At 54.3% G+C, this 68854-nt stretch overlaps 3 protein-coding genes across 8 annotated transcripts in view; 2 read left to right on the top strand and 1 right to left on the bottom strand.

Moving 5' to 3' along the window:
• Positions 1-17181, top strand: part of PLIN3 (perilipin 3) — a 19131-nt gene extending 1950 nt beyond the window's left edge. Inside the window, exons 2-8 of one of the 2 annotated variants that reach the window (XM_032883652.1) lie at positions 548-631; positions 3568-3766; positions 3941-4023; positions 7966-8251; positions 12975-13174; positions 14449-14574; positions 16765-17181. In XM_032883652.1, coding sequence (XP_032739543.1) covers positions 566-631; positions 3568-3766; positions 3941-4023; positions 7966-8251; positions 12975-13174; positions 14449-14574; positions 16765-17106 — 1302 coding nt within the window. In that variant the 5' untranslated portion in view covers positions 548-565 and the 3' untranslated portion in view covers positions 17107-17181. Of the gene's footprint in view, positions 1-547; positions 632-3567; positions 3767-3940; positions 4024-7965; positions 8252-12974; positions 13175-14448; positions 14575-16761 lie in introns of both variants that reach the window. The other variant, XM_032883651.1, reaches the window with a different exon arrangement.
• A 9049-nt stretch (positions 17182-26230) lies between these two features.
• TICAM1 (toll like receptor adaptor molecule 1) lies at positions 26231-38168 on the top strand. 3 transcript variants are annotated; one of them, XM_032883644.1, is made up of 3 exons: positions 26232-26346; positions 28261-28339; positions 35534-38168. In XM_032883644.1, exon 3 carries the CDS (start codon positions 35665-35667, stop codon positions 37993-37995), a length of 2331 nt encoding a protein of 776 aa, XP_032739535.1. In that variant the 5' UTR covers positions 26232-26346; positions 28261-28339; positions 35534-35664; the 3' UTR covers positions 37996-38168. The 3 variants fall into 3 exon arrangements, with proteins under 3 accessions (XP_032739536.1, XP_032739535.1, XP_032739534.1); XM_032883645.1 differs by lacking the exon at positions 28261-28339 and having other exon boundaries at positions 26231-26350; XM_032883643.1 differs by lacking the exon at positions 28261-28339.
• Positions 38169-47998: 9830 nt separating this feature from the next.
• On the bottom strand, positions 47999-50572 carry FEM1A (fem-1 homolog A). Of its 3 annotated transcripts, none has more exons than XM_032883649.1 (2): positions 49724-50572; positions 47999-49675 (listed from the first exon to the last, which is right to left on the bottom strand). In XM_032883649.1, exons 1-2 carry the CDS (start codon positions 50452-50454, stop codon positions 48457-48459), a joined length of 1950 nt encoding a protein of 649 aa, XP_032739540.1. In that variant the 5' UTR covers positions 50455-50572; the 3' UTR covers positions 47999-48456. The 3 variants fall into 3 exon arrangements, with proteins under 3 accessions (XP_032739540.1, XP_032739539.1, XP_032739537.1); XM_032883648.1 differs by having other exon boundaries at positions 47999-49678; positions 49727-50572; XM_032883646.1 differs by having other exon boundaries at positions 47999-50572.
• Positions 50573-68854: the final 18282 nt, after the last annotated feature.

The raw sequence follows: 68854 nt of genomic DNA, 5'->3' as shown, positions 1-68854 counted from the left end.
TCGTCTCAGAGTATCCCGGTCCAGCCAGTGACGTGTTGGTCTCTACCCCGTGGCCACTGCACTGGGCTGGATCCTTGTTTTCTCTAGGCCCCTTCTGCCGGGGAACCAGGTTCTTTCCATGCTCTGGTTGTGGCCGACACAGGGGCCCACGCCTCTGCCCACATGACAATACAAGTGTGGGATCATCCCCTCAAGGTTTCCGGGTCATGGGGACGATGGCTCTTGAGAGCAGGTAGCCACTGGCAAATGGCTGTCTGTGGAGGTGTTGGGCCACAGGTGTCTCCCCGAAGTACTGACCATGTGAAGCCCTTGGAGTTGACCCTGGAGGTGTGGCTCTGAAATCTGCTTCATCAGCAGCACCTGAGGGCTGGTTAGGGCCCCAGACTCCCTGCCCCACCTGGCCCCACATGGGGGCCCACAGGTGCTCAAGAATGTTTGGGGGGGGCCAGGCTCTGTGAAATAGGGGAGGGGTCAGATGTCAGCTGTGAACTTGCACTTCCTCCTGGAGGGAGGGATGGTACCCTCACAGCCCACCTGTCCACCCCAGGGCCTGCTTCACAGAACCATGTCTACTAACGGGACAGAAGCCACCGCCAGCACCCAGGCGACAGGAGCAGAACCGGTCCAGCAGGTGAGGGAGGGCAGGGACCCGTGGGGTGAGGCTTCCCACACCAGAGTGGCAGGGAGCTGCTGGCAGCATGTGGGGGGGGGGTGGTGGGCAACAGATCTCTTTCTGTGGCTGAGTGCGAGCCGTCATGCAGACCCCGGACAGATGGGGGCAGGGACAGAACCGGGAATCCCGAAGGCTCCGGGGGAGATTTGGGGTCTGCTCGGAAACCACCGCCTCCCACCCCACTGCTGTCCCGTCTGCAGGTGCTTGGAGGGTCATTCTAGGAAATCAGCCCCCATTTCCTCCCCCCTTCACAGCTTCCAAACAACTATATATAATTCATAAATAACACTACGAACATGTCATTTGCATATGATAAATGACATGACCTTGGGAAGGGTGCTGCCCCGTGGTTTTTAGTCAACTACCAAGTTCTGTGGCCATCAGCTCCAAACACTGTTAGGACTTTCCTCCCTCCAAAGAGACCCCGCCCCATCAGTACTCCCTCCCCCTTCCTCCTCCTCCCCACCAATGCGCATCTGCTGTCTGGCTCCATGGGTTTGCCTGTTCTGGACATTTCGAATGGAATCCAGCCAGCTGAGACCCCTTTGTGCCTGGCTTCTCTCAGTGAGCGTGTTTTGGGGGTTTATCTGCCTTGTAGCGGGTGTCAGTGCTTCATTCCTTTCTTAAAATTGTGGTAAAATAACACATAACCAAAAAAAAAAAAAGCCCCCCCCCCCCTTTTTTTTTTTTTTTAAGATTTACATATTTGACAGATCACAAGTAGGCAGAGCAGCACGGGGGGTGGGAAGCAGGCTCCCTGCTGAGCAGAGAGCCCAATTCGGGGCTTGATCCCATGACCCTGGGATCATGACCGAGCTCCCCAGGCGCCCTGTTTTTAGCCCTTTTGTCTGTATACACAGAAGTGGACTTGAAGGCTCGTAGGGTCATTTCTGTTTGTGATGCTTTCTGGTTTCCACAGTGGCCGTGCCGGTTCTCGTTCCCTCCCACAAGGCCCTAGAGCTCCAGTTTCTCCCCGTCCTCACCGTCATTTGTTAATTTGCTTCATTTTGATAGTAGCCATCTAGCGGGCGTCAGGTCGTGTCTCCTTGTGGTTTTGGCCTTTCTTTACTGATCACTTTCACCCCCCTGTTGACCATTTGGAGGCTGTGACGTTTTTCTTTCTTTCTTTTTTTTTAATGTTTTGTTTATTTATTTGACAGAGATCACAAGTAGGCAGAGAGGCAGGCAGAGAAGCAGGCTCCCTGCCTAGTGGAGAGCCCGATGTGGGGCTCGATCCCAGGACCCCGGGATCATGACCTGAGTTGAAGCCAGACGCTTAGTGACTGAGCCACGCAGGTGCCCTGAGGCTATGGATTTTTAAAAACATACTTTGTACCACCTGTTCTCTAATCCCCTCACCCAGCGATGAACATCTGGGCTGTCTCCACCTCTTGGCCACTCAGAACGAGGCTGCGGGAACATTCGTGTGCGCCTTTTATGTGGACATGTGTTTCCTGTCCCGGGTTAGAAGCCTGAAAGTGGGGTTGCTGGATTGGAGGGGAGACTTGGGACTAACTCCTGTGAGGCCTCGGGGGTAAACCCTGCAGACAGCTGGCCTGAGTCCATCTAAAGTTTGCAACTGTAGGTGACTTACTCTTTCTGTGCCTCAGTTAACCCTTCCATAAAATGGGTAAACACTCCCTATCTCCAGGGCCTGCTGATTGAGTGAGGTCACACACAGGCTGTCCACACATCCCCTCTGAGTTTGGGCTTCTGCCAGCGCCTTCCCATGAGTGATTTCTGCGACTCCTGCTGGACAGGCATGATTCCCCATGTGATGGGTGGGGAAACTGAGCCTCAGGACACCTGTCTTGACTCTTCCGCTCTTAAAGCGTAAATGAATGGGAGTGGCTGTGTGGCGTTAAAGCTTTATTTGCAGAACCAGCTAGCAATGGAATATTAGCCCCATAAAGGAATAAAGCACTGACCTCTTCCACGATGTGGAGGGACCCCGGGGACTCCGAGCTCAGTGAGAGGAGCCAGACCTAGAAGGACACATCCTGCAGGAGCCCACTCCCAGGAGGTCCCCAGAGGAGTCCCGTTCACACAGACAGGAGATAGTGGGAGCCAAGGCTGGTGTAGGGGTCGGAGAATTCATGCTTCATGGGGACAGAGTCTCAGATTGGGGAGATGAAAAGTTCTGGAGATGGAAAGTGGGGGTTGCTGCAGGACAGCGTGAGTGCTTCATGCCACTGAGCTCTGCACTTGAAATGGTTAAGATAAGTTTTATATGTATTTTACCACAATTTAAAAAATTAAACACTGATAGGCGCTGGCCTGGGCATGGACCCTGAGCCCACGAGGCTCAGGGAGGGAACTAGACACAGAAGGCCACACGGGGTGTGAGTCCATGTGTGTCATGCCCAGAACAGGTTCTTCCACAGACAGGAAGGGGGCTAGGGGAGGGGAGAACGAGGAGTGACCATTTTCTTGGAGTGATGGCAAAGTTCTAGAGTTAGCCACAGCCATTGTACAACCTAATGAAAATACTAAAGACCTTGGAATCGTGCGTTATCAAATGGTGGCATTAATGATCTGTGAACTCGATTCAGCTGTTAGGAAAAACCGGACAAGGATAAGATCAGGTGTGGGCCCCGTGGACTGTAGCTTGCCGACCCAGGGGTAGACCCGAAGCTCCGTGAGAGCCGGGCTCTTGTCTCCTCGCAGCACGCGGTGTGGGGGGGTCAAGTACACGTTCAGGCAGAGGAGAGGCAAGGCTAGGGTAGAGGAAGCGCCCATGGGGCAACCTCGAAGCAGTGGCTTGTGCAACCACCTGGATGCAGGGCAAGCCTGAGCTGAGCCCAGGCGGGATGGGAGTGAAATCGACATTGGCGCCCCACCCCCACCCTGCCCGGAGCCCCAGGCCCAGCCCGCTGAGCTGCTTGTCCCCGCAGCCCAGCGTGGTGGACCGCGTGACCACCATGCCCCTCATCAGCTCCACCTGCAACATGGTGTCCGCCGCCTACACCTCCACCAAGGAGAGCCACCCCCACGTCAAGACCGTGTGCGACGCGGCCGAGAGGGGCGTGAAGACCCTCACCGCGGCTGCCGTCAGTGGGGCCCAGCCCATCCTCTCCAGGCTGGAGCCACAGAGTGAGTGAAGCCCCAGGGAGCCTGGGACCCACCTCTTGGCTGTTCGAAGGGGGCGGGGGGTGTGTGTCTGACCCATCCCTGGCCCTGTTCCCCCAAAGCAGCACGCGCCGGCCTTCCGGGCCCTGACGGGCACGCACATGCAGTGACTGCCAATTCCTGTCTTGTCCCGTGTAGTCGCATCGGCCAGTGAATACGCCCACAGGGGTCTGGACAAGCTGGAGGAGAACCTGCCCATCCTGCAGCAGCACACAGAGAAGGTAACTGAGCTCTGCCATCAGGAGCCGGTGGGGGATGGGGGCTCCGCGGGGCGTGGGAGGCCTCCTGGGCTCTGGGATCTGTGGTCCTGACCCCTCCTCTCATAGATTAGACGCATGTGACTGCTCCTCCCTGACCCTTCTTCGGTCTGTCCCCACCCCCACCTTGAATCTACTCCCCACTGGGCCGCTAGAGGAGTGATCGAAACCCCAGCCAGATCTGTTCAAAACCCCCGTGTGTCTGTCCCCTGTCCAGCCCCACCAGCCCCTGCACTCTGTTCAGGAACATTCATACCCGGGTGGACAGGACACATGTCTAGAAACAGTGCCTGCCTTGTGGAACTTTGATTCAGAGGAGGCCTGGGGAAGCAAATACAGTAAATGACTTCTGTCCCAGTCCTACCCCAGGCCCTTTGCATGTGCACTTCCTCCTTCATGAACCAGACTTTCAGGTCTTTGTTCAAATCCTACCTCTTCAGTGGGCTTCCCTTCCCTCGTAAAGAAGGTCCTTCTAGCTCAGCTCCGTTGAGAACTGTCTCTGATGTCCATGTTCTTTCTCTGCACCATCCAGTATGGAAACCACCAGGTATATGTGGCTACGGAGCACTCAGAGTGTGGCTGGTGTCACTGAGGAACTCAGTTGGCAATTTTAAATAGCGGCACGTGGCCCGTGGCCAGCATCTCTCTAGCATGCCACGGACAGCTTCCCTGAGCTGTGAGTCACATATCACACAATGAGCTCATTGAAAGTCTACAACTCAGTGGTTCTAGTATATTCATGTTGTGTAACCATCACCACCCATTTTAGAACATTTCGTCACCCCAAAGAAACCCCATATCCCTTAGCAGTTAATCTCCTTCGTGCCAAATGCTCCTGGCAACCGCCATCTCCTTCCCGTCCATGGAGGGGCCTCTTCTGGGCGTGTCACACGCGTGGACTCACACCCCTCCCTGAGCATTGTGGGCTCGGGGTCCGTCTCCAGGGGGAGTGCCTGTCCGCAGCCTAGTGACAGTCCTGTGCTTGGGGGACACGTTGGGTGTATCTGTTCATCTGCTTATGGGTGTTTACGTTGTCCCTACTTCGGGGCTGTTCGAATATTGCTGGAATTTGTGTACCTGTTACATTAATTCTCTTAGAACAGAAAATTTGTCGTCTTTAATCATCTCTAATTGCACAGCTCTGTGGCATGAAGCATGCTCACACTGTCCTGCAGCCACCCCCAACCTCCGTCTCCAGAACTTTCCATCTCCCCACTCGGAGACTCTGTCCCCATGAAGCACGGACTCCCCACCCTCTGCCCCAGTCCTGGCTCCCACCCTCTCCTCCCTGTCTCTGTGGACGGGACTCCTCTGGGGACCTCATGGGAGTGGGGCCCTGCGGGACGGGTCCTTCTGGATCTGGCTCTTCTTGCTGAGCCCGGTGTCCTTAGGGCCCCTCCACGTGGTGGCAGGTGGCAGGGTCCCTTCCTTTCTGAGGCTGAACAATATTCCAGAGTGTGGATGGACCTTGTTTTTATCCTCGCATCTGTCAGCGGATTGCTCCCACCCTGTGGGGTTTGTCAGTCGAGCTGCTCTGAACCGGGAGGCGGGTGGTGGTGTCCCAGTTGTATGGGCCTGTAGGGCTTCCCGCCATCCCAACGGCTTTTTAACTCTGTGTTTGTCCTCCTGAGTGGGGAAGGGCCAGGCTGCTTGGTTGCTCTGTCTGGTGCTCACCATCTAGCGTGGGGCACAGTAGATGCTTAATCTCCATGTTTGCCTCGTGGGACACAGGGCCGCGCTCTTCGTGTCCGGCTCTCTCCCACCAGAATTCAGTGGTGCGGCTGCTCTGGTTCTCCCGGGCTCTGCCCCCAGGGCCCCCCCACCCCGGATAGCGGGCGCCCCCGTCAGCCGGAGACTGCCCTATACCACGTCCCCCACAGGCCGACCCCACCTGCTCATGCAGGACTTGGTGCAGCTGGGACAAGTGTCTCCCAGCAAAGGCCGTGAAGAAGCTGGGTGGGCTCGGAAGGTAGAAACTGCCCAGTTCACAGAAGGCTGGAGAAGCTTCCCGGCAGAGCCAGCTCCTTGGGGCCAGGCGCTTGCAAGAATTTCTCCTGTCCTGTTGTTGCTGCCCCACGAGGCCAACATTCCTTCCGTTTATAGAAGTGGGGTGACGCTCTCCAAGGTCATCCAGCAGAGCTGCTCCCAGCTCCGAGGCGCCATGCTCTCTGGACTCCTGTGATGTCACCTCTGCCCCGGGGTCGCCCCAGGAGGAGGCCGTGCTCCCCGGTTCTGCCAGACGCATGGTGTGGTCAGCTGGGGGACAGCCCCAGTGGGCACCTTTTCCCACCCCAAGGAAATGAATTCCCGTGGACACGGGAGGTCTAGGTGTTCCGAGGGGAGGGGTGCCAGCTGCCCCCCGAGAAGGGTGGGAATGGGGGTGGTGGTGTGGTTTGGGGCTTTGCGGAGAGCTGTCCGCCTGGCAGTCTGCTCAGAGGCGTAGACTGGAGCCTCACGTGCACGTCCACGAACACCCACTGTGCGCGGCAGCCTCTTCCGCGACCCCAGGGCTATTCTCGGGCGGCAGGTCCGGCCCTGCACCTGCTGTGCTAAGTACAGTTTTCGTCGCATGTGGACACACCCAGCGTTTCCGACATCCAGGGCGGCTTTTACTCCACAAGAGGCAGAGTTAAGTCGTTGACACGGAGATGGCCAGCCTGCCCAGCTAAACTCTCTACCACGTGGCCCACCTCCAGAGAAAGTTACCAACCCGTGACTACCCTGCTGCTAACCCAGGTTAGGGGCGGTGGAGTCAAAGTACCAGGTTAACATCCAGGTTCTGCCCTTGGGCCTGGACATCCCTTGCCGAGATAGGCTGCTTAGCCTCCCAGCCTCAGTTTCTTATCCGAGGAATGGGTACGCGCCTTCCTTTTAGGGCTCTATAGAGCAGAAGCGGGTTCGTCCTCTGAAGGCTCAGAGCAGCGCCGGTCTCCTACGGAGTGTTGGTTTTTACCGTTTTAACGTAGCTTCAGGAATAAATCCACAAGCGTGGTGACCTTTCGGGGCACAGGGCCCCATTTGCCATGTGGAGTTGAAGGTGGTTACTGTGTTCTGCTGGGAGTTCACGGAGCCAAATTTTTAGACACCTGCATGCATCCTCCGTGTCGCTTTGCTTTTGCTCAGGGCGCCTCTGTCCTGGTCTCCCCTCTGGGCACCGCTGACTTGGGGCGGAGCAGCGTCCCTGGCCCCGTCCCCTCGACGGCAGGGGCTCCCCGCCCACCCCTTCGCCCCCGTGTGACAACCAGACATGTCCCCAGACGCTGCCCAGCATCCCCTGGGGACAGAATCACCCTAGATGAGAGCCACTGTCCTAAGGAAGTTGGCCCACAGATGGTCACTCCCGCCAGGATTATGGTTCTCAGTGCAGGATGGGGCGGTCACTTCCGGGGCTATCTTAGTCTCCTCTGTCCCCACGGATGGAGCCCTTGAGCACTGGTCTAACCCATCGTGCCCATCCTCAGAGCCGCTGACCCAGGAACTTCCTGTCCCCCCAGTCCCGGAGGCCAGAAGTCCCAGAAGGGTAGCTGCTTCCTCTGGAGGCCCCTGCTTCACTCCCAGACTCTGGCCTCGCCTGGCCTCCCCTCTGTGTCCTAGTCTCTTCTCTGAAGACCTTCTCTCCAGATAATCACATTCTGTGGTCCTGGGGATCAGGGCCCAATGCACAGTCCCCTGTAACACTGGGTAAAGAAATGGAAGCACAGAGAGGTGGAGTGAGTTGCCCGAGACCACACAGCTAGGACCTAACAAACCAGGATTCACCCCAGGCTCCAGAGCTCAAGGTCTTCACTGCTGGGTCGTGCGTTGACCCTTGGGAGTCACCCAGGAACTGGAACTCCTCCCTTTGGGGTCCTCGGAGGCTGGGGTGCAGGGGTGGGGACAGAGATGCTGACGCTGCCTCTGTTGTAGGTTCTAGCCGACACCAAGGAGCTCGTCTCGTCCAAGGTGTCGGGGGCCCGAGAAGCCGTGTCCAGCGCCAAGGACACAGTGGCCACGCGAGTGACGGGGGCGGTTGACGTGACCCGGGGTGCCGTGCAGACTGGTATGGATGCGACCAAGTCCGCGGTGACCAGCGGCGTCCAGTCGGTCATGGGCTCCCGTGTGGGCCAGATGGTGCTGAGCGGGGTGGACACGGTGCTGGGCAAGTCGGAGGAGTGGGTGGACAATCACCTGCCCATGACGGATGCTGAGCTGGGTGAGTGCCGCCCTCGTGCCCGGACGCCCCGGCCCCTGCCAGACCTCCCCACCCAGCCAGCTGGGGTCTGTCCCTAAGTGCCATCTCAACCCTGCCACCTCTCCCTCAGATTTGCTGTAGCCCCTTGTCAGTGCCCCCCAGACCAGTGAGTGCGGTGGCCTCCTCCCTGGCCCCCAATGTCTGTTCTCCTTGAAGCAACCACTAGAGGGCCCCCGTGAGCACCAGAGCCTGGTTCTGTCCTGCCCACAGCCCTTGGGGTCTCCCACATCCCGTTGGGTAGAAACCCAAGTCCTCCCCATGAACCCTCCATGCACTTATCTACCTCCCCTCCTTCATTCTACTCCAGCCACCCTGACTTCTTGCTGATCTTGACCGTGCTCCCACCCCAGGGCCTTTGCATCAGCTCTTCCCCTCTACTGGGAGCATTTCTCCCTAGACACCCTTCCACCTCCAGCTCTGCTCAGATGCCACCTCCCCAGAGAAGCTCGGATCGCCCCTTCCCTTGTCCAGACTGTGTGCTGAGGCCTGCCCCCGTCCCCTCCTGGCTGGGCTCTGTTGTTTCTCTCCGGCACTCATCATCAGTTCCACAAAGCAGCTGCGCACTGTCTTGGTTGCTGCTGTGTGCCGCGTCTAGAATGGGGCCTGGCCCTCAGCAGCATTCAGACTCTTCTCTGTCACCCCCCACCCCCGCCCCAGGCATGCATTTGTCCATTCGGATGTTCCTTGAGCATCGGCTGTGTGGCCAAGTCTTGGGGACACCACAGTGGACAGGATTCTGCCCTCGGGGAACTCACAGTATAAAATATAAGGAAATCAGGTTAAAGGAGAGATTTCGAGGGGAGAGGATTGGGTAGATGTTTCTGAGGAGGTAACACGACCACGAACGCAGCAAGCGAATGAGCTAGGTAGCTACGTGGATGTCAGGGTGGAGAGAAGTGGCAATACCAAGGTCCTGGGGCAGGACCTGCTTGGTGGGTTAGAGGAATAGCAAGGCAGAGTGGGCAGTGGGAGTTGGGGAGGGGGACAGGGCAGGTCGTGCACAGCCTAGGGGATCCAGGGGAGGACTTGGCTTTACCCCCAGGGAGGTGGGAGTCCTGGAGGGCTGTGGGCAGAGGCCCCAGGACCTGACTTGTGTGCACATGGGTGTCCTCTAGTGGCCACTGAGGGGAGGGCGGACTGGGGTTTGAGGGCAGGACTGGGACCGGGGTGGGGGGGACTGCGCTGGGCTCTTGCCGGTGTGGTGGGGACTGGTCCAGGTGGAGGCAGGAATAGATAGACAAACTGGGGACGAAACTGTTGAGACAAAGCAGTGTCCTGTGTGGCCCACCATTGGCTCTGGTACCCGTGGCTCTTGGGACTTTGGCCACGTTGCGGTGCAGACTCTGGTGTCCATAGCAGTAAGGGCCTGTGGGGCTGCGTGTGAACTAGACGCCACGCTCCATCTGACTGTGGCCAGAGTTGGTTGGTTTGGATAAGGAGCCAGACATTTGGAACAATTGGAAGGAGCTGCAGGACAGATCAGATTGGGGATTCCTGAGGGCAACACCGTGGGCATTTGGAGCTGGGTCATTCTTTGTGGGGGTGTCCCGGGTGCTGGGCGGGGGTGGAGCAGCGTCCCTGGCCCCACCCCCTTGATACCCTGAGCAACCCCAGGGTGACCAGGACAGGCATCCCCAGACACCGCCCTGCAACCCCTCCTGGGTGAAATGCTCTGCTTCCCCTGGAACTTTGCGCAGAGGGAATCGTGTGGTTCTATGGTGGGTGAGCACCTCCGCCTCCGTCTCGACTTCCTCGTTGGACTGGGATTGGGATCACAAGATGTCACTCCTCTAAGTGCCCCTTCTTTCTCCGGTAGCTGGAAAATGGTCTTGGAGGGAGTTCTCTGGGGAGGCTTGGATGAGCCCAAGTGCAAACTGTGGAGGAAAAGCGGGGCAGGTGGCTGGCTTCCCCCCTTTATCTTGTTATTTATTTATTTAAAGATTTTATTTATTTATTTGATAGAGAGCGAGAGAGGGAACACAAGCAGGGGGAGAGGGAGAAGGAGGCTCCCCGCCCAGCTGGGAGCCTGTCGTGGGGCTGGATCCCAGGACCCTGGGATTGTGATCTGAGCCGAAGGCAGGCACTTAAGGACTGAGCCACCTGGTGCCCCCCGCCCCCCGTCTGTTTATTTTGGCATCATGGGCTGGGGGCCAGCCTCACCCACTGTCAGTAGTGGGTGTTTATGTTATGGGTGTGGGTGCGAAGATTCACAGGACATATTCCAATCCTACACACTCACTTTATTGACCTTTCTCTTGTCCCGCTACTTTTGGCTGCTCAGAGACCCCCGTCGAGTTGGCTCTGAGTGTCCATGATTCTCCCTGGGAATCTTCCGGGGAGCGGGGTGGTCCTTTGCTCTCCAGAGAAACTTGTCTCAGGCGGGCTGGGGATCTAAAGCCCTGAAACGTGTGGCTTGAGCATGGCATGTCACTTGTCCTTTGAGAGTCCAGAACCCAAGCCTCTCGAAGGAAGGGCGCTGCTGGCCCGTGGTCGGTGCTGAAGCCAGGCAGAACCAGCTGTGGGTCTTGGCCCCTGAAGGCAGGGGAAGAAGGCAGGGTCTGCTGGGAGGAAGGTCCTGAGCCAGGCTGGGGAGCCACTGCAGAGAACAGATCCTTCTGACCACCCTGCTTCTGTATTGGTTCCTTATTTCCGCGGGGTGAGGGTGAAACCATCGTACATAGGGGTGCTTGTGGTTTTGGGGAGTGGGGGGTGTCTAGTGTGGGGAACATATGAGCTTCATTCTTTTTAAATGTCATCGTGAAATGATTCTTCCATGGCGTCCTCTTTCCCAGCCGACTGACTGGTCAGACTACCTCCATGGCACATCTGGCCCACCACTTGCTTTGTAAGTAAAGTTTTATTGGCACACGGCCATGCGCATTTGCATGCATGTGGTCTGTGAGTGTTTTTGCATTGAGGTGCGGTATAACTATCTGCAAAGACCAAAATGCAGACTGTCTGGCTGCATACAGAAAAAGTTCAGTGACCCCTGGGTTATGTTCTGGAAGTATGTTCTTCTGGGATTTGTAATGTTCATAGAAACAACTGAAATCCCCGGATTGAAGGCTTACCTTGATTGAGCAACAGGTCAGTGACTGCCTGTGGGATTTCGTTCCTTGATTTTCCTGGCTTTTGTTTCTGGAACAGTGGCTGGCCAAAAGAGATGCAGAACTAGGACTAGGTGGCTACGTGGAGAGCTCACTTCCCAGAAGAGCCAGGCTCTTCCTGCCTGACGGGGGGCACATCTGTGGTACCCTGGTCCCATGTTCCTTAGTATGTATTTGATAGACTTTTAAAAATCGGCTTTTCCAGATTCTTTCAGAAAGGAAATTTTAGCACTTACGGAAAACAGGACGCCGTACCATCTGCTATAAATTGATCACAAAAACACCTTATGTTCATTTGGGTTCCTTTTCTCAGTATGAGGTCCAGATGTCACAGTTCAGACAGCTCTGACTCTGGTGGTCATAGGGAAGGGGGGGAACTGAGGCTTATTGGCAAAATCACTTCGGTGTAGAGCAGGGAGTGGCAGATGTTTTCTTAAGCAGTTGGTAAATATTTTTGGCTTTGGGGGACACTCAGTTTCTGTTGCAACTAGTTAAGTCGGCTGTTAACACAGAAGCACAGAGGAGAGGTAAATGAATGGGTGTGATTGTGTGCCAATAAAACTTTATTTATAGAGACAGGTGGCATTTGGCCTGGGGGCCGCAGTCTGCAGACCCCTGCTCTAGGGCGTTAGTCAGGAGGTGTGGAGTCAAATCCTTATCAGGTTATTTACAAAACTCAAACTTATACCTATTCTGTTAAAGTTTAAAAGGAGCAGATCCGCTAGGATAAAATCAGAATGGGCAGTTTCTTTCCATCCTGCCCTGTTGGAATGACACGGGCTCTCTTTGGACTAGATAGTCCTTCCTTTACCTGCTGTTAAGACAGTTCTCATGTGGCTCAGACCTGCCCCCGGCAAGTATTAGGGTGAATAACATGGTGTCAGAAGGCCTGGCTTCAAATCCTGACTTGCCACTGCCTGGCTGCGGGACCTTGGGCAGTCACTTCCCCTGCAAGTCCCTGTTTCCTCGTCTGTAAAAACGGGGTAACAGTGCCTCCCTTATGGAGTTGTTGAGGTTTAAAGAGAACAGTGGAGGAAGCACCTAGAACCTTGTGAAAGGTTGGCCATGTAATAGGTGCGGGGTGCTAATACAGGACTGGCCAGCTTTTTTCTGCACAGGAGCAAATAGTGAATATTTCGGTGTCCACAGGCCAAGAGGCCACAAACTCCACCACTATAGTTTGAAAGCAGGTGTAGACGTATATAACTGACCTGCAGAGCTGTGCCCCAGCTTGGTGCAAAACTGGAGGCTGGGCAGATGTGGCCTGAGGGCTTTGGTTTGCAGACTCACACGCTTAATCCTGGCCACGGCGGTTCCCAGCATACCCATTTCGCAGATGGGGAAAACCAAGGCCAGGGACTCCGGTGCAAGGCTTCCCAGCTTTCGAGCGGCAGCCCTGGGACGGAGGACCCTCAGCAGCGTGTGGGCAAGCCTGCGTGGGGCACGAACCCATGTGTGCACCCCGCCTCGGCGCGGTGTCCGCCCCCACCGCCACCCGCGAGCCGGAGCTGCGCGCGCTGCCGCCGCCGCCTCCACCTCCCGGCCTTGACGCCGTCTCTCGTGCTTCCTCCCCGCAGCCCGCCTCGCCACGTCCCTGGAGGGCTTCGACATCGCGTCGGTGCAGCAGCAGCGGCAGGAGCAGAGCTACTTCGTGCGCCTGGGCTCCCTGTCCGAGCGGCTGCGCCAGCGGGCCTACGCGCACTCGCTGGGCAAACTGCAGCTCACGCGCCAGCGGGCGCAGGAGGCGCTGGTGCAGCTGGCGCAGGCGCTCAGCCTGGTGAGCCCCCCACCCCCACCCCTGTGCATCTCCGCCTGGGCGGGACCGCACACCTGGACCGCTTGGGGCGGGGGGGCGACAGAGCCTGTCTGCCAGCTCGCCGGGTGGGGCGTCAGGGCCCCAGCATAGGAATTGGGGGGATGCAGTTCAGCCCACGACCACGGGACTGGCCGGCAGAGGCCCTCCCAGCTGTGGTCCGAGGGACCGGCGTGCAGCAAGAGCATGAACCCCTGAGCGTGAGATGCGTTTTGGTGGCGGTTCTGTTTAAAGCCCCCAAATCGCCCGTTTTTTAAGCGTAGGGTTTGGGGAGTTTTACAAATAGAAACAGACACGTAACCAGCACCGCAGTCCAGATGTGGGATGGATGCCATCACCCGGGAAGCTTCTCTCCGCTGTCACATCCTGCCCCTGCCCAGAGTTCTCTGTCTCTTCTGGAAGGAGCTGAGTTCCTGCCGCCTGCCTCTTCGCTTAGCCTCCTCCGCTCAGCGCTCGCCCCTCTCTCTGTCGTTTCTCATTGGGGGTAAACTACACACAGCGAGAAATGTACCATCGTAAGCATTTCCAGCGCACAGCTCGGTGTGGCATGAAGCGCACACACTGTCATGCAACCATCCTCACCATCCGTTTCCAGAACATTCCATCTCCCTACACGGAGACTCTGTCCCCACGAAGCACGGACTCCCCACCCCTTGACCCAGCCCCCGGCTCCCACCCTCTCCTCTGTCTGTGCGGATGGGACTCTTCTGGGGACCTCCTGGGAGTGGGGTCCTGCGGGACGGGTCCTTCTGGGTCTGGCTGCTCTCGCTGAGCCCCGTGTCCTCCGGGTCCCTCCACATTGTGGTGGTAGGGGTGAGGGCCCCTTCTTTTTTAGGGCTGAAGAACATTGCACTGGAGCACTTTTAAGGTCCTGCCTATGTATGTTCTTCCTGCTTACATTCTGTTGGCCAGAGCCAGTCCTGTGGCCCAGGCAGGCACAAGGATTCCGTCGGGTTCTCCTTGTGCCAGACAGACTGGTAGGAGCTGCAGAGAATTTTGGCCACTTCTTGCACGCACGATGGTGATGAAACCATAGCTGTGCAAAGCCTCTGTGAACAGCATCCCTCCCGCCTTCCTCGCCTTCGCGCACCAGCTCATCTTGGATAGGAGGAGGGTGCTGTGGGCTGCTCCTGGGACGTGCACGGGCTCTACCGGCCCTGGTCAGGCGCCGGAGGCAGCCGCTCTCCTCCTGTGTCCGGCTCTCACTCCTTCTCTCTCTCCTTGTTCTCCTGTCCCAGATGGAAAACGTCAAGCAAGGAGTCGATCAGAAACTGGTGGAGGGCCAGGAGAAACTACACCAGATGTGGCTCAACTGGAACCAGAAGGAGCTCCAGGGCACGGAGGCGAACCCGGCCAAACTAGAGGTACCAGCTTGGGGGACACATGGGATGCTTACAGCCCTGACTTCCCCTCCATGCCCCTGCTGGATGGACTTACTGTGTGGAATACTCCTCAGCCGCTCCTCCCATTCACTGCCTTCAGGACACACCAGCACCTCCTCCAGGAAGCCCACCTAGATTTCCTCTCTTGGGTGTGGGTGTTGCTTCTGAACTGTGGTACACTTGACAGTGACGCCTTTCAACCTGCCAAAATTCTAAGCCACATCTCTTTCACCTTCTCCCCTATCCCGGTGTACTGAGCCCTCCCTACTCCCCTGCCTGGCTCCTTGTGACGACTTCTCACTAACGTCCTCTGGTCCATCCCATCGTCCCAGGCATTGGCCTCTCCTGCCGCGCTCTGACTTTCACCGCCTCTGCCGTCACTCGTGGAGACTTGCCTTGAGTCAATACCTTATGTGACTCTCGCGCGCCATTATGAATGTCCCTCGGTCTCAGGGTTCGGGCGGGGGAGGGGCTACCTGCTCCGTGGGGATGAGGTTTCTTTGCGGGGAGTGATGGAATGTTCTGGAGGCGGAGGTGGTGGTTTGCACAACCTTGCAAATATACGAGAAACTATGGAATCGCACACTTAAAAGGGCGAATTCTCTCACGGTTACACTCCTGTGTGAAAAAGTTGAGTTCCTCTGTCACGTACACACAGCGTTACACATCGAGGTACACACAGGTAGCACCAATATTGGTGCACACGGTTAACCTTCAGACCCAAACCGCCCCCAAACCGTCTCCCTCCCCCCCCAACTGCAGATATTGACTCTGCTCAGCTCCCCCCCGCCCCGTTCCAAGTCCAGAGCGCTCTGTCACGTGTGCGGGCAACGTCCTGCCGCCCAGCCTGCCCTCTTCCCTTATGGGGGAGGGAGGTTAAGGTCCCGATTTGCACGTGGACACTGCGGTCCTTCCCGCCACGTACGACTTCTGCCTGGAAGGTTCTCCCAGACCTCTTTTTTAAAAACAACAACAAAAAACAAAAACTTTAAAAGTGGAGATTGAAAGTGCAGTGTCTTGTACTTAAGAAAAAAAGTTTTACTGAGATACAATTCACAGACTCGAAAGTCCCCCGTCTGTACAATTCAGTGTTTTTTTTTTTTTTAATATTTTATTTGTTTGACAGAGATCACAAGCAGGCAGAGAGGCAGGCAGAGAGAGAGGGGGAAGTAGGCTCCCTGCAGAGCAGAGAGCCCGATGCGGGGCTTGATCCCGGGGCCCTGGAATCATGACTTGATCCGAAGGCAGAGGCTTTACCCACTGAGCCACCCAGGCGCCCCAATTCAGTGGTTTTTAGTGTATTTGCACAGTTGTGAGACCATCCCCGTGACCCATTTGGAGCATTCCCGCCAACCCGAAAGGAGATCTTGTCCCCATCTGTAGTCACTTTCCCCTCCCTGGCCCCTGGCCCCATGAGCCCCCTTCCTGTCCATGGAGGAGCCTGCTCTGGGCGTGTCACACCCGTGGACTCACTCCCCATGTGGCCTTCTGTGTCTGGTTCCCTCCCTACACATCGTGGGCTCGGGGCAGCATGTATGGGCGCCTCGCTTGTGCCCGCAGCTGTTGGATGCGCCCGTGCATGGGTGGGTCATGTGTTTTCACCCGTTTACAAGGTGATGGACGTACGGGTGACCTCCACTTTGCCTCCTGTGGACAATGCCTTATGAACCAGCCTTGTATGACGTGCGTCTCTGATTTTCTTGGGTGGGGGATTCCTAGGAGGGGAGTTGCTGGACTATTGGCAACTCGGAGGTTGGACAGTTGGAAGGACCACCAGGCTGTCTTCCAAAGTGACTGCACCACGTCCGGGACCCCCGGGTCCTCCCCATCTTCGCCATTACCTGTCACTTCTTGATCCCGCTCATCCTCGAGGGCGCGAGGTGACGCCTCCTGGCGCGCCTGCCCCCGTTTCCCCGACGGCTGGCGGAGTTGAACCTGGCTGTGCTTGTGGGCTGCTGCTGACAGCGGACCTGTGGAAAGATGCCTCCACCTCTTTCCCACTTTGGTACATCGGTCGCGTGGTTCCAAACTCAGAAGAGCTGGTGTCCCAGACACCGCAGGGAAGGGCTCTCTGGGAGGTCGGCGGGAGAAGCCCCGGCTCCTCTCCCGGCACCGGCTTGGGCTCCAGCTGCCCCCAGCGCGCGGTCCTGATCCGCCGCCCCTTCTCAGCAGGTGGAGACGCGGACGCTCACCATGTTCCGAGACGTCACACAGCAGCTGCAGAGCACCTGCGCCTCGCTGGGCTCCAGCATCCAGGGGCTGCCCAGCCACGTGAAGGACCAGGTGCAGCAGGCCCGCCGCCACGTGGAGGACCTCCAGGCCACCTTCTCGGGCATCCATTCCTTCCAGGACCTTTCCAGTGCGATCCTGACGCAGAGCCGGGAGCAGGTGGCCAAGGCCCGAGAAGCCCTTGACCACATGGTTGAGTACGTGGCCCAGAACACTCCTGTCACGTGGCTGGTGGGACCCTTTGCCCCAGGTATCGTTGAGAAAGCCCCAGAAGAGAAGAAGTAGGACGGGTAGGAGGAGGCGGGAGGGACTTAGTCTCTCCCGGAGGGGCCGGCCGGAACCCTGCACCCCCCCCCCCCCCCCCCCCCCGCCCATCTCAGCTAACACCCTGGGAAATGGGAACTGACCCATCCTTCCCCCTCCCTGCGCTCAGAGGCAGCATGGCCTGATCCTCACCTCCTTGGTCATCGGGGAAGTTTCCAGAAAAAAAAAATGCTTTTTAGGAGGTCCTCAGTCTCCCTGGTTTCTTTTTTCTTAAACTGGGGACAGATTTCTTCTATCTCAGCCTCCTTTTCTAAATCACACCCCTGGATAGCAGCCTTTAACTAACAGGCTTGGGACTTCTGGCCTCCGAAGTGGGGGATGGGATGGAGGCAGAGCCGCTGTGGCCCGTCCTAGAGCAGATGGGGGCTGAGGTCGGCCTGACTGGCTGTAGGCGCCGGAGGCTTCAGCAATGTCTTAATAAATTTTACCTGCAGCTAAGTGTGGGCCGTGTGCACATGTGTGTGTGTATGTGCGCTCACTCACGCGTGTTCCCCCAAGAGCTGGGCAGTGCAAGGGTCTCTGTATGGCCTTCTTGGCCCCTTCCCTGCTCTTCTCACAAGCATGTGAACTGGACAGGGCCAGACCTGGGGCGGGGTTCCAGGGTTCATCTCCCCCATCCTGAGCCTTGCCCCTGTGCCGTGTCCTGGGGCATCTGGCAGAAGCAGAAGGCGGGCTACTTTTCCCAGACCTTCCTAGGTGTGGGGGGGAGGGGTGTGGTAAGTGGCCCCCCAAAGATGGCCACGTCCCAATCCCCAGGATCTGTGACTATGGTTCCTCAGGTGGTGGAGGGGACCGTGTAGATGGGATTCAGTGAGAGATCTGGAGATGGGGGCAGGATGGTCCTGATGATTGGGGTGGGGGGTCCTCCTGTCATCATTAGGTTCCTTATGAGCAGAAGGCTGGAGGGCGGGTCGGAGAGGGTGTGAGGACAGAGGCAGAGGTCAGGATTTGAGATGAGTGGGTGTTCTCTCCACCCTGAAGATAGGGGAAGGGATCTCGGGCCTGGAGAAATGGGAGAAGTCAGGGAAACGGGATCCCCCCCACCCTGAGCATCTAGAAGGATCCAGTCCTGCCAACACCTTGGTCTTAGCCCCATAAGGCTCATTTCAGACTTCTGATCTCCAGAACTGGGAGGTGAAGGTGTGTGGTGTTTTCAGCCTCTGAGTCAGCCTTCCTGCCCCTGGAGACTTGTCCTGGACCCAGGGAACTCTTGGTTGCCCCCGGACAGACCCCAGCTCGGAGATTTTCAGAAGTTCCGTCCCCTTCTGTGCCTGGCCGTGTGCCCACTGCCGTGCTCACATCTCCTTAGAAAACGCTGCAACCGAATCCTTTCGTTGTGCCCACTCTGGCCCAGGGCTTTCCCACTCATGTCACACACCAACCCTCTTAATCGCCTCTGCTCTGCGGGTTAGGTGTCCCAGCTTTACGGATGAAGGGCCGGGAGCACGCTGCCGGGCGGGGACTTGCGTCTCTCTCGGTGCGCCTCTGATGGCAGAGTCCTGCTCTTGTCCCTTGCACGCTCCCGAGGACGGGCGTCCTGTGCTCCAGCTTGGGATGGGGCATGGGCGTACCAGCCCGCTCCCTGGTCCCCTTGTGAGTGACCCTCTGGCCTTCAGGGTGATCATCTGAGGCCAGCTTCTCCCAGACCTGGAGCAAAGATTGTGGAGGACAGCGCATTTGAATAACCTGGTACTTAGGTTTTCTTAGGGTCTCCCCCTCAGCACTGGTGACATTGGGGCTGAGTTGCTTTTCTGGGGACCACCCTGGGCACCTTGCCCCAGACGCTTGATGTCAGGGGTACTCCCCCTCCCCCAAGTGGTGACCAGCACGGGTTTCCTCAGACATGGGCCCCTGGGGAGAACCAAGTCAGCTGGCTTCTCCCCCAACACTTCTTTTTTTGTCTTTTTTGCTTTAATGAGTCCCCGAGATTCCCCATACAGGTCCCCTAATCTGTCAGGGAGCAAATCTCTTTCTGCACAGTGCCAAGCCAGCATTGGGTATGGCTAGGAGCCGGGCGCTGCTCTGAGCCCCCGGCCGATGTCCCAGCCTCGTCTCAACCCTCTCACTGAGCTTCCCATTTTGTGGATGGGGAAACTGAGGCAGGTAGTAGTCCAATCGTTTCCTCGAAGTCTCCAGGTCAGTACGGGTCTGGCAGGTGGGTCTGGGCTCTTGTCTTCCTGTGTGCATCCCTGACTTGCTGGAGGAGCTCAGCAGATGGGCTGCCCCACCAGCCCCACTGCTCCTCCGTGGCTCCCTCCGCAAATGGTGTGTACTGGTTAGCTCTTGCTTTGTGACAAGTCAGCGCTAACTTCGTGGCTTTAAACACGTTCTCTCCCATTCTCTCACAAAGTCATCGTGATGTCGTTAGGGGACCGTTGCTTGTCATGGGTCGCATCTGTTATGTTGGTTCCCGTTCTGACAGATGAGAGACTGTAGGCTTTACTTTATGTTAAAAAAAAAAAAAAAAAAAGTAATGTCGATGGTCCTGGGATAAAATAAAGGGGGAGATGGGAGGGTCTCATCTTTTGCAAACTCTTGGGCTCTTGGTGTGTCAAATGTGGGGGACGTGGGTGGCCAGGTTGCCAGTGGGGAGGGCAGAGGGAGGGATGGCAGGTACAGGGGAAGGCAAGACAGGTCACCTGTACATTTGATCTTGACCTTGGCTTTTTCCTGGAGGTTGGGAATTCTCTGAGCAGCCTTGTGCTCTCCTTGGTCTCCCCCATTAGGAGCTGGACCCTCTGGGGTCTTAAATGCTCCTCTCGCCTGCTTAGCTCACTCCAGCAACTTGTCCAGAAAACACATATGAGAAGATCCCAGCCTGGCTTGGGGAGATCCTATAGAGCAGCGTATAATGTCATAGATTCTGTAAATTTCAGCTCTGCCCCTTTCCATGGGACTTGGCCTGGTCACCTCTCTGAGCCTCAGCAGAGTGGGTATGAAAAGCCTCTCCACGGTGCCTGGGTGGCTCAGTCGGTTAAGCATCTGCCTTCTGCTCGGGTTATGATCCCAGAGTCCCCGGATGGAGTCCTGCGTCAGGCTTCCCGCTCGCTTCTCCCTCTGCCCCTCACCCAACTCTCCTGCTCACTCACTCAATCTCAAATAAATAAATTAAAATCTTAAAAAAAAAAGCCTCTGCCTGGTGGATAGAAGGGGCTTGGCACAGTCCCTTTGTCACCTGGGACCCCCACGCTCACTGTTAATGCCTCGTGTGTGTTTGGACGTACATAAAGTAGATGGTGAAAAGAGTTGGCTGTATCCGCTTTTCCTGGATCTGAAGATTAAACATTGTGGGTGGAGGGTGGAAGTGGGTGAGGGGAATTGAAAGGTACAGATCCCAGATAGAAAAGAAACCAGTCCCGGGAATGTAACAACAGCGTTGTGACTGTAATCAACGTATCGTAAACTTCAAAGTTGCTAAGAGAGTAGACCTGAACCCTTCCCATCACAAGCGAAACAACTGGCTGGGACAGACACGTACTAGACTACTGGCCACTAGACTTATGGGCAACATAAACCCCTATCAAATCATTATATTCTCCACCTAAAAGGAATACTGTGCTCTCTTCCCAGTATATCTTAATTTAAAAAAAAAGGTTCAACATTTTGGGGCAATATGAGAATAAGTAGATGGAATCACAAATTCAAAATTAGGTATATACCAGAAAACCTGCCTCTCAAACTTGGTAGTGAATACTTTCTACGTGCAGTCGCTGTGCAAAATGATTTAGACCCGAAGCACAAATTCTCACAAGCCAAAGGGCTATTTGTTTGCTTGTGTGTTTGCCTGAACCGAGAGCTCAGAAAAGTTTACTTTTTCCTTTATTTAAGTAAGTAAGCTCTACCCCCAATAGGGGGCTTGAACTTGTAACTGCCAGATCAAGAGTCCTCTACTGAGCCTGCCAGGTGCCCCAGAAAAGTTTTCATTTTTTTTTTAAGATTTTATTTATTTATTTGAGAGAGAGATCACAAGTAGGCAGAGAGGCAGGCAGAGAAAGGGGGAAAGCAGGCTCCCTGCCCCATGCGGGGCTCGATCCCAGGACCTTGAGACCATGACCTGAGCCGAATGCAGAGGCTTGACCCACTGAGCCACCCAGGCGCCCCCCAAAGTTTTCATTTTTAAAGGGTGTTAAAGCAAACAAAAATATGCAACAAAGACTGCCCCCAAAGCCTAAAATACTACCTGACCCTTTACAGGGAAAGCTTGCCAGCCCCTGCTTGACCCCTTCCTGTCATGTCTCACTGCTCAGACAAGAATATTTTTCCCAGTACTTAAAAGCTGCAATGTGTTTCACGCTCGTGTTACTAGGGTTAAGGGTGTGGGCACACCTCCAGCAGAGGGTAACAGTGGCGGTTTGAGGGGGGCAGGAAAAAATGCTTGGTGCTGGGGCAGTGGGATGGACCAGTACAATGTCTCTCCCCGACCAAGACACAGGCGTGAGGAGGGGGATTGAGGGTCTCCCTCCAGCCCCACTAGAGAACTAAAATGACCCTCTACGCTTTCTCATCAGCAAAGTGAGATGCTGTCACCTTCTCCCAGGGCTCTGGGTTTGGACAAACGTTTAAAAACCTTTACTTAAAAAGCAACCTGGGAGAAACAAAAACCAAACAACCTGGGACACCTTCCTTGTTCTAGCACTCCTGTTCTGAGTTGATACCCAAGCTCGGTGTGGTCAGATGTCCACATAAAGGACCTCAAATGTTCACAGCCATTTTATTCTTAAGAGTCCCAAACTCAACTTTGTATCCAAAACAGAGTAGACGAATAAACTGGGAGAGACTCATGGTGGAATATTACGCAGCAAAGAACATGGATAAATTACCAATCTTCAAAATATGAAAATTAATAAAGACATGCTTACTGGCTCAGTCGGTGGGGCTGGGGTCTCTTTATCTTGGGGTCATGAGTTCAAGCCCCACACTGGGTGTGGAGTCTAAATAAATAAAATATTTTGTTTAAATCAAATATTTGCTTAAAAAGAAAAACCTTAAAAAATTAAGAGAAACCTCATCTAGAATGGAGTCAGAGGGGTGCCTGGGTGGCTCAGTGGGTTAAAGCCTCTGCCTTCGGCTCAGGTCATGATCCCAGGATCCTGGGATGGAGCCCCGCATCAGGGGCTGCTCAGCGGGGAGCCTGCTTCCTCCTCTCTCTGCCTGCCTCTCTGCTTACTTGTGATCTCTTTCCCTGTCCAATAAATAAATAAAATCTTAAAAAAAAAGAAAAGTATGTGTCTTAAAAAAAAAAAGTAGAATGGAGTCAGATAACCCAGAAAGGGGGAGCACTCACACAGGAACGTTGGGCAGAAATAAGCCTACTTCACTACTCCAGCAGGAGAAAGATTTTCTCCTGCCCAGCAACAGCCCAGCCAGCCAATGAGGAACCACCACCACTCAGCCAATGAGAGACCACCACAACTCCGTGAGCTGCCATCCTCCTGATGACTTCTCGTCCTCCAATGGACTTTGCGTCAAAGCATTCCCTCCCAGCTTCCTCCTCCTCTTTGTTGTCTGGCCCTGGCTATGATTTGCCATGTCTTGCCATCCGAAATTGCGATTCCTCTGCTATCCCTGAATAAGCTCATTTTGCGGGTAAAATAACTGGCTGTTTCATTTTTTAAGGTCCAGAGCAACATCATGGCAGAAACTCACAGGTGCCATATTGAGCAAAAGAAACCTGACCCAAGAGAACCCAGACTCTGATTCCGTGTTAGCGAAGTTCCAAAACACAAGCTCAGCTTCGGTGAAAGAAATCAGGCGAGCGTTGCCCATGGAACTTTCCAGGGGCTGGAAATGACGTATATGTGTCTCAATCGGCATGTTGGCCACAGGGAGTGTATATGGATGTGAAAGTCCACTGAGCCGTCCAGTCGAAATTTACACTCTTTAGGGTCTACAATTTTTCCTTCAATACAAATTCTGAAGGAGAAAGCGACATAGGAGGTGATGGGGGAAATGAGCCCTTGTGTTCACTTCCTGTGGGAGTGTAAGTGGAGAGTGCTAATTTGGAGAACAGTTGGGCAGTATTTAGTAAGAGTGAGAATGTATGTTCTCCATGTCTGGGGACAAGTCTGAGAAGTTCCCCTTCTCCACACCATCCTAGAGAAACCCCGCCCACTGAGTCACTTAAGCCTCTCATCGACACCACGAGGCAGGTGCTGTTAGCATCTCCAGGTTACAGGGGAGGGAAACTGAGGCACAATTCAGAGGGCTCACCCTCGGCCCCACCTCACAGCTATAAAGTGTCGGAGTGAGGATTTGAACCCAGCACTCAGACATGCCCTGCTTGGTGTTCACAATCACCACCTTAGAAGGTGGTGACTCCTGTGTCCTGGGGAATGGTGGAAGCAAGTGGTGTGTCCAGTGACTGGGGACGCAGTAAGGTGTGATACAGTCATGCTTAGTGAGACCACCACAGGCGCTCCGATTTCCTCATCTGCAGCTCAGGGTTTCCCCTGGAAGCCTGGATGCCCCCTCCATGTCACTTTCTCTGAGCCTCAGTATTCTCACCTATAAAATGGGCACATTCCAATCCCCCTGGGAGGCTATTTTAAAACACAGGTCGATGTTCCCCAAGGTGTGTTTGGTGTGGGGGCCAGTATGTAATGAAACTCCAAAAATTGGAGATGATGGGACAATGGTAGGGTACCCAAGAGGCAAAAGATGGGCTTAATGCCTTCTCCCTCCCTAGCTCAGGGGCCCTGAAAGTAGGGACCACTTCTTTCTTCCTCCCCAGTGGATCCCCAGAGCCTAGACATGCCTGGCTGACAGTAGGTGCTCAATAAAATTTCTCTCCCACCAGAGACACACACTAAGTAAGTACACTAGGTGGGGAGGAATTAGCACTCATTTAACTTCCATTTGCTCCTCCTCTCATGACTTTTTTTTTTTTTTAAGATTTTATTTATTTTTTTGAGAGCGAGAGAGAGCGTGAGAGGGGAGAAGCAGACTCCCCATGGAGCTGGGAGCCCAATGCGGGACTCCATCCCGGGACTCCATCCCGGGACTCCTGGATCCTGACCTGAGCCAAAGGCAGTTGCTTAACTAACTGAGCCACCCAGGCACCCCGCTCTCATGACTCTTGACACAAACTTCAGTCTGTGCTCGTCCCACGGACCTCTTGGGAACCTGATGATGGAATTCATGAAGTAATGGGGGGAAAAAAAATCACGTCTTTATTTTCACTGACCGATACTTGCCATTTCCTCAATTATGAATGAAGGCACCGGCAGGGCTTGTGACTTTGTCCCCAATAGAAACTCACAGATATTTTCATATTTGATTGCTTTGGTGCAAACACCTCGAAATACGGCAGATACCTGTGGTTATTAGATCTTGTCAGTTAATGTGGTGGTAAAAATAAAGGCATAGCCCGAAGGCTTGTTTGTTTTAGCGTAGCTCTATTTGAAAAAGATTTTAAAGTGATTATCTTACAAGTATTAAACACAATTTTTAAAATTGTGGTAAATATACTTAACATGAAATTTACCACTTTAACCATCTCTAAGCGCACAGCTCCCGCACCAAGCACCCTCACATTGTCATGCAAGCAACCCCACCCTCCGTCTCCAGAACTTTCCATCTTCCCAAACTGAACATCTGTCCCCATGAAACATGGACTCCCCGTCCCCTCCCTCAGCCACTGGCTCCCACCATCTACTTCCTGTTTCTATAAATTTGACTCTTTAGGAACTTCCTATGAGTGGAATCAGACAGGATTTGTCCTTTTGGGTCTGCCTGATTTCGCTGGGTAAAGTGTTCTCAGGGTCCATGCACTGTGTAGCAGATAGCCGATTTCCTTCTTTTTGAAGGCTGAGTAATATTCCCACGTATGGATGGATCACACTGTGTTTATCCATTTAGTGATAATGGATCACTAAGTCGTTTTTTAAAAAAATACTTTATTTTTTATTTTTTTTTTTTAAGATTCTATTTATATGACACACAGAGAGAGATCACAAGTAGGCAGAGGCAGGCAGACAGAGGGAGAAGCAGGCTCCCCGCTGAGCAGAGAACCCAACGCAGGGCTCGATCCCAGGACCCTGAGATCATGACCCGAGCCGAAGGCAGAGGCCCAACCCACTGAGCCACACAGGCACCCCCCAAAAATATCTTAATAGATGTATTTCAACATAATGGACTTCCTCGAAACTTCTTGAATATCGTTTTACACATCTACAAATGGTATTTTGGGAACATACTCTGAGCTTCTCCAAACTGACCAAGAAACCTGGTCAAAGGCATTGACTTTCCTAGGTCCTTGTCCGTGAAAATAAATAAACGAATACAAATTATATTTACAACCATGTTGGTATAAGGGCAGATAGAATCCGGGATGAACCATATTCATTGTTTTCTTTCTGATTTGAAAAGAAATGAAAACGTTTTCATAGGTCCCTAAAAGTGTGATGGTCCCACATTTTAACTATGCCCAATGGACACGTGGGGGCTGGATCCGGGACCCCAAAAGTTTAGGACCCCTTATGAATTTTTAAATGTGTTTGCAGCTTCAAATTACGCCATTTGGTTGCCCCTCCTCTAGCCACCTGCAGATCCCCAAAGCCCCCCAGGGTGGCCGATTTCGGGTAGCCCCCCCCAATATTACCCTATCCCCCTGCTCTGTTCCGTGGAAAGCATTATCACCAGTTGAGATGGTCTAATTTTTTTTTTTAAGATCTTATTTATTATTTGACAGACAGAGATCACAAGTAGGCAGAGAGGCAGGCGTGGGGTGGGGGGAGCAGGCTCCCTGCTGAGCAGAGAACCCGACGTGGGGCTTGATCCAAGGACTCTGGGATCATGACCTGAGCAGAAAGCAGAGGCTTTAACCCACTGAGCCACCCAGGCGCCCCGAGATGGTCTACTTTTTAAATTGTATTTACTCTCTCCCTAGACGGCGGGCGCGCGGAGAGCAGGGCTCTGCCCTTCTGGTGGTCCCCAGAGCCCCGGCAGGAGGGATCCAAAGTCCCCGAAGATGGCAGCTCGAAGGGGCGCTCGGGGTGTCGCAGCGGGGGGCCTCCGGGACTTTCCCCGCCCGGTGGGGAAAGCGTGATCTCACCTTCCTGCCTCGCTCCCCGCCGGACGCGGAAGGGGCGGGCGGAGGCCGGGGGGTGGAGCCGCCCTCGCGTCTTGGGCGCCCCGCCACCCGCGGGCACCGTCGCCAGGCCGCCAGCCCCCACGCAGAAGGTCGATGGAGCGGGACCCCGGGTAGGTGGCAAAGCGGGGAGAGCCGGCCGAGCAGGGCCGGGGAGGCTGCGGCTCCTGCCTGGGGTTCTAGACCAGCCGCACCCCCTGCCCGGCTCCAGGAGCCCTCGCGCCCCTCAGCGCTCGGCTCCCCTCCCGGGTGGCCCTGGTCCTTCCTCCCAGACCCCGATTCCTCCTCGCCGTATTGCTCCCCAGCACCCCAGATCTCTCCCCAGCACCCTGAATTCCTTTCCGACGCCTCGAAGGCCGCCCAACCCCCTTGGATTCCTTCCCACCATCCTGGGTCCCTCCCCAAACCCCAGTTCCTTCCAAACGCCACCGGTTTCTCTCCAGCTCCCCAGATCCCTATCCCACCCAGAATCCCTCCCTGGCAGCCGGGATTTCTCCCCAAGGTCCCGTGCTTCGCCCCAACACCCCGGATTCCTTTCCAGTACCCCTCCCCCCACCTCCCTATTGCACGCGCGCGCGCGCGCTAGCGTTTGCTCCTAACTTCTTCAGGAATTTCTCCCGAGCTCGGAGAGTTTGCTCCCGCGCCCCACCTTCTTCCTGCCCCGCCTGCGCCGCCCCTTACCCCAGCTCCTTCCGGCCCCGAATCCACTTTTCGCGGGGCTCCCGGGACCCCCTCCCGCGTCAGGAGCGTGCTTTCCCCGGCTCCAGTCCCCATCAGAGAAGATCCGAGAATCTCTAGGCCCCACGCCTCGCCCCTTCCGCTGGGGTTTGGGGTCGGCTTCTCCCCGTCTAGGAGCCGTTGCCGGTCGGCCCAGTGCTGGATGCCGTCACCACTCAGAGTTGGGGGCCCCAGGAGATCCTTACGGGACACCCCCCCCCCGCCCGCCGTTTCTTCCCTTTCCCTGTGGCTGAAGTAGGAGGAGGAGGTAGGGGAGGTCGGGGAGGGGGCGCTGTTGTGACTCCAAGCAAGCTGGAGGTCCCGGGTGTGGGTTCCAGCCTGCGGGCGTGGGTCGGTGGGTGCAGGGGGCTTCCGCCTGGGCCTCCGTTTCCTCTTCTGGATAGGGGTGTGTACTCATCCTTCTGCAAACATTTTTGAAGAACCAGGGGCAGAGTGGTGCCTTCGATAAGCAAGAACCGTGATGGGTCGTGGTGATGCGTGCAGGAAGCAGAGAGTGGGTATCCCGGGGCTTCTCCGCTGGCCCGGGAAGGGGCCCCACCGAGTCGGTACTCACTGAATAAGGGCGGATTCCCTGGAGCGAGGCTGCCTGGTTTCAATCTTTGCCTCCTTACTTTCCACCTGTGTGACCCAGGACAAATGTCTCTACCTCTCTGTGCCTCCCTTTCCGGAGTGCAGAGGGGCAGTCCAAACAGCCCTAACTTCTTCTTTTTTTTTTTTTTTTTTAAGATTTTATTTATTTATTTGACAGAGATCACAAGTAGGCAGAGAGGCAGGCGGAGAGAGAGGAGGAAGCAGGCTCCCTGCTGAGCAGAGAGCCGATGTGGGGCTCGATGTGGGGCTCGACGTGGGGCTGGATCTCAGGACCCTGAGACCATGACCTGAGCCGAAGGCAGAGGCTTTAACCCACTGAGCCACCCAGGCGTCCCCAAACAGCCCTACCTTCTAATGTTCCTAGGTGCTTCATCCTGTCCCCGCTGCCTAGTAAGTGCTCAGCAAACTCCTTGTGAGCAAATGTCCCTCTGGTCCCATAGTTTTCAGGGAGAATCTGGCTGTGTTTTGCCTTCTATATCATGTTGTAACATTTCTTAATAAGCCAAAAGCAGAGAATGGTGCCTCGACTCTGCGCTGGTCCTGGTGGGAGCCGATTAGACTTTTTGTCTGGCTGGGGAGAAGATTCAGCAGGAAACATTTATGGAGCGCTCACTGTGTGCCAGGGGTTCTCGGGTCCGTTCGTTGATTGATCCCATCGGTCAGCATTTATTAAATGCCTCCTGTGTGCCTGTTGTTAGATGCAGCTGTGAACGAGACAAGCGAACACCCCTGTTTTAGTGGTCTGACTCAGGGGGCAAGCGACGCATTCTCAATGAAGTAAGTTGGTAGGTCTATAGTATCGGGGAAGGAGGAGTTGGAAGGAGAAAAAGAACGCAGGGAGTGTGGGGGAGTGGGCTTCAGTTTTAAGCAGGGTGGCCAAGGTTGACCTTGATGAGGAAGTGACATCTGAGCTGAGACCTAAAGGAGGCAATGCGGAGACCATGCGGCTGTCTGGGGAAGGGTGTCCTAGTCTGAGGGAACAGCAGATGCGAAGGCCCTGAGGCAGGATCCTGAGGCAGGATCAAGCAGAGAGTGGATATCCTGCAGCTTCTGCGTTGGCCTGGCTTGATGATTCCTCACATCCAGGCGCCTGTAATGCATGATGGTGCTAGTAGATAGGGGTTCCCAATGCTCCCATTTCAGAGATGAGAACACTGAGGCACGCTTGTGCACATCGGCCTGCCCAAGGGCCTACCTTGGGAGTGGTGGAGCTGAGATTGGAACGCCAAGGGCATTGTTTGCCTGCCATCTGCTCTCCCTTGCCCTGGAAGTGACTCATTTCAGGTGGGCGTCACATGGGTGAGACAGACGTTGGTTCTCAGACAAGGACAGCCACTGCCCTGTTCTCCCTGACTACATTGTTGCCAGCGGCGGAGTTGGAGAACTCTTTTTGAAATTTTTTCCTTTTATTATTTTAAAAGCCTTTATTTATTTATTGGAGAGAGTGAAAGAGAGCATGAATGGGGGTAGGCGGGTTGGAGGGCCCAGAGGGAGAGGGAGAAGCAGACTCCTGCTGAGCTGGGACCCCCCCAAAGCAGGGATCAGTCCTAGGATCCCGGGATCATGACCGGAGCCGAAGGCGGGCTTCCAATCGACTGAGTCACCCAGGCGCCCTGAACTTTTTCTCTTTTAATTTATTTATGTACAACCTGAATTCCGAACAGGACACAAATCCGAAGTCCAGAACTTGACTTTTAAGCTGTGTACACAGCTGCTCCCAGGAGTCCTCGGGAAGTGGAAAGAATGGTAGATCTGGGACTCGTTGCTGTTGAGGGAGGATATCAGACCCTATTCCGAGTAGCGATCTTGCTAATTTCAGAAAGACTTGACGGTGGGTCGTGCAGGAGTTGAACTTGAAGGTTTTATCCTGTGACACAGCTGGCGAGGAGTTACCTTCACCGCCAGGAGGAGCTGTAGGTCTCTGCGTCTCATGGCTCCCTTGCACCTGTAACCCTCTACCCAGTCTCCCGGTAGGTAGGTAGGTAGGTAGGTAGCCAAAAACAGCCCATAAGCAGCACACAAAAGCAGCATTTCCTGTGTCAAAAACGCGATGATCCCAGCCTTACAGGGTCATGGTGCCAACGTGTAAACCTTCGATGTCCCGCAGAAACATAACGTGGGGTGCCATTTTCCACTCCCCTACAGCGATATTAACAAAAGGAAAAGTGAAACAGGTCAAATCCATTCTCTCCATGCATTTTATGTATCATGATAGAACCTCCGTGTAACCAATACAAAACATTACTAATGAGGCATCTTACCTCTTTGTGTGTGTGTGTGTGTGTGTGTGTGTGTGTGTGTGTGTACACGCTGATTATTCAAAATCTGGTGTGTCTTCTACCAGACTTGGATTCCTGTGCTGTATTTCCAACAGTTTCCAAGTGGAATCTGGTCCTTCCAGAACAAGACTGCGTTTAACGGGGACAGAATATTTGAGGCTTCCTCGGCTTATCATTTTCCATTTGGATTAATTAAAAATGAACCCAGTTGCAAATTTTGGTTTCTCCTCAGCAGCAGTGGCTACCTTTCTAATGCTCAGTAGCCTTGTGGCCATACCTTAAAATACAAAGAAGGAGGCTGCTTACGTACCAGAAATGTATTTTCTCAGGGCTCAGGTGGCTGGCAGTTTGAGAGGAAGCTGGGGGCAGGTTTGGTTCCTTCCGGGGTGTCTCTCCTGGGCGTGCAGACGCTGCGTCCTCACCGGTCTTGACACCGTGCACGTCTGTGTCCTCCCCTCCTCTTCTTCAAAGGAGACCAGTCACACTGGATTCGGATCCACACTGATGACGTCATTTTAACTTCAGCACCCCTGTAAAGACCCCAGTCCCAGATGCATGTCACATTCCGAGCTCCCAGGAGTTAGGGTTCCAACCTGGGAATTCTTCAGAGCGACACAGTTTGGGGTAACAGCCTGTTGTGCTTTGCAGTAACTGTATGGGCTAGAGAGAGAGTTGGGTGGTATGGTTACAGACACATGTGTGTGCACCAATGGCTTTTACTCCGTCTCAGCTGTGCTACCTTAGTCAAACTCACCCCTCGGAGTGTGGAAAAAATCACATACCTGTTTCCCGTAAAGGGCCAGAGAGTGAGTATTTTCGGCGCTGCAGGCCGCACGGTCACTACTGTGACCCTTCAGTAGGTGGACAGTGGCCACACACTGTTGTGTGCCAAAAACCACGAGAGCAGCCAGTGACGTCTGTCCAAGGCAGTGATGCACAGTGTCCTGAGGTCACTGGTCTCTGTTCTAAGCCGTTATGTGCAGTTGTGTTTGTGTGTTTGTTTGTTTGTTTGTTTTTAAACTAATCTCTACACCCAACAGGGAGAATTGAACTCACTACCCTAAAATCAAGAGTTGCACGCTCTACCTACTGAGCCAGTCGGGCACCCCATCGTCAAGCTAATCTTGATTTTTTAAAAAATCTGCAAATAAAATAAAATGGAAAAAAAAATCTGGAGGAGGACAGGGAATGAGCGGTGGGGGTACCTGGCAAAAGCTTGGCAGGCAGAGGGAATAGCCAGTATAAAGGTCCTGAGGCAGGACCGTGCCTGGTGACCGGCGGCCTCGAGTAGGTCCTCAGTTAAGCAGACCCATTGCTTATATTTTATCTATACATATACCCACTTTATTACCCTATTATGTATATATCATATACATATCATGTAAATATCACGCCCACTGGACTGTCATCTCCAAGAGGAAAGAGTCTGTTTCTGTTTTCTTCTCTCTGACCTGGTGGGTTCAGCAGAGCCTGATACTTGGCAGATGCTGGAAAATTCCTCGTTGAATGAATGTTTTCCTTGCTTCTTCCTCACTTCGCTATTTACCATGCAACAAATAATGTTTGCAGTTTTTACTTTGCATATTGGCCCAGATTTTTTTTTTTTTAAGCTCACAAGGTGTCTTAAAAATATTTGAGGGGCGCCTGGTTGGCTTAGTGGGTTAAAGCCTCTGCCTTCGGCTCAGGTCATGATCCCAGGATCCTGGGATCAAGCCCTACATTGGGCTCTCTGCTCAGCAGGGGGCCTGCTTCCTCCTCTCTCTCTGCCTGCCTCTCTGCCTACTTGTGATCTCTGTCTGTCAAATAAATAAATAAAATCTTAAAAAAAAATTTGAGGGGCACCTGGGGTGGCGTAGTCCACTGGGCGTCTGACTTTTGGTTTCGGCTCAGGTTGTGATCTCCCCATGGGGGGCTCTCTGCTCAGCATGGAGTCCGCTTGAGAGTCTCTCTTCCTTTCTCTCTGCCCCTCCCCCTGCTCAAGTGCTCTTTCTCCCAAGTAAATCAATAATTTTTTTTTTAAAGATTTTATTTAGACAGAGAGAGACACAGCGAGAGAGGGAACACAAGCAGGGGGAGTGGGAGAGGGAGAAGCAGGCTTCCCGCTGAGCAGGGAGCCCAGTGTGGGACTCGATCCCAGGATCCTGGGATCATGACCCGAGACAAAGGCAGATGCTTAATGACTGAGCCGCCCAGGTGCCCCTCAATAAATCTTAAAAAAAAAATTTTTTTTTTAATTGATTACCAACTTGGCAAAACTTAGCAGTGTCCTAAAACTCTGCATTTCTGGCTTCTCTTGAAGTATTCACAGATGTGGTCCCGTGGAGTTGTTTTTCCTTGTGGCAACACACATAAGCCACAGCCACCACACTGAGACAGGTTTAAGGTGGTTTAAAATTTCAGGTCCCCCCTCCCTCTATGTGAAAGCCCAAGTCCTCCCCCCATGGCCCACACAGCCCTGCAGGACCCGCCGGTTCCTCTCCCTGCCCTTCCCTCCTCCCTCTCTCCCTCTTGTTCACTCAGCGAAGCAGGCATCCTTCCTGCTCCTCCGTCAATCCTGACTGGTCCTGCGCCAGGGCCTTTGCACATGCTGTTCCCCCTCTGCCTGGAACTCTCTTCCATCAGGTGTCCCTCTGGGTTCCATTCGTATGTCCTGTTGAAATTTCTCTTGTCATCGAGGCCGCCTTGAACCACGTTATTTAAAACTGTGAACACCCCCATCCCTGATTCTCAGGGTTCGTGACCCTCCTTCCTGTCTCATGTTTCTCCTTGGTGTTTATTCCCAGCTGATGTGCTGTGAATGTCACTCATTTGTTGGTTGTCTGTCTTCCACATGAGGAAGTCAGCTGCATTTGGGGAGATCTGTGCTGTTTCTCTCCCCAGCCCCTCCCCCGGCCCATACATCTGCATGTCAGCATCTTGGGCCACTTCTATTTCTGAAACAGCCAGACAACCACTTGCCTCTCTACATCCTTCCCCCCAGCACCACTCCCTCTGCCCCTTCTCGGCCACTTCTCTTCTGCCCTGCTCAGGGGGCAGCTCAGTCCTGTCCCCCTTGCGCTTCTGCCCCCATCCCCGGTGCCGGTTCTCCCCATGCCCTCCCTGGCCTGCATCTGACCTTCCTGGAATCTTGGCCCTTGGCCCTGGGGCCCTAGTGGGCTGCATCTACTCAAAATGAATTAAAAAACAAAACAAAACAAAACAAAAAAACCCTGAATCATTTTTGCACTGAGTCTGTGATTCATGGTCTGTGATCCATGAGTCAGCTTTGGCTCTAGACCAGGTCTTCAGTGTCGGGGTCATTTTCTCTCGGGGTGCCATCCTGGGCACTGCTCGAGGAAGTGGGAGCGAGCAGGATCCCTGGCCTCATCTACGCGATGCCAGGCGCCCCTTTCCCTGTGGTCGTGACAACCACTGATGTCCCCAGATGCGGCCAAGGGTTGGGGGTTGGCAGTCAGAGGTGTTCTTGGTTGAGAAACACGGCTCTGGGCTTCGCGGGTGTCATTGTGGGCACTAGGGTGGACCAGACAGAAGTCCCAGCCCAGCTGAAGGGCACGTAAAGGCTTCTCAGTCTCCTGGAATGGATCCGAACGTGTGCGTTTTTTTCCTAAGACTGATTACGATGTGCTTTGAGCACCTGGCGACCTCAGTTACGGGATTTGCAATATTCTCCCTAGCAACCTGTGGCATGCCCTTGAGGAAGGCCTTTATTTCTTTTCTTTTTTTTTTTTTTAAGATTTTATTTATCTATTTGAGAGACTAAGTGAGAGAGAGAGAGAGCAGAGGAGCAGTAGAGGGAGAGGGAGAAGCAGACTGCCCACGAGGGCTCCCCATGGGGCTTGATCCCAGGACCCCAGGATCATGACCTGAGCCCAATGCAGATGCTTCACTGATTGACACCACCCAGGAGCCCTGAAAGGCCTTTTCCTGTGCCCGTTTTTTTCTTTCTTTTGTTTTTTTTTAAGATTTTATTTATTTATTGGACAGAGAGAGACACAGCGAGAGAGGGATACATAAGCAGGGGGAGTGGGAGAGGAAGAAGCAGGCTTTCTCCTGGGAAGGAAGCCCAACGCGGGGCTCGATACCAGGACCCTGGGATCACGACCTGAGCCGAAGGCAACGCTTAACGACTGAGCTCCCCAGGCGCCCCTCTGCCTCTTTCTTCATCCACAACATTGGCAGGATATCAGTTCTGGCCTCATTCATTCATTCCACAAGGTTAGGTCCCCGTTCTGTGGCTCAGCAAACCAGCAGTGGTAGGCGAGGCGAGGCCCTATCCTCAGACACTCGTTGGTCAGGAGGCAGATGGCAAACGGGAAGATTCTTTTTTTTTTTTTAAGATTTTATTTATTTATTTGAGAGAGAGAGAGAGAGAGAGGTCACAGGTAGGCAGAGAGGCAGGCAGAGAGAGAGGGAGAAGCAGGCTTCCCGCTGAGCGGAGAGCCCGATGCGGGCCTGGATCCCAGACCCTGGATCCCCGGGCCTGGATCCCAGACTCTGGTATGCAGTTGCCTGGGTGTACCACCTGCTCGCCGAGGAGAAGCTGTGCCCGGCCACTATGCGGGACACGGCCTACCGGGCCGCCCTCCATACGTGAGCCGAAGGCAGAGGCTTAACCCACTGAGCCACCCGGGTGCCCAAATGGGAAGATTCTAACACAAGAAAAGTTCACCCAGTGACACGCTGTGGGGGATGGGGCAAGGTGATGTGGGAGAGGTGGACTGGGAAGGACAGCTGACACTTGCGTCAGAGCTGAATAATGAGACAACCATCCCTCAGGCAAAGATCTGGGGAAGGAGCCCTCCAAGCAGAGGGAACCTAGAAGAAAGCCAGTGTCTTTTTTTTTTTTTTTTAAGATTTTATTTATTTATTTGACAGACAGAGATCACAAGTAGGCAGAGAGGCAGGCAGAGAGAGAGAGAGGGAAGCAGGCCCCCTGCCTAGCAGAGAGCCCAAAGCGGGGCTCGATCCCAGGACCCTGAGATCATGACCTGAGCTGAAGGCAGAGGCTTAACCCACTGAGCCACCCAGGCGCCCCAAGCCAGTGTCTTATAACCTGATGTCCCTAGTGACCGCCCATCACTTCCGCTGGAGTCCATCAGTCACCGAGGTTGGCTCTGGCTCTCCGCTGGAGGGGCTGCCCTGGGCCGTGAATACCAGGGTGGAGGTCCTGGGTGGGGGGCATCTGGGAGCCCCATCACCTCCCTAGTGAACAGGTACTGAGTGCCTGCTGACTTCTGGTCATCGGGCTCAGAACTTTCCATACGTGAAGGCAGCACAATTCCCTGAACCGATCCCACAAGTAAGCTTATTATTCCTAACAGACAGTATACTCCTGTGGTTGGGCCCTCAGCCTCTGGAGCCAGACTTTGTGGGTTCAAATCCCAGCTCTGTCCCCCACTGGCTGTGTGACTTGGGGCAAGTGACCTCCCTTCTCTGGTATGCTTTTTTTCCACACGCAAATGAGGAAAATAATACTGTCTATGTCTTGGGTGACACCAGGCAAGTGTCGACCTCTGTCCTCTTGCAGGAGGGAAATGGATGTGGGGCAGGGGTGGGGAGCATGGCAGGGAGCTTTCTCAAGCTCACCCTGATGTGTGGGGGTGGCACTGGAGGGCAGGCAGGTGGTGGAGTCTTGGCCACCTCCTGGAGCTGTCCCCTTTCTGGAGGTGACCGTGTCGCTCTTGCTTCACAGGTCTACGGCCGTGTCCCCCGTGAGACTCGGTATGGTGAGCCCGTAGGGGACTCCGAGCATGCGGGAAGGCCAGTGGTGTGGAACATGCCTCCGCCACCCAGTGCTTCTGCTTCCCAGGGCCGCACCCACCCATGCCCATGGCCTGTGCAGGCCTGTCGCTCTCTAGCGCCTTTGACATCCTAGGTGCCGCGGGCCAAGGCAAGCTCCTGCATCTCAAGCACAAGCTGAAGACCCTGCGGCCAGGCTGCCGGGGGGCGGACCTCCTGCACGCCATGGTGCTCCTAAAGCTGGGCCAGGAGACGGAGGCCAGGATCTCCCTGGAGGCGCTGAAGGCGGACGCAGTGGCGCGGCTGGTGGCCCGCCAGTGGGCCGGCATGGACAGCACCGAGGCCCCAGAGGAGCCCCCAGACTTGTCCTGGGCAGTTGCCCGGGTGTACCACCTGCTCGCCGAGGAGAAGCTGTGTCCGGCCACTATGCGGGACACGGCCTACCGGGCCGCCCTCCATACTTTCCGCTCCAGGGAAGACCACCGGCTGGCCGAGCTCCAGGGAGAGGCCCAGGACCGGTGTGGGTGGGGCATCATCGGGGACCCGGGGAGCTTCCAACCCCTTCACTCTGACCTGGGCTGCTTGCCAGCCTCCTCAGCGTCACCCTCGGGCACCCGCAGCCTCCCGCAGCCCATAGAGCACCTCTCGGGCTGGAGCAGAGGGCGTTCCCTGAGATCCACCGGCAGCCCCGCCTCCCTGGCCAGCAATCTGGAAATCAGCCAGTCGCCCACCCTACCCTTTCTCAGCCATCCCCCCCGCAGCTGCCATGGGCCCAGCAAGCTGTGTGACGAGCCCCAGGCCAGCCCGGGGCCCGAGCCTGCCCCCACGGGCTGCCAGGAGCCTGAGGAGGTGAGCTGGCCACCGTTGGAAGAGACGGTCAGCCCCCCATCCATGGAGACTGCCAGCCCCCCACGGAGGGAGACCGTCAGCCCCTCATCTGGGGAGAGTGCCAGCCCCCCATTGGGGGAGACTGACCGCCCCCCATCCAGGGAGAGTGACAGCTCCCCGGTGCTACCAAGCAGCCCAATCCCTAGGGTTACTGAACTGGTCCCAGATGCAAGCCATGCTGGCCAGCCAGATGCCCCCAGAGCGCTGGAAATCAGCACCCACTACCCCGTGGAGTGCACCGAAGAGTTGGGAGGCCGGAAATCTTTCTCCTTGGCCTCCAGAAACCCTTGCCCTGACAAGGACCAGACCCCACTCTCACTTCCTGTGGAAGATACGGCTTCCCAGGTGGCCAGCCCACGCCCACCCATGCCGCCAGCCCCGCCCACGTCCTCTCCCGGCCCTCCTCCGTCCACCCTTCCTTCCCCTGGCCTGGCGTCCAGCGCCTGCCCCCCTTCTCCCGAACTGGAGTCAGAGCAGAAATTCTATAACTTCGTGGTCCTGCACGTCGCCGCGGATGAACACATCGCCCTGCGAGTCCGGGAGAGGCTGGAGGCCCTGGGGGTTCCCGACGGGGCCACCTTCTGCGAAGATTTCCAGGTGCCCGGGCGGGGTGAGCTGCACTGCTTGCAAGATGCCATCGACCACTCGGCCTTCACCGTCCTGCTGCTCACCCCCAGCTTCGACTGCCACCTGGGCCGCCACCAGGCCAGCCAGTCGCTGATGAGCAGCTTCACGCGGCGCGGGTGGCAAGACTGCGTGATCCCCTTCCTGCCACGGGAGAGCTCCCGGGCCCAGCTGAGCCCGCACACGTCCAGCCTGCTCACCGGCCTGGTATGGCTGGAGGAGCACTCCCGGATCTTCGACAGGAGGGTGGCCAACACCTTCAAGCCAAAGATGCTACAAGACCGCAAGGCCCAGTGGAAGAAGGAGCAGGAGGTCCGGGCCCTGCAGGAGCAGTGCCAGCACCTGGAGGGCGAGCGGCAGCAGGTGGCCAAGCTGAACGCCGCCTACTCGGCCTACTTCCAGAGCTGCTGGAGCTGGCATGAGCAGATGGAGGCCCTGCGGGCGGCCTTCGGGAGCCACATGCCATTTGGGACACAGATGTCCCCCGGGGGCCCGGGGCCTCTGGGTGCCCCCCCGCCCTTTCCCTCCTGGCCGGGCCACCAGCCACCCCCGGAGCCTGCGTGGGTGGCCGGCTCGCCCGCGTCAGCCTTCCCGCCGCCCCCGGCCTTCCGGCCGCCCCCGGCCTTCCCGCCGCCCCCGAACTTCTTGCCACCCCCCGCCTTCCCGCCGCACCCCGGCTTCCCACCTCCCGGCCCCGCGCCCCCCCAGAGCCCCGGGCTGCAGCCCCTGATCATCCATCACGCCCAGATGGTGCAGCTGGGCCTCCACAACCACATGTGGAACCAGAGAGGGACCCAGGCGCCTGAGGACAAGACGCAAGGGGCAGAGGGACCGGGTGGCGGGCAGGAGGACCCGGACCTTGGGGACGCTCCCACCGTTTCCAGAGGGGGCAGAGGAACGTGACGTCGGCCGCCACTCCGGAGAAACCGTGCAAAGGGGACCCGATGACTTTCTGGCGCGCACGGTGTCCAGAACTGGACGTGGCATTTTCGAATTCTGCCCTGGGTGGTGGTGCGGGGAGCGGGCAGGGGATGTGGCTACCGTGCTTTAACTGTGATAAATATTTATTGAATGTTTCTGCGGTGCCGATCTCCGCTGGGAGACGACTTCTGTTCCCAAAAAAGGGAACCCGAGGAGAGGAGCCGGCTTCTCCGCGTGTGAGGCAGGGACCGGTCACAGTGTGCGGTTTCTCGAATATCATTGGCCAGAGCATAGTCACGTGGTACCTCGGGTGCAAGGGACGTTGGGAAATGTAGTCTTCTGCTGGGCCAGGCGCTTTGCTTAAAGTTTTGGTTCTAATACAAGAGAACAGGGAAAGAAAAGACAGCATTTAGCACCCACTGCTGTAGCCCCTCTTTTTTGGGCTTCTTTTGGCTGCGGGGTCCTGCTTTGGTATGTCGTGCCACCCCTCCACCTCTCTTGGCTCCGATCTGACCACGTGATCTTGGGCAAAGGCCTTGGGCTCTCCGAGCCTCCAGTTCTCGTCTGAGAAGTGGGTGTGGTGTTTCAAGGTCAGCAGATCCTGCGCGAGACACTGAAGCTAGCAGTGTAAGTGCTCATTAACAGCAGGCCTGGAGGGGACGGGGTTAATCTTTTCTCAGCGTCACAGACCTTTGAGAAAGAACAGAATTAACACTTGTTAGGTTTTAAAGATCTAAACGTATTTTATTTTGTTTTCATTTTTTAAAGTAATCTCTGCATCCAAGGGGAGCTCCAACTCAGGACCCTGAGATTCAAAAGTCACATGCCCCACCCACTGAGCTAGCCTCCCTCTTCTGAACCTATTTTAATCCCCCAAATTGACCTTTCCCAGGGTTTGTTGGGCTCATTTTAGGGATAGGGCAAATGGGCTCAAAGGGGTGAATTTGAGTCCCCACTGGTCACACAGGTCAGAAGTGGAGGAATTATAATTTCCAAGGGAAGGAGTGCAGGAAGGGTGAACTCCAGCCGCCAGGGCCAGGAAAGCTGCCTGCCGGCCCCTCCTGCACAACAGGCTCAATCATAGTGCTCAAACATTAACTTGCAAACCCTTTCCTCCGTTTCCTGAGGCTCCAGAGGGCGGGCGTGGCAGGCCGGGCTGAGTCACCCACGCCGTCAGATACCGCTGGTTATTTTAGCCGCTGACTCAGATTTTGTTGGGTGTCAGCTTTCTGGAGTCTCCGTGGCCCTGAAGTGAAACCGAGGGAGGAGCCTGGGACCGGCTTCCGGGGTGGGCAGAGGTGGGCTGGGTTCGTGGACAGATGGTTGTCTGATAGTGGAGGCCAGAGCTAGCTGCAAGTAACTGGATGATGGTGGTGAACAGGCCATCTGTTCATGTGAACATTTATTGAGCGCCTACTGTGTACCCAGATTGACCCAGGCACTGGAGTGCAGTAGGGGCAAAGGCAGAGGCAATCTATCCCTTGTTCTTCTTTTAGTTGGAGGTGGAGGGGAGGGGACAGTGGATGAGTCATCACATGAAATGAGATAATTGAAGTGAATTGAAAGTGAAGGGATATCGGAAGAAATGAACGGTGAAATGGAGTGTCCTAGGTGGGAAAACTTTGTCCCGAGTGGCCAGGGAGGGCCTCTCTGAGGAGGTGGTGTTAGAGCCAAGACCCTCAGGAAGAGGAGCTGGCCATGATGAGACTAGCTTGAGGACCAGGGTGATTTTCTGGGCAGAGCCAACAGCTGTGCAAAGGTCCTGGGGCAGGACCCCCCTGTCATGTTAGAGGAACAGCCAGGATGCCTGTGTGGCTGGAGGAGAATGAGAGAGGGAGGAGGACAGGGCAGGGAGGGGACGGTAGCAGGTTCCTGCTGGGCCTTGCGGGCCTCTGGGAGGACTTGGGCTTTTCCCTCAGGGAAGTGGTGTCCCTGAAAGGCTGTGGACATAAGCTGGCAGGAGCTGACTCAAGTGTTCATCTGCGTCCTCTGGTGACTGCTCTGGGAAGGCCAGGGCCAGAAGTTGGGCCCCGTCCTGAGCCTGGGACCAGAGCAGTGGCAACAGAGCAGGTCCAGGCCAGCCTTGATGGGGGCTGGACCTAGGTGGAGGCAGAGGAAGGACAAATGGGGGCATTCAGAGCGTGAGTCTTTATTTCATCCCTGAGACATTGTGAGACTTGGGACAAGTCATAGCCCTTTCCTGGGTCTCATCTTTCCCATCCATACATCGATCTAGTGACTTCAGGTCTGGAACTCCAGTACTTTGGATGTCCCCGTGTCACTGCAGCATACTTAAAGGACAGGAATTTTGAAAGTCCTGCGCTGAGGCTTTTGCATCCTGGCTGAGCTTATTTTATCCTCCCAACAGCCCAGGAGCCGGAGACTATCCTTGTTCCCAGTTTACAGATGAGGAAACAAAGGCCCAGAGAGGGGAAGTCACTTATCCAAGGTCACAGAGCACATAAGTAGCCTCTGGGGGCAGAGGAAGGAGACAGGTGTCTCTACTGGCTTCTAACCCATATGGAGATAGTGCAGACGGCTCATTCATGACCTCCACTGTTTTCTTTTTATTCTGTGAAATAGTCGTGTCCCTCTCCTGGCTCCTGCATCTGCCTGGGTCACGGTAGTGTCCCCGGCGCCCAGCGTGCGGTAGTTGCTCTATAAGTGAATCCTTTTGAGGAACAGTATTCGGAGCATCTGAGGTGGGCAGGCCTATGCGGGACGCTGGGGTTCACAGGGCAGTAGGTGGAGAGGATGTGGACTCATCCCTCTCCGTACCCAAACCACATTTATTGAGCTCCTACTGGGTGCAGCCCCTGTGGGCACGGTGGTGACCATGTGGTCACCATCCCCCCAAGGTGACCGGAGACAACTCCGTCCTATTCTCCCAGGACTCCGGGTCAGCTGCCAGAGACAGAAACAGTGACAGGGGATTAGTCCTGTGAGGGAGAAGTGTAGGGGCCTACTGAGGCCCAAAGGCGACTGCTGAGTCAGCCTGGGGGGATTAAGAGAAGTTTCTGGAAGGAGGAAGTAAGCGGAGCTCTGAGTCCTATGTTGGAATGAGCCGTGGGCTCGGAAGAGAGTTCCTGGAGGTGTGCACAGCACAGGCAAAGGCCCAGAGGCGAGAAGGCCGGCTAGGACAACTCCCGGCCCTGCTGTGGGTCCCCAGAGCTGGAGGCTCAGCCTCAAGTCCTGTTGCCCTAGCGCCCCCTGGTGGCCACCAAGCCTGGAGTGTTTCCTGGGAAACCACCTGTCCCTGCTAAGAAAACGAAAAACAAGGGGGAATTTTTTGAAAATTTCCCCTTCTTCAAAAACAGGGAAACACAAATCAGTAACAGATGATTTGTTTTCGGAGGTTCATAGCTTTGTCCCTGCTTGGAATGATGTCTTTCTGGGATGATTAGATCTTGTACAAATGTCCTCCCGCTCTCTGGGCCCAGAGACAGCAGTGCATTGCCCATTGTCACCTGGTGCGTGCATAGCTGCCACCCGGCCCCGGGCAGAAGTTGAGGGATTTTGAGTTGGAATTTTGCAAATCTTCTGCATCTCCCGTGCGATCTGGATGGCCCACCAGAGGGGCATCCGCCGCAGTCCTCCAGGGCTCCCACCTCTCTGGGGTACAAGCAGGAGTCCTCCTTGCCGCCTCCAAGGCCCGGCTCTAGCTGTACTCCCCACTGCTCCCTCTCCCCCCGCACCCTCACCTACCTAGTCTGTACGAGCCACATGGGCCTCAACACACCAGATGTGGTCCTACCCCAGGACGTTTACATGGGTGGTTCCCTCTACTTGGAATGTCCTTCCTCCAGAAGCCTACATAGTCCCCTCCTCACCTCCTCCAGATTTTGGCTCAGATGTATCCTCTTACTGGAGGCTTCTCTGAGCGCCCCATTTAAAATCATTTACAACCTTGTCTACCAGATCCTCCCATCCCCCTCTCCCATTCTATTGGTCTCACTTTGAGGCAAAAAACAGTGAGTCACTTATTCACTGAGCACATTATCATCTGCCTTCCCAAGAGGATGGGAATTTTATCTGTTGATTTCACTTCTGGACCCCGGTACCTGGCACACAGCAGGTGCTTAATAAATGAACTTAAATCAATGTGCAAATCTTTTTATCTTTAAAATAACCTCTTTGTTCTGTTTCCCTCCTCCCTGCTGGTGAATGAACTGTTCATTCGCTTTGTCATCTGTTCATTGAACAGATATATTGAGCAGATGTTCATGAACAGTATGTATTGAGCACCTAATGTATGCCAGGGATGATTTCAGATTTGGTGGACAAAGTGTTGACTGAAGCAGACCCCATTTTTGCCCTCACGGGACTCACAGCTCTGTGAGGGAGACAGACACACCACTAGGTGGTTGCAGTCTGGGTGGTCCTGGGTGTGATGGGGGATGCAGATGCCACTGTGGGGGCCCTGGGTCTGGGGGCAGTCATGGGAGACTTCCTGGAGGAAGCATTCCAAGAACGTAAGGCTACTGCAGACTGAAGGTATAGCCCATGCAAAGACCCCATGCTGGGAGGTAGTTTGGCGCCCCTGAAGGATGGGGAGGAGCCCATCGACCTGAGAACCTGTGTCACATATGTGGCCCCCCTTCCCCCCAGAGCAGGATGCCGCGTTTATTTGCGGAGACCCAGAAGGTGCTGCAGTGCGTATTATGCGCCACCAGGGGTCGCCATGGGATAGTGATTCCAGTTCTCCCCTGCCTGGGGCTGGAGAGACGCTGGAGGAGCAGAGACACCCCCCACCCTCCCACCCCCCTGCAACACCCTAAGAGAGTGCCAAGTTTCAGGTCATGCTGGCAGCCTTCTTTTCCCGCTTAGAGCCTCCGTAACAACAGCCGCCGTATACATATCCCCATTAACTGGGTCTTTGGAAATTGTCCAGTCTAATGCTGTTGGGGATCACAGCCCAGAGAGGGCTGACACCTGCTTTAAGTCACACAGCAAGTTCCATCCCAGCCAGGCCCACACCGTGCCCCCTCTCACCCCCAGTGCTTCTGGGTGGGTATCTTTTATTTTTAGCCTGGCCAGGGGATATGGCCTTTTTATAGCCCTGGGAGGCGCGAGGGTTTCCGATTTCCAAGGGAAGTTTAAAAACTTGTTCTCTTCCCAAGAAGAGGAGCTTTCTGACCTCTCAGAGGGGCCTGGCCTCATCTTCTGTCTTCCCTGCTGCCCCCCTGGAGTCCCTGAGACCCCCTAGTGGGCTCTGTGCAGGCCCCCATTCTGTGAACTCCGTCCCCCTCTCTGCGGGCACCTGGGTGTTGGCAGCGGGCAGGCTGGGCTCCGGAGCCCTGCTGTCACGCGGGGCCATCACGCGGGGCCATCACGAGCTCGGGCACCCTCCCGGCCATCCCCCAGCCTTGCTCACCTGCCTCCTGCCCTCTTCTTTGCTTCTTTTCTATTTCTTGAGTCATGTAACCGTTTTCTTTAAACCGGCTTTAACACTGACTGCCCCCCCACCTCGCCGGCTTTTATCTCCTGGAATTGGACCGTGGTGTTGGCTACACAACCCTGGGACTGTAAAAGCCACGGAACTGCACACTTCAGAACAGTGAATTTTCTCCCAGTAAAAACTTGTAACTCGTCTTTATTTTGGACTGTGGGCCATTTGCAGTATTAACACTTCTAAACTCACATGCTGTCCGTGGTGGGGGGAGGCTAGCTAAGTTTGGCTCCCTAAGACACATTCGAATAAATATATGAATACCGGGAAGCTCTCAGAGCCCATCCATAGCGGACGTGGAAGTTAGAGTGCAGACAGCGAGCATCATGCATCTCCCCTGCCCCAGGACATTTTCACCGACCGTCTCAGTCCTTCCTGCCATGCGGCTGGCAGCTGGTCGTATTCACCCCAGAATTAGAGGACACTGAGGCACGGGGACGGGTGGTGCATTCCCAAGGTCACGTGGCCACTGTCCTGACCTCTGCCCCCCGTGGCCCAGTGAGCATGCTCCTTCCCTCAGTGAGGAAGCTTTGAAGGCGGGTTGGTGGCCCCAGGGCCGAAGCCGCGCTGCACACGTGTTTCACTTAATTTTATATGACTTTTGTTCTTAATAAAGTATTTTGTTTGGGTGCCTGGGTGGCTCAGTGGGTTAAGCCTCTGCCTTCGGCTCAGGTCATGATCTCAGGGTCCTGGGATGGAGCCCCTCAGCGGGGAGCCTGCTTCCCCCTCCCTCTCTGCCTACTTTGTGATCTCTGTTTGTCAAGTAAATAAATAAAATCTTAAAAAATAAATACATAAATTATTAAAAAATACTTTGTTATTAATAATGTTTTTAATTACAGTGTCGTTATTAAGTGATACTCATTCCCGGTGTGCGGTCTGGCGACTTGACACTTACTTCTAGGCTTTACTCGGGGCTCGTTGTGTCAATTTTATTTAACTTTTAAAAGAACCAGCTTTTGGGTTCCTGGTTTTTCTCTATTTGTGCATTTTTTTAATTTTTAATTTTTTAAAAAAGTTTTATTTAAGGACTTTCTACACCCTGCAAGGGCCCAAACTCACCACCTGAGGTCAAGTCGCTCGCTCCTCTGACCAAGCCCGTAGGGAGTCCCTCGTTTGTGCCTGTTTCCTTTGATTTCTTTCCTGGCTTCCACGAACTCCGGGTTTAATTCGCACTTGAATGTCCAGCTTCCTGAGGGGACACTTTAGACTGGGGCTGGCGTGCTCCTCTGGAGAAGGATCTTGCAGGCCAGATGGCTGTGTGGCCACCACTAGCCGGGGGACCCCCCGCAGTACCCCTGTCCTGTTCCTGCAGCCACGGCTGGTGACCTCCAAGCTCCACTCTCTGCACATCTTTCCTCGCCCCGGGGGGGTGGGGGGGTAGAGCGCAGAGCGCTCAAGGCCGCGCACCGCCCGCCTGTGCTCCCCCGACCCCCCAGCACCTTCCGCCCTCACTCCATGTGGCCCCGCAGGCCGTCTCGTAAATGCATTTATTCATTCAGCAAACTCCTGTGTGTTGGGCCCTGGGCCACAACAGGGAACGAGCTGGTGCACGTGGCGTTCTAGGGAAGGGGACACCAGGAACAAGTAAGGAAGCAAATGAAGAAAACTATCAGGGTCATGCCAGGGATTCGAGTTATACGTGGGGGCTGAGAAGGAAATAACCAAGGGGGATGGGGATGGTTGAGATGCTTTCGACGATCCGGGAGGGCTTCTTGGAGGAGGGGACATCAGATCAAAATTACAGCTCGATGAGCTTTTGTGAGTACAGGACACGAAGGCCTCAGGCAGGGGGACAGGTTGCACTGGAGGGTCTCAAATGTCCCACCCAAGGCACGTTCAACGTCTCTCCTGCAGCCTACGGGAAGCACAGGTGCGGGGGTCTGGGAGGGAAACCACCTCCCTCTGCAGGAGTGCTGCTGGCGGCGCCCGGATCCGGGCTGGTGTCGCTGAATGCTCGTGGTCACCAGTCGGTGCAACGGGCTCCTTGTCCAGTCCCTGCTGAGTTCCCCACAGGGATCCACAGGACAGGACTCGCTCTAGGACAACGGCGTCAGCACCCTGCTGTGCCGGCCCTGAGTGCCCGTGTTCCCAGGGACTGGTCACCTCCCTTTCCAGTCTGTGACGTGATTCTGAGCCAGGCTATCTTTAACCCGGGGCTGGGACGCTCTGCTCCCCTCCCTGTAAACACCGCTCAGATGACAGTCCTGGAATCCTTTGAGGGTGGCGGCCCGGAGGCGTAAAGGGCCCAAGCTAGAGGCCCCGGACTCCCAAGGGGGGAGACATGCCCCTGTGAATCCACCGCCCATCTCCCCCCTCAGCATATGGGCTCCCAGGACCCAGCCGTGACTGACACTGCGTGGGGCTCCGGAAGTCTGAGACAGGAACCCACAGAGCAGCTGGCCGACTGGGTAGAACCCAAGCTCGGGGGGGGGGGGGCATGGGACAGGAAGCAGCTCCCATGGGCAGGGGACCCCTCCCCCTGAGCTCCCAGCTGCTCAGCTCCTGGACTCCCCTGCCTCCCGTGTGGCCTGGCAGCCAGGGCACCTGTCCCTGCATTTCACGCAGCCCCGTCTTCACTCAGACCGCAGAGGTTTGGGGACACGGGGTGGAGCAGTGCGCACACCGGGCTCCCAGCCCACTGTGACTGGTTGGGGCTGAGGGGAGCAAGAGGGCTGCCCTGCATCTTGCGGGTCGCTGCCTGGTGACACCCCCCTGAACTCTGAGGGGCCTGCGTGAGCCTGGGGCTGAAGTCACAGCTCTCATGTCTAAGCTCGGAAAAAAAAAAACCCATGTGGCCGGGGGGGGGGCAGTTTCCTCTGTGGCAGGTCTTGGAACACGCCATAGCCCGCGTCCCCAACTTGCAAAACAGGAAGAACACCGACTTTCCAGAGCTGCCCTGAGCGGCTCACGGATGGAGCCTGGCATCCAGCAACACATGCCCTGGCCGGTGCCATGTCTCCCGAGGCCACTCAAGCACCTGCTGATTCAACGGCCACTCCTTCAAGACAATGATGTGTTCACACCGCAGCGCCACGGGTGCTCGCTGTCCCAAGCGGACCGGACCCCGTGAGGCCAGGAGACAGAGGCTGGGCCTTCCCCAGGTGTGCGGGGTCCCAATGTCCAAGGCCACACAGCAGGGCTTGCACTGGGCTGACATGGAGAGACCCTGATTCCCCTCCCCAGGCCAGAACCGGCTCCAGGAAACCTGCTGAGCTCCCCCGCGGCCTCCTGGGCACCCCCACTCCCCGAGCCCTCCCCCGTCTTGGGAGGGACACGCCACCTCTTCTACACCTGCCCAGCCACAAGGCAGGGGTTCGGTGTTACATCAGCGGCTCTCCTGTCTTGCCCACGTGCAGGAAAGGCCACTTCCTTGGGGAAATCAGACCCGGTGGCCCCAGGACACCCCTCCAAACGCCCCTGGTGAGAGACAGTGGCTTGGGGGGCCTGGGGTCTCCACGAACCCACCCCACGGGGCTCTGCACTCTGCAGCGGCCAGCGACCACCCCCCGCCCCGGCGCAGGACGGAAACATGGGCGCAGACACAAGGTCAACTGCCTCATTGCTTTATTCCGTGCTTTCAAGGGCCAGTGACTGTCTCCCGCCTCGACAGAAGGTCAGAGCCGGCCCTGAAAATAAATAACGTCCTAACTCACACTGCAAATCCAAACGACGCCGAGCTTCCTCGGAGGGGCGGGCCCCCCAGGGAGCCTGCGGTGATGGGGGTGGGGGGCATGTCGCTGCCGCCCCCCCCCCAGGCTGCAGGATAGGACTCCCCCCACTCCCGGGTGTGACCCTCCTCCGGGGCAGCTGCTTCTGTCCCCTTCAACTGTCCCCTGCTCTGCAGCGGCCTGCAGGGGGCGCGAGAGACCCTGAGTGATGGGAAACCAAGACCCCGTAGCTCCCAGCTCGTGGTCATCCGCCGTCTGCTGGCTCGACAGCATCCTTGGAATCTGCTCGGGAACGCCTGGACTCAGGCTTTCAAGCAGCTAAAAAAGGAAAAAGAAAAAGAAAAAAAGAGAGAGAGAGAGAGAGAGAGAGAGAGAGAAAATGGCTGGACCGCCGCGGTTGGGGTGTGCGGGGCTGGGCGGCCGCCGAGTCTGGACACAGAACCCGGGGGAACCGCACCTGAGCCGGCCACGCTCCTTCTCCCCGAGCAGGGGACAGACGCCGGCCTGGAAACGCCTCTCTGGCTATCAACGCCACGTCGGGAAGCCCAAGCAGAAAGCAAACGAGTGAAGCTTTAAAAAACGAGGCCGTCACGCTCACGCTGGGGCCGAACCGCGGACGTCCACCTGCCTCACCCCTGCGAGCGGCGAGGCTCACTCCCGACCGCCTCGCCATCTCGGGCGCCACGGGAACTCCCCGTGTGGAACAAACTTCTTCAATCTGACCACACATTCTTTAAAAAAGAAAAAAAAAAATACGGCAGCGAAACCTCGGGACTCCGGTGCCCCACGTGTAACTTGCTCACTCGAGAACCAGAACAGCAAAGCATCGGAAGCCGCGCCCGGGGGCGGGGGGCGGGGAGCGGGGAGCGGAGGTGCTGCTGGAAGAAGGGACAGTCGGTCTCGCTTCTCCAATCTCCAACTTTCGACCTGAAGGGCCCCCAGTCCCGACGCTGCGTTTAGGGGCTGGGTTTCTCCGGCGACGCAGAGGGTAGAGGCGGAGAAGCACGGGCCAATCCGCAGCTTCTTCCAGTTGCTGGAGAGAAAGAGGCAAAAGCTTCCATTCCTCTGCCTCCAGGCAAAGAGGCAAAACCCTCTGGGACCCAGGCAGACGGGGCGAGGGGAACAGCAGGCATCTCCTCGAGCACGCGATCCTGAAGGCTGTGAGCGCCGACAAGCTGCTAGTTCCTCTCCCCTCCCCGCCGGGGTGACGGGCCGCGGAGGCCAGACGGCCCTTCCGTGTCGTGCCACCCAAGGGCTCACGAAGAGACGGGGGAGCGCGCACGCGGCCCTGGGCCTCCCGGATGCTCCTCTCTCCAGGCACCGTCAGTGCAGCTCGATGAAGGCCTCCAGCTCCTCGGGGATGAAGCCCTTGTAGGGGATCTTGTTCTTGTCCAGGGCGCGGGCGGCAAGGCACTGCAGGGAGATGTAGTTGAAAGGCTGGATGGTGCTCCTGGCCAGGAGCTTCTCGTCCAGCAGCTCGTAGGCGGTCTTCTTGAAGGCATTGGTGGCATCCATGTGGGCACCTGCCTCGATGAGGGCGTTCATGACCCCAGGGCAGTTGTTCTGGGCCGCTATGTGCAGCGGCGTGTTGTTGTCAAAGTCCCGGCTGTCCGGGTCCGCCCCGCAGTCGAGCAGCACCCTGACCACCTGCAGGGAGGGGAACCGGCCCACCGGGTAGCGGCCCACGTTGGTGGTGTCCTTGTCCACGGCCATGTGCAGGGGCGTGAAGCCGTTCTTGCCGCGGGGGGCGCACTTGAGCAGCCGGTACACGGTCTGGTGCTTGAGGCGCTCCTGCTCGGCCGTGCACTCCACCTTCTCCAGCAGGTAGAGCAGGTGCAGGATGATGGCCAGGGCCTTGGTGAACTGCGCCGAGTCCCCCGGCTCCTTGGGCAGCTGCAGCGCCCGCTCCACCTCGCGCACGCCCTTGCACAGCACCCCCATGAGGTCTGCAAAGCCGATCTGGGTGCCCAGGCTGCCCTTGGCCGCCCGGTCCTGCAGCACGTAGGAGAAGAGCTCGGCGAAGGACAGGAAGCTGCTGGCGGTCATGGGGCTCAGGGGCTCCAGGCTGCTCTGTTGCATGTCCAGGGCGTACTTCCACAGGCGGATGCAGCGCTCGAAATTGCCCGAGTCCGCGTACACCGCGCCCCGGTAGCGGATGTAGTAGGAGGTGTCCGGGTGAGAGGGGCCCAGGATGCGCTCGCGGATGAGCAGGGCCTGCATGCGCATCTCGTCGGGGTCCGTGATCAGCGCCTCCAGCTCCTCGGCGGTGGTGACCTCCCTGGAGCAGTCGTAGGCCAGCACCAGCTGCGGGGGCTCGGGCTTGGGCAGGTACGCGCCGCCCTGGTGCCGCAGCTCCATAGCCCGTCTCCAGTGCTTCAGGGCCCCGAGCAGGTCCCGCTTCTTGTCCACGTACGTGGCTCCCAGCAACTCCAGGGCTTCCACGGCAGCCTCGCGGCTGGTGGGGCAGCAGCTCTCGTAAGAATCGCTAAGCGGCTCCTCCGGGGCGGGGCGGCAGCAGCGGGCCCCTTGCGGCGGCGCGCTTCCCGGGGAGCCGGCGGCGGCCGAGGCCTCCCCGGACGGCCCCGGCCGCCCCTCCTCGCCGGCGGGCTGCTCCTGGATGAGGTACTCCACGATGTTGGTGTGGCCCGTGACGCTGGCTGCCAGCAGCGGGGTCATGCCGTAGCCGTCGCGCTCCATGCGGGCGTTGCAGCCCAGCAGCAGCTGCAGGATCTCCAGGCTGCCGGACTCGGCGCAGTCGTGCAGGGCCGTGTTGCCCTTGGCGCTGCGCCGGTTCACCTGCGCGCCCTGCTCCAGCAGGTAGCGGGCGATCTCGCGGTGGCCCTTGTAGCAGGAGATCATGAGGCACGTGTGGCCGTGCCGGTTGGCCACCTCCAGGTCAGCCTGGTGCTCACCCACCAGGTAGCGCACCACCTCCAGGTGCCCGTCGAAGCAGGCGGCGCGCAGTGGCGTAGAGTTGGTGCGCGTGGTGCGGTTCACCGAGGCCCCGCGGCGCAGCAGGCTGCGCACCACGTCCAGGTGGCCGGCGGCCGAGGCGGCCCACAGCGGCGGCGCGCCCTCGATCGTCTCCCCGTCGAAGTGCACCGAGCCGCCCGCCTCCACGCTCGCGCCGCACCGGTCCACCAGGTACTCGACCACGTCCAGGTGGCCGTAGCGGGCGGCGATGAGCAGCGGCGTCCCCCCACCGGGCACCTCGCTCGTCAGCTCGTCCAGCTCCTCCCGGCTCCGGCCGCTGAGCAGCTTCTGGAGCAGCTGCAGCTTGCCGTCGCGGGCGGCGTTGTACACGGCGGTGCGCAGGTCCATGGTCCGGGCTTCCGCAGGCCATGGGCCGGCCGCCGGGGGACGCGGAGAGCGCGGGCTAGCGCCCGGAGGGGCAGGCGGCAACCTTCACCGTCTCCCCCGCCGCCATCTTAGGGGCCTGTCTGGCGGAACAAAATGGCTGCCGCGGCCCGGCGCGGCGTTTGGGGAGGGCGACGGGTGTGCAGGGAAACGTAGTCCTGCGGGCCGGCCTCCTCCGCAGAACAGAAGAAGAACGGAGAGGGCCAAGACTACCACTCCTAGAAGGACGCGCACCTGCCCCGGCGAACTGGGACCACGGTGCATGGTGGGAATTGTTGTTCCGACCTGGAGGACTGAGGCGGAGACTGCCCACGGGTGGACTACAATTCCCGTCGCGCAATGCCATTACGACGACTTCTGGAACCCGGGCAAGTTGTGCTACGTACTTCCTGCAACTTCTTCAGGCCTCCGGGCCACAGGAGGCGCAGACGCGGGCCGAGAGACTACATTCCCCGTAACGCATCGCGAGCAACTCGGAGCCAATCAGGAGCGAGGAGGAGGGCTAAGCCGTCCAGAAGGCCCGGTCTGATCTGGGTTTGGCGAGGCCGAGCCTCTGGTCGGCAGGGGGCGCTCGCGAGAGGCGGGAAAGCCGGCGGCATCGGGACATTAGGGGTGCAGGGAACACAGGTGGCTCTAAGGGTCTGTCTCCCGCGCTCGCTCTCCTTCACTTCTCCGTCATTCATATGCACACATACATTTATTTACTCACTCATGGATTTAATCGAACGTTTCATTTTCTTTCCTTCAACCCTCGACACCCTAAATACAAAATCTGAACTTGCTTTAGATTGCCTAAGCCCTTGGTCATCTGACCCAGGAGTTCTCCAATATCCCTGTGAGTAAAACCTCTGGGGTTGTAGGTTTTGAGAATTTCCACTGTCCCAAATTGATTAAGAATTTCCCAATAGTGATGACAGAGCATCAGACCCAGCGTGGGGCCCTCCTGAGGCTGGGGAGCAGGTTGACGGCACACACAGGTCAACATCCAGGAATTGTGAACCCCACTCCCAAGTCAGACCTTTCACCCAACACTCCCCCGCCTCCACTTTGCTGCTGCCTGCCCCAAGATTATTGAGAATAATGGAAAAGACGAAGCATGTTGGCATGCTCGGGAGGGTTCAAGGAAACTATGGTGTTCTCTCACACCTCCCGAGTTTTGCAGGTGCTGTTCCCCCTTCCTGAAACACTGTTCCACGCCTTATATCCTTGGCTACCAAATGGGCTACTATAACAAATCCCACAGACAGGGTGGCTGTGTTAGAGAAGGAGAACCCAAGGATATATGTCCTACACACACGCGTGCGTGTGTACACACACACACACACACACACACACACAGAATTGGGTCAAAAAATTATGGAGGCCAAGAAGCCCTCTGATTGGCATCTGCAAATTGGAGGCCCGGGAGAGATAGTGGTGTGATTTGGTCTGAGGCCAAAGGCCCAAGAACCAGGAGCTCTGACACCTGAGAGCGGGAGATACAAATGTCCCAGCTCCAGCAGGGAAAGTGAATTCTCCCTCCCTCCACCTTTTCATTCTATCCAGACCCTCAACAGATTAGATGTGGCCCACCCTCATGGGTGAGGGCATCTTGTTCACTCAGTCTGCTGAGTCCAATGCTCATCTCTTCCAGAGACACCCTCAGAGACGTGCCCAGAAGAGTCTATTACCTGCAATCTTGGCATCTCGTTGTAGCCCAGCCAAGATGACACATGAAATTAACTACCCCAGTGGCTAGAACGACAAACATTTATTTCCCACAGTTTTGCTGGCTAGAAGTTGGCGATCAGGGCGCCAGTGTGGCCGGGTTCAGGGAGAGCTCTTTTCCTGGGTTGTGGATGCCACCTTCTCACTGTGTGCTCCTATGAAGGAGAGAGGGCTCTGGTCTCTTTGTCCCCTGATAAGGGCACTAATCCCACCATGGAGACCCCACCCTCGTGACCTCATCTAACCCTGACTGCCTCTCAAAGGTCCCACCTCCAGGAGCCATCCCATTGGTGTCAGGGCTTCACATACAGATTTAAGAGACACAAACATTCAGCACACAGCACTCTCCAACATGGCATCCTGAGGTTCAGGGTCTGTTAATGGAATTTCTGGGTTGTTGCACAAAAAGGAGGGAAAAGATATCAAAGCTCCCAGGAGGGAGAGGTGAGGACAGAATGCCTTGCACAGGCACAGTAGGGTGAGTTTCTTCTAGAGATGGGAACAAGTGCAAATATGGGGGCTAGAGGCAAAAGCAGCTATGAATGTCCCTGGGTTCACAAGTGGTGGGACAGGGATTAGAACCCAGCTCCTCCAGCTCCAGACAGAACCTGTGCCCTTAGTCACAGCATCGTAGGTCCCAGAAAGCTGGGATATCTTTTATGCCATTGACTGAACTTAGTTTCTTCAGTCTTTCTTGTTGCATAAATGCTATATATTCTCTACAGAAAAAAAAAAATAAAACAAAAACCAAAAAGACCTCCCAGAAAACAAAAAGCAAAAACAAGTCAGGAAATGCAGACAAGCCAATGAGAGAAAAAAACTGTGAAAACCCTTTCTTCACCGCATCCCCTAGCCAGAAACAAAACTGTGATTGATCTACAAACATATATTTCTTTTTCTTTTTAAGGTTTTATTTAGATAATATCTACACCTAACACGGGGATCAAACTCATCATCTTGAGATCAAGAGTTGCATGCTCTACCAACGGAGACACCCAGACCTATAAACATTTCTTTCCTCTGTTCAGTGCTCAAGTCTGAATTTCCTTCACTCTTAATTGCCATTAGTTGTTGAAAACAACAACTTGGGGGAACCTGGGTTTCTCAGTCCTTAAGCATCTGCCTTCGGCTCAGGTCATGATCTCAGGGTCCTGGGATCCAGCCCCACATCAGGCTCCCTGCTCAGGGGGAAGCCTGCTTCTCCTTCTCCCACTCTTCCTCTTGCTGTGTCTCTCTGTCAAAAAAAAAAAAAAAAAAAGAAAAGAAAAAAGAAAGAAAGAAAGAAAAGGAAAGGAAAACAACACCTTGAAATCAAAGGCAAAAGAAACAAAAAACCGGGGCTCCCTGTTCAGCAGGGAATCTGCTTCTTCCTCTGACTTCCCCCTTTCATGCTCTCTCTCCTTCTCTTGCTCTCAAAAAAAAAAAAAGAAAAAAAAGAAAAACAAAACAAAACAAAAAAAAAACCTACCCATAAAACCAAAAAGCGCCCCATGCCAAGCTAAACAAACACATGGCTTTAAGTGAAACAGGTTTTTTTTCTGATTCCTGAAACAATAAAAGATGGAAAAGTGGTCTTTTGGGAGATCAAGAAAATGCGGTGTCACCTTACCTGCTTTTTTGCACTTAGCCTTAGAGCTTGAAGGTTTTACATTCATTCAACAGGTCCCGCGTTTTATGTAGGCACCTCCTGCTGGTGGGCATTCGTCAGGCGCCCACGCCTTTCCGGGGTATGACAGTGAACAAGACAAACAAAAATCTGTGCCTCCCCACAGCTGATCTTCAAATAACGTAGATTTTCCCCCAGTATTTTTAGTCTAATCTAGTATTCCATAGTGTGGAAATACACTGGGATTTATGTAGGTAATTTCCCTGTTATCAAAACACCCATTGGCTGCATACTTGTAGCCAAATACCTCTGTGTTTTCTTTATTTTTAAAAATTGGAGCAAAATATACATAACATAACATTAACTTTTTGACCATTTTTAACTGCACAGCTCAGCGTCAGGAAGCACACTCACACTGTCATGTGACCACCTCCACCCTCGGTTTCTAGAACTTTCCATCTCCCCAAAGGGAGACTCTGTCCCCATGAAGCACAGACTCCCCACCCCGTACCCCAGCCTTGACTCCCACCCTCTCCTCTCTGTCTGTGTGGACGGGATTCCTCTGGGGCCCTCCTGGGAGTGGGGTCCTGCGGGGTGTGCCTTCTGTGCTTCTCTCACTGAGCTCCGTGTCCTCAGGGTCCCTCCACATGGTGGCAGGTGTTCAGGACGTCGTAACCCACTTCCTGTCTGTGGAGGTGCCTGTTCTGGACATACACATGATGGAATCACACACCACGTGGCCTCTCATGATTGGTTCTCTCACTGAGTGTCCCGCGCTCACGGTCCAGCCACATTCCAGATTCAATCTTCTTTAAGTCACCACAATTCTGGATTTTCTGACCCACGTTGGGGATGCATCCTAACTCACCCGCTCTTAGGGGAAAACCAGAGGCCAAGGAAGGAAGGGCTGAAGTCTGAGATTGAGCATAACCAACAGGGCTAGACAACAAAGGAATTGGGGGTGGGGATCCAGGAAGTGGGAAAACCGGCCTTGGACTCATCTAGCCTCCAGAGAGAAGACAGAGAACATAATCTGGGCATGGGAACCCAGGTCCTGGAGCTCCCGGAGCTGTGCTCTGCCCTAGAGCAGAGTGAAGACATGTCCACAGCAACTTCTGAGTTCGCTGGCTCCTGCTCCCAGCGGTGGATGAGGACCTCAGGCTTCCCTCCAGGCTGGGCTCCAGCCCCCACGTACAGGCTGGCAAGAGCTGATTGTTACATTTTCAGGATTTTTGACAACTAGATGTTAAACTCAGCCAGTATTGAAAAAGAACTTAAAGGTACCTAAAAGTTGACAAAAGAAAGGTCATCACTGTAGAACCCGCACCCCCTCCTCATTAATAGATATTGCCATTAACCATACCCTCCAGGTGGTTTGTCCCTCCTGCCTTCACATGGTGGAAATGCTAGGTGATGGTGTGACCCTGCACATGCCCCCCAATTTCCTGCTCTGTGACTCCACAACCCCCCACCCCACCCCCCAAACTGGAGGTCATCCGTGGTGGAAGTATCTATGGTCTGGAAATAGGCTGATGATAAAAATCAGCAACCCTTCCCCCTAAGACCCCCCCGGATTTTGCTCTGTCTCCCTCCCAAGTCACCCCACCACTGTGCATCCTAACCTACTCCATAATTTATATATGTCACAGGTTATTCTCAGTCTGCCCATTGCAGTGTCTGCGATTTCTGTCTGATGGGGCTCAATGCCGTGTGTTTCTAGAACAGTGCCTGGCACACAGCAGGCCGTCCACCCTTCATGTCCAATGGATAAAAGGATCGCTCCAGGAAGCTCATCTTAAGCGCGCCACCACCCTGCCTGAGAACGGTGGCTGATACCCTGGAGCTAGCTCATTCCACCTTCTCTTTCATTCTGGTTTTTGTCTACCGCCCTCAGCTTCGGGGGAGGCAGCCACGGGAGACAGGATAGGGGCCGCTGTTGGGCGGTGACTGTGGCCCAGGCCGGGCGACTGCCTCTTCCCCAAGCCCTCCGCGTCGGGGGAGCCTGTTGTCCCTCTACCTGCTCCCCGGAGCCTGGCCCAGCTGGCTGCAAACGTCGGGCCGCCGTGCGCGGGCACACCTGGGGCGCTCGGCCAGGTGCGCTCCGCGGGCCCAGGTGCGCTCGGTTAGCGCCCCACGCTGCAGCCACGCGCGGGATCGGGCCACCTGCGCGAGGCCGCGCTCCGGGCGCACCAAGGGCCACAGAGGCCACGGAGACCGGTAGGGAGCGTCAAACCCCAGCTGGGGGGCTTTCATCCGAGAGCACCTTAAAATCTTTGTAAGGCGAAAGTATTTTAAACGTTCAGAAAAATCGCGAAAATAAATGTATTAGATCTCAAATCGTAAAAGCCAAAGGTTAGGCGGATTCATTCATTCCGTAAACACTTCATGAGGTGACCAGGTGTCGGTCACTGGTTTTAGGAGCTGGGATAGAGCTGGCAGAAAATAATAATAATAATAATAATAATAATAATAATAATAATAAATAAATAAATAAAAATAAAAGCCTCCTAACTCCAGAATCTGGTGTAAGTGGGAGAGGCCGGTGAGAAGTTATATAAATAACCATATTCATTTGCTAGTTCTGTGTGACTGGCTGAGCGTCCCCCCCCCTCCCCCATTCAGGTGCTGAATTCCTAACCTGAACTTGTGTAAAGGCAATGGTATTAGGAGGTGGGGCCTCTGGGAGGGGCTTAGGTCAAGGGGCCGGAACCTCCATGAATGCGGTGAGCGCCCTTAGGGGAGGCCCCACAGAGCTCCCAGGGTGCACAGGGAGAAGTCGGCCATCCACTCACCATGCTGATTTTGGACTTCCCAGCCTCACAACCCGTAAGAAATAGATATCTGCAGTTTATAAGCTACCCAAATAGACTGCCGTAACAAAATATCATAGATGGGGGCGGGGTGCGAGGGGCGAGGGGCAAGGGTGTGTGGGAGGGGCGCTTGCAACCGGAATGTGTTCTGGAAGCTGGAAGTCAAGATCAAGGTATCTGCAGGGTTGGTGTGTCCTAAGGCCTGGCTTCTCCCACCCCACTTCCATTTATGGATTTTATTTATTTATTTGAGACAGAGAGAGAGTGAGAGAGCACAAGCAGGGGGAGCTGCAGGGAGAGGGAGAAGGAGAAGCAGGCTCCCCATGGAGCAGGGAGCAGGACGATGCAGGGCTCCGTCCCAGGACCCTGGGATCAGGACCCAAGCCAAAGGCACATGCCCAACCATCTGAGCCACCCAGGCGCCCCTCCCACCCCCTTCCAGACCAGCCATCCACTAGCTGTCCCTACCCATGCATAAAGGAAGAATCACCTCCCCTCACCCCCAGCTGAGGTCTGCCTGAATCCCTGAATGATTATTTTCAGCATGTGTGTTCCCGGGTAGCTGCTGATGCAGCCACAGGGACTGGAACAGCCTTAAATGTAGCTCCGGGCTTGAATTTGCACGTCTGTAATTACTACCCAAGTCACACAGTTTGTTTACTATGTCTGTCCCCTCCCCCAGGGAACTGCCTGCTCGTGGGGGGAAATCTGCCACCGTTTAGTTCCTGAGACACAGTGTCAACGTGTCCCGGGAGGGAGTCGACAGATTTCTGTTGCTGAGCACAGCCTTGGCTCCATTCATCTGCCCCGCCACGCTTACTGCTCTCCTGGCCACCTATGAGCAGGGTCACGAGCTGGAAGTGGGGGACAGAGCAGCGGACTAGCCAGACACCCTTCTTGAGAGGGCGATCACTCAAGTCCTCCTGCCTGCGTGGTTAGGGACGCAGGAGCCCCGGGGATGGACAGACTGTCCCAGGGCGGGGAGGGAAGGAGGAAACCGAGATGCTTCTCTCGTGTACTTGGGTTTTCCAGGTAGATGTGTCGCAGGAAGTTGTGTTCCCCATCATTCTAGCTGCCTTCTGGCGTCACAAACGACCCCAAGCTTAGTGATGTCTGTGGGCTGCATCGTGTCCTCCCAGAATTCTAAGGCAGAAGCCCCAAACCCCAGTGTGGCCAGATTTGGGGATGGCCTGTAGCAGGTAACCCCCAGCCTTGGAAGTCACATAGACACCAAGTCTGGTCTGCTTCGAGGGAAGGGAACCAGATACCACCCTCTCAAGGGAAGGGAATTCAATGTGGGAGGGAGGTCCAGAAGTTTATAGATGTTTTTATTTTCTTCTTATTATTTTTTAAAAGATTTTATTTATTTATTTGCGAGAAAGAGAGAGAATAAGAACCCTGGCAGAGGGAGAGGCAGAGAGAGAGGGGGAAGCAGGCTCGCTGCTGAGCAAAGAGCCTGATGCGGGGCTCGATCCCAGGACCCTGAGATCATGACCTCACCCCAAGGCAGAGGCTTAACCCACTGAGCCACCCAGGCGCCCCTGTTTCTAACTTTTTAAATTGAAACAAGTTTCCCGTGTTAAAGCATACAATTGCACGTTGAAATAACCATCTTGAAATGTATGCTTTGGGGGCATTTAGAACCTTCACAGTGTTGTGCAACCACGACGCTGTCTAGTTCCAAAATATTTCCATCAGTCCAAAAGGAAGCCCCACCCCCATTAGCCGTCCCTCCCCGACTTCTCTGGATTTGTCTGTTCTGGAAGATTCATGAAATGTGATCCTGGACCTCGTAGCCTTTTGTATCTGGCTGCCCTCAGGGAGCATCAGGCTTCCAAGATTCATCTACATTGCATCGTGATTCAGTGCCTCCTGCATTTTTATGGCTGAATAATATTCCAGTGTAAGGATGGACTAGATTTTGTTTACCCGTTTGTCTGTTGATGGACATGTGGGGCCTTTCCACCTTCTGTCTATTGTGACTAGTGCTGCCATGGACGTTGGTGCATAAGGATTAGTTTGAATCCCTGTTCTCAATTCTTTGGGGTATAAACTGGGGTGTGGGATTGCTGGATCACATGCTAATTCTATGTTTCACTTCCTGAGGAGCTGCCCAACTGTTTTCCTGTATCTGTGATTTAAAAAAGAACAGCTTTGGGGCGCTTGGGTGGCTCACTGGGTTATGCCTCTGCCTTCGGCTCAGGTCATGATTTCAGGGTCCTGGGATCGAGCCCCGCATCGCATCAGGCTCTCTGCTCAGCGGGGAGCCTGCTTCCCCTCTCTCTCTGCCTGCCTCTCTGCCTACTTGTAATCTCTCTCTCTCTAATAAATAAATAAAACCTTTAAAAATAAATAAATAAAAATAAAAAAGAACAGTTTTATTAAACTTGGTATATAGAATATTATATATAATATATTTTATATGTATAATATATATGGTATGTATAATAATAATTTAAACTTGATATATATAATAAACTCTACATATTTAAACTGCACAATCATGTCATCCAGGGATCAAGACTTTTTTTTTCACTTCCTTCCAAAGTAGATGTCTTTGTTTCCTTTTCTCACTGCCTTGGCTAGAACTTCCTGCTCACCTGGGCAGGAATGATGGGAGGTGACAGGCCTATTTTATTCCCAGTCTTGGGGGGAGGCAGCTAGTCTTGTACCATAAAGTATAGTGTTCACTGTGGGTTTTCATAGGTCTCCTTTGTTGATTTGAGAAAATTCCCCTCTATTGCTCTTGTCCTGAGACTGTAAAAAAATTACGAAGAGATGCTAGATTTTGTTAAATGCTCTTTCTACATTTATTGAGATGATCGTGTGGTTTTCTTTTGGTTGTTAATGACGTGGAAGGATTGACACGAACCCAGTCCATTCGTGGCGAAGGACATGGATTGATTTTCCTGTTAAGCCCACCCTTGTGTTGTCTGTAACTTCTTATTTTGATATGATTTCCAGCTTCTAAAAAAGTTGCCAGAAGAGGCAAAGTATTTTTGCATCTCCTTGACCCAGATTCCTCGATTGTTGGTTTTCTGTCACTTTTTGCTTTATCTTTCTCTCTCTAATAGTATACATATATACTATTGTATGGTCTACTTTTTAAAAAAGATTTATTCATCTCTTTGACAGAGAGAGAGACAGTGAGGGAGGGAACACAAGCTGGGGAAGTGGGAGAGGGAGAAACAGGCTTCCCGCTGAGCAGGGAGCCTGATGCAGGGCTCGATCCCAGGACCCTGGGATCATGACCTGAGCCGAAGGCAGATGCTTAATGACCGAGCCACAGAGGCGCCCCTACATACATGTTTTCTGAACAGCTTGAGTCAGGTCTTGACCAGCTTTACTCTTAAGTACTTCGGTGGACATTTCCTAAGAATAAGGACATTCTCTTACAGAACCATAGTTCAGTGATCAAAATTGGATTTATTGCTGAGTCTGAACCAGGATGAATTTTTCTCCAACTATTTCCTTCCCTGCTGTCTGTTAAATCTCTCTTCTCTGCCCCGAGGAGCATATATGGTGACCTGTCTGCCCACTGTCAGTTAAAAGGTCTTGCTCTGTCCAGCCTCGTTAGCAGTTTCCATCTCAGAGCTTTCTCTGTCCTCTCCTTGGTGGGCTAGACATGGGTCTAGGAATGGCACAGAAGCCCCGGGATGCCCTCCCTGTGTCCTGTCCCTCCTGCCTTGCTTTGCACCTGTGCTCGGCCCGTGCTGCTTCTGTCCATCCCTCCCTCATCCAGTTGGGGCAGGGCAAAGAGCAGGAACTCTGAGTGTACCTGCAGGCACGAATGCTGACCATCCACAGGGATGCCCTCCCTGCTCTCGATTGGGCATAGGCTGGGCTCCTGGGATCCAGGAAGGCAGGGATGGAAGGGAATAGATTCCAGAGCCAGATGTGGGTCAGGGGAGGAAACTCAGCCATCTCCTTGTGATGCTGCCTGCCAGTTGTCATGGAAACTGAAGCTGCTCTCTTTTGAAGGACCCATTAAGGGACAGGATGTAATCAACTCTCTCCCGGGTGGACCCCCGCCCTCCCTGGTGGGACGCAACCACCCTCAGGGCCAATAGGAAAAACAGGCCCTGGATAACGCAGCATCTGAAGCATCCCTCACCGCTTCTCCCCAGCCCTGGCTGCAGATGACTCGCTGGGTGACCACTGGTCTGCTTCTGTTTGCATCTCAACATGCGCCCCCTTCCCCACCGGTGGAAAGGACAGAGGGACACACATGGCCACATTGTCTCTGAGTATCAGACTATGGAAGGGGCATAAGGTAATGGCATAACACGCAGACCCTGGCTGCCGACTGCCCACAGTTCAAATCCTGGCTCTGCCACCCACTAGCTGTGCAGCCGTCAAGAACCTGCTCTGCTCTGGCCCTCGGTTTCCCCTCCCATAGGATGGATTGTAATAATAGTTCCTACCTCATGGGAGGTAGTGTGCCTAATGTTATTCAAGCAGCGTCTGGTTAAAGGAAATGTAATATAGTCACCCAATGGAATATTATTTGGCCATAAAAAAGGAAAGAAGCGCTCCCTCTTGATACAATATGGATGAAGAGGGAAGCATTATGCTCAGGGAGAGAAGCCAAACACAACAGACCACAGAGCATGTTATACTATTTATATGAAATATTCAGAACAGGCAAATGTATAGAGACAAAATAGGTAAGTGGTTGTCAGGAGCTGGGGGGAAGGAGCCTAGGAAGTAACTGCTTAAGGGAATGGGGTTCCTTTTGGGGTGATGGAATGTTCTGGATGTAGGTAGTGGTGATGGTTGCAGAACATTGTGGATGTCCTAAATGTCACCAAATTGTCACTTTAAGAGGGCTAAAATGCAAATTTTATGTTATGTGCATTTGCTTTACAAGATCTATTTTGTTTTTTATTTTTTAAAAGATTTTATTTATTCATTTGAGAGAGAGACAGAGAAAGAGAGCACAAGCAAGGGGAGTGGCAGAGGGAGAGGGAGAAGCAGACTCCCTGCTGAGCAGGGAGCCCAATGCAGGACTCCATCTGAGGACTCTGGGATCATGACCGGAGCCAAAGGTAGACATTTAACCAACTGAGCTGCCCAGGCACCCCTACAAGATTTATTTTGATGGCAGGATACAACACAGTGACACTTGGAGAAATGAACGGTAGAACGCTTTGCTACCTGGAGTTCCAAATAAGAAAAGGGTGTGCACGGGGGGAGGGGGCAGGTGGACGGCAAGATGGAGCTCTAGGGGGGGCACCTTAAATGTGGTTAGCTAGATTTCCTGGACTCCTTGGGTTTGGCTAATTTGTGTAACTTCCTGGGCTCCTGGACAATGGGGGTGTCCCTAGTTACCTGATTCCAGACCCTGGGGCAATCAAAGCAGGTGCATAGTGTCCCTTGAATATCAGAACTGATAAGGAAGAGGTCCAGATGTTTCATAAGCTACTCAAGAGGAACTGATGGGCCTCTAGCCTGGGGCTCAGAAATGGGTCCCTCTTGCCTACGCTTCCTCCTTCCTTTTCCATCTATCCATCAATCCATTATTTATCCACCTTTATAATTTTCTTCCTATCTATCCACCTACTTCTCAGTCACTGTTGTCATTGTCCTCATTGGAATTTATTGAGCACTTACTAGGTACCAGGCATAGTGCCACACATGAACACACTCAATCTCCTTGATCTTTACAACAGCCTGAAGAGAGAAGCCATAATCATTGCCATTTTTACAGATAGGGAAGCTGCATGGGAGGGGAAGGTCTTGCCCTATTTCCCTGTTCGTTGTTCTTCACCTCCTGGCCTTACTGACCCGTGAAAAGGTCTCTAATCCCATCACAGTTTTTTTTTTTTTTTTTTTTTTTTTTTGCACCTTCTTTGCCTGGTGCTCTCCAAACTTATTATAATGCCAAAAAACAGTCATGTGCCAAAAGTTGGCCAATTTTAATTTTCAACCCGCATAGTGCTTCGAAGGCAGGGTCTCACATGCTTGCCATGAGTATCTGAGGCATTTCATTCTGGCAACGTTATCTAAGTGCATAACTCTGTACGGCAAACTCTTCCTTTTCCCACATGTGCCTTTTGCTTTCAGAACTGGGTTGCATCCACTGTAGGCTGGCTTATCTGTTTTATTTGTTCTGTCCTTGTCTGTCTCTCCAGGGTCTTAAAGCAGCAGCCAGGATATGGGTGTCTCTTTTAGGCAGATCCATCCTGTTGCCCATTCATATGCCTTTCCTCCTCAGGAGCTTACAACTCTATTTTGAAATATGAGCCTGGAGATACAGGCTTACGGGAGGCCTCAGTTGGAAACTGGCTTGGAAATTGTGAACGGCACTGGATGGATTTCCAACTGTTATACAAGATAGGTGTAGGATTGCTAGCTCTCCTTCACAAATGTTCTCTCCTCTCTTGCAGCACTAGATCCCTCGGTTTTTAGCTGAGCACATCTGGCCTCAGGAAATATAAGCATTATTCCAATAAATTATGCACTATAGTGGACCATGTGAGCAAGTGTGACAGGAGAGTCAGCAATGACATAGGAGGAGCCTGGGGCCTGCCACCCAGACAGTTATGTGACATAAAATAAATGTATTAAAAGGTTTTTTTAAACCAGAAAATTAAGTTGGATTTTCATATAGTAAAATGCACAGATCTTAATTAAGTGCATAGATCAAGGATTTTTGGCAATTGTACATAGTCAATAAACAAAGGTAACATGTTCAGCGCCCCGGACATTTCCTGGGACCTCTTTCATAGACTCCCCAGAGGCATCCAAACTTCCGACTTTTTTTTTTTAAAGGTAATCTCTACACCCAACATTGGGGTTCGATCTCACACCCTAAGATCCAGAGTCACATGCTCTGCCAAATGAGCCGCCAGGTGCCCCAGCCCAATGTTCTGATTCCTATCAATACAGATTAGTTTTGTCCAGTGTTCAGTATCATACAAATGGAATCACGAATGTGTGTCTGGACCCCTTTTGTTTAACATGACTTTTCCAGTCCTCTATGCTGCTGTTTGTATCATTAGTTTGTTTCTTTGTTTCCCCCTGAGTAGCCCACGATGTGGATGTACCATTATTTGTTTATCCACTAACCAGTTGGTTTTCAGTTATTATGAATAAAATTCTTAAGGCTGTTTCTGTAAAATTCATTCTGTGGAAATACATATTCATTTCTCCTCTACATAAGCCTAGGCATGAAATTGCTGAGCCAAAGGGGAAAAATTTATTTCTGTTGTGTTCAAGAACTGTTATTTTGATTCTATCAGAGTAACTGTAGTACATCCCTGTGTATCAGTTTTCCCCACTTCTTTGCCTCATTCTCTGGTCCCTTGACTCCTACTGTCTAGGACCATCTTTCTAATAAACCACACTGAGTCGCTGTTTTCACGGATTCCCAAATTAAGATAAGTGGATACGGATCAAGTACCATAAGACAGCTCAATTGTTGTACCTTTGGTCCACGAGCAACGCTGTGGGAGCTCGCTCATGTTTATAGGTGTGTGTGGCCTCCATCCTTTCATGTCTGGTGAAGGTAATGGGGCTCAGAAACCAGCATTCATATCTCAACTGAATACTTGCTGGGTACTTAGCTGGACATGAGGGGCTATGAAGATGAAACTCATGAGATTAGCTGAGGTGTCTCCCCAGAGGTCTTTGGTAGGGGTCATAAAAGGTTAGTGGAGTTTAAAAAAAAAAAAAAAGATTTATTTATTTATTTCAGAGAGAGAGAGAGAGAGAGAGCACGCCCAAGCAGGGGGAGGGGCAGAGGGAAAGAATCTTGAGCAAGGAGCCTGATGCAAGGCTTGATCTCACAACACTGAGATCAATACCTGAGTTGAAAGCGAGAGTAAGCTGCTTAACAGACTCAGCCACCCAGGAGCCCCTGGTGGGGTCTTTTTTAATCAAAGGAAGAATTCCCTAAGAATCGGTGGAGAAACTGATCCAAACGCAGATTCCTGGGTCTCTCTCACCTCTGCTTGTTGAAATTGGGAGGGTCCTGAGAATCTGCATTCTCTGTGAACTTCCCAGGGGAATCATCCTCATATTAAAGTTGGAGAATGCAGGTAAGAGGTGGCCCTGAGTGGGCTAGCTCTTCGGTGTGGCTGGTGGGACAATGATAGGCAATTACTCTCAGCAGGGAGGTGCAGATCATGCAAGCAGTGTGAGGATATTTGGATTTTATCCTGCATGTAATGGGAGTCTTGGAATGGATGAAGGCAAAGCTGGGACTCGATCAGATTTGTGTTCTACAAGACTCTTTAATGTATACGGAGAATGAGTTGCCTGTGTATGTGATGGGGGAGGTGGGAAGGAACCACAACATGATGGAGACAGGAGGCTAGAGAACAGGATGGATTTAACCAGAATGACTTAATCTTGGGGGAATTCGGGCAAGAGGATTGGTGGATATGAGGAGGGGAGGGTCTCTGGGATGTAGAGAGGCTGCCACAATGACGGGGACATGGAAGGAGAGGCAAACTGGTGGTTGGGTGCATTGGGTGTTCAATTTGGAATGATTAATTTGGGGGTAAGTGTGAGATGCTCAGGGAGACATTCACAGAACTACCAGGGCAGAATCTCCTTTCACTAGGGTCTCTAATTGGGAGAAGGCAGTATCCGGGTGTATTTTCCTATCCAAAAACTCTCCCATTCCCAGAGGGTGATTCTAAATATACCAGAAAATCTCTCGCAATTAGCCTTAACCCAGACATTGAACCCCCTCTCTCCACCCCATTCATGAAATGCCTCTGGCATTTAGGTGTCTTGTAATTGTATTTTCTCTGCTTGTTAATGGACCCACTGAGGCAGTCCTCCTGGGAAAGAGAAAGATTTCATTTGTCTGGGGCTGAAGAGGGAGACAGGGGTTGCCGGAGCTAATGAGGAATCAATGCCTCATAATTGCTAATTAAATGAGCCTGGCTCTCTCCTGGGGCTATTAGTTGGCTGGCTGGCCCTTGAGTGTCCACAAATTTAATTATACTCCCCAATAAACACCTGCAGCAACCATCACCCTATGGTATCTCTGTGGGTGAGACCAAGGAGAAGCAGGATCTTTATGTGTGTGCTGAAGCCATCAATTTACTTATTGATTGATGTATTGGTTTAGTCTCCGATGCCTTTATTGATTCAACAAATGTTTATTGAACACCTGCTGTGTGCCAGGTCCTGAAATGGGTGCTGGGGACACAGCAGTGAAAATACAAACACAATCTCTGCTTTCATGGGGCTCACAGTGTAATGGGGGACATAGACAGTCCTGCAGACAGATAACACAGAAGTAACTGAAGTGCTGGAGAGAAGATATCCCAGGTCTATGGGACTTGGGTCTACGGGACTAATATATACTTGACATGGGGAGAAGGTAGTATGAGGCAACAAGGAAAACTTTCCTCGAGGCCATGAAACTTGGATCAGAAGGTAGAGTGAGTGGTGGGGTGCTGTAGGGGGCAGAGCTTTCCAAGCTGAGGGAATGGCAAAGTCTCTAAGGCTAGAACAAGCTTGCTGTGGTGTTTGTGACTTGATTAGGATGTGAGAGGGAATTGCGGGTGAGTCCTGCTGAGGTCACAATTCACCTACTGGGCATAGATTTATACTTGTCCTATAACTGGTCCATGGAACTGACTGAAGGATGGGGGAGAAAAATAACATTCCTGGAATCGTTATTGAGAAGTCTCCAAAGAATTCTGGTCTAGGGAAGGCTTCACATGCCGTTCCTTCATTGATTTCCCCAGGAAAGTGTAGTAAGATTGTTATGGACTCTGGGTTCAGAGTCAGATACTTTGTATTTCCTGGCTTGTGGGGTGTACAAGTGACACAGCCAATACCATATATGGCACACTGTTCTGTGTTTATGAGGTGCATGCCCCTGTTTTATTCCCTCCCTTATCCTTGTGCCATGGAATGAGCCAGCCCTCCCCGTGGATGTAAGTTATCCTTCTTTGATCCCCTGTCCCCCACGCTTGCTTGTCCATCTCACATGGAGGTCGACGGGAGTCTACGCTATGAGGAAGCTGTGACTTGTTGTCATAGTACATCACAACAACAAAATCACTAGTCTTCCACACAGCACTAGACCACAACCACTCCAGTCTTCTTCGTCACCCTCTGCCCCACCTCGGAGATCCCCCAACAGCTCTTACCCCTCACCTGAGCCAAGCCATAACATTTGGGCTTCCTGCTCCTCCACTGCCTCCTCTTTTCCATTCCTGGTCCCCCTGGAGAGAGGCAGGGTCTGATCCCCAAGGGCCCAGCTCCCACCCAGGCATGTCAGAAATGTGGAATTTGGAGTTGGACAGATGTGGGCTTGACTTGCAGCTTCATTCCCCCTTGGGCTAGTTCTATCTCTGCCTCTCTCTGGGTCTCAGTTTCCTCAAGTGTCATCTGGGCGTAATAACACCCATGTCCTAGGGTTGAAGATGGCATTTAATGTCTATAAAACCCTTGGCACAATGCTTCCACACAAGTCTGGAAGGAGCCCAGCAACGTCATCGTAGCAGGTGCGCGTTCCCCCACAGTTGGACCGACTGGCCATCTCACCTGTTGGGAATTACGGATTTATGTGTGCGGTTTCTTTTCACCGGCTTGATCTAGAAAATAATTCGTTGAAACATCCATTAAATGAGGGGCAAGTCTCCAGAAGCGTCAGACGTCTCCGACCACCCTCTCTCTTCCCCGGGCAGGGCGCGAGGTCTCCCCGGTTACCGGGGAAGCTGTGAGGTTTCCCGGAGCTGAAATGAAGTCCGCCCGCGAGCCCCGCTGGAAGCTGTCCGGAGCTCTGGTGCTGAAGCAGATCGCGGTTCCGTTCCCGGACCCCGAGAGGCGCTGTCCGGAGTCTCGGTGCTGAAACAGATAGCAATTTCCTTCCGTGGTGGCCGGAGAGCTGTCCTCAGCCTCGGTGCTGAAGAAAACTTGACTTGCTTCCCTCTCCTCCCTTGGCTCACCCCACTCCCCTCTATTCTCTGTCTCTCTGACTCGCCTCCTCCCCCAGATTTCTTTACCTTCCGATTCTCTTCCCGGGGCACTTCAGAATGGCAGTGGGGGAGACACGGAGAGGTCGCGACCAGGACTCATATGTGCTCCCCACCTCGTGGCTGTCCCCTGACTTACCTCCCAGGTAGTCAACCCCACAAGTCTCCGCTTTCCAGACCTCCAACTTTGCCGTCTTTGTCACTTTCTTGGAAAATGTCCGTGGGCTGATCTGTAAACCAGCCCCTTCCCTGGGGGTCCCTCGTCCTTCAGACCACCCCTCCCCCACGGGGCAGTGGCCTTTCCTCTGTATACCTCACCTGCTTCCAATCTTGTGGGCTGATGCAGGTGACTAGTGGCTGCCGAAGCAGGGACGTGCACTTTTATGGGCTTTGGGGAAGGCGGGGCACCGGGAACCTGAGGAGGGGCTTCACCAGACGGCCAATGGGACTCAGCCTGGAATGCATCTCCAAAGATTACCTCATAGGCTGTGGTCTCGGCTTCAGAATAAAAGTCTGGCATCTGCCCAAAAACTGGGTTGGGGTTTCCTGGAGTGAGGAGGAACACTCGCTGTGGTCTCCAGGGTCTCCCCACTTGGCCCAAACTCCTCCTGGGCCTCTCACATCCAGCTTGGCACAGAAGCGCTGGCTGGAACCTACCTCTTCCCATCTTCACCTTGTGCTGTTGCTGAATCAGGAGAGAGAGAAAGCTAATAAACTGAGTTGGGGAAGGAACAGGAGAGGTTCAGAATATTTAAGTTCAGTTCCAGAGGAATGGAGGGCTCAGAAGAGCATGGGGGCAGAGGTCAGTTTCAAGACTAGAGCTTTTGATTCCTCAGCTCAGAGCCCACCTCATAACATAGTTTATTGTTTTGCTTTACTAAGCAGACTGAGTCAAAAAACATAGAAGCTTGAGTTCAAATCCAGATATGTCTCCTTCCTGCTGTGGGACTTGGGGTACAGGTAAACCTCTCTGTGCTTCAATTTCCTCACCTGTGAAATGGTGATAATAGTAGTACCTTCTCAAAGCACTGTGATGAGAAATTCATGTGGTGTGGATGGATGGTAGAAATAAATAATGTGGGCCAGAACTAGGATAAGCAGTGTACCTGCCACAGGTGCAAAATTCAAGACGGCACCAAAAAAACAAAACAAAACAAAAGCCCCCAAAAGCCCCCATCTCAGTAATCAAGACAGATAATGTTTCAATGCAATGTTTTAATGGAATGAAAATTAATGTAAAAAAATCTGCCATGAAATAATTATCAAAATTTTAAATAAAGATAGGATCCACATTA

Source organism: Lontra canadensis, unplaced genomic scaffold, assembly GCF_010015895.1.
Source record: "Lontra canadensis isolate GAN:19392208 unplaced genomic scaffold, GSC_riverotter_1.0 scaffold88, whole genome shotgun sequence".
Taxonomy (NCBI): Eukaryota; Metazoa; Chordata; class Mammalia; order Carnivora; family Mustelidae; genus Lontra; species Lontra canadensis.
Note: the sequence above shows the minus strand (reverse complement) of the source record. Positions and strands in the feature narration are given on the sequence as shown.

Excerpts from the sequence above, each read along its gene's own strand:
- TICAM1 (XM_032883645.1), top strand. The coding sequence starts at position 35,665 with ATGCCCATGGCCTGTGCAGGCCTGTCGCTCTCTAGCGCCTTTGACATC.
- FEM1A (XM_032883646.1), bottom strand. The coding sequence starts at position 50,454 with ATGGACCTGCGCACCGCCGTGTACAACGCCGCCCGCGACGGCAAGCTG.